At 36.0% G+C, this 72089-nt stretch overlaps 2 protein-coding genes across 4 annotated transcripts; one reads left to right on the forward strand and one right to left on the reverse strand.

The window, feature by feature from the left end:
- Nucleotides 1-2412: 2412 nt before the first annotated feature.
- Nucleotides 2413-4027, reverse strand: LOC122050621. The gene is made up of 3 exons (XM_042611513.1): nucleotides 3688-4027; nucleotides 3311-3444; nucleotides 2413-2805 (listed from the first exon to the last, which is right to left on the reverse strand). The coding sequence occupies exons 1-3, from the start codon at nucleotides 4025-4027 to the stop codon at nucleotides 2413-2415; spliced, it is 867 nt and encodes a 288-aa protein (XP_042467447.1).
- A 2360-nt stretch (nucleotides 4028-6387) lies between these two features.
- LOC122052375 (ATP-dependent DNA helicase At3g02060, chloroplastic-like) lies at nucleotides 6388-53619 on the forward strand. 3 transcript variants are annotated; one of them, XM_042613864.1, is made up of 15 exons: nucleotides 6388-7048; nucleotides 7589-7814; nucleotides 9378-9623; nucleotides 10550-10684; nucleotides 23518-23642; nucleotides 24645-24784; nucleotides 30255-30325; nucleotides 33892-34053; nucleotides 47939-48025; nucleotides 48254-48427; nucleotides 48582-48626; nucleotides 48719-48889; nucleotides 48971-49156; nucleotides 52863-53194; nucleotides 53305-53619. In XM_042613864.1, the coding sequence occupies exons 1-14, from the start codon at nucleotides 6453-6455 to the stop codon at nucleotides 52962-52964; spliced, it is 2466 nt and encodes an 821-aa protein (XP_042469798.1). In that variant the 5' UTR covers nucleotides 6388-6452; the 3' UTR covers nucleotides 52965-53194; nucleotides 53305-53619. The 3 variants fall into 3 exon arrangements, with proteins under 3 accessions (XP_042469798.1, XP_042469799.1, XP_042469800.1); XM_042613866.1 differs by having other exon boundaries at nucleotides 6893-7019; XM_042613865.1 differs by lacking the exon at nucleotides 33892-34053.
- Nucleotides 53620-72089: the final 18470 nt, after the last annotated feature.

The raw sequence follows: 72089 nt of genomic DNA on the forward strand, positions 1-72089 counted from the left end.
TGGGCAATGATCTAGGCATAGGCCTTAGACTAGTAACATTGGAAGTTGTAAACTGAGTAAATTCTTATATCCTTCTTGTATGTGTATCTATTTATTTATGCTAATATGTGTGTTTCATTGCTAAGTAATTAGTAAGAGGAAAAATATTATTAAATTTGCAGGTGCAATATTCACCCTCCCCCTCCTCCTCTAGCAATCCTAAGTGATAATTGCGCTCACACTTTCTTCTTTTCTTTCTTTCTCCTACAACTTTGGTAAACAATATTAATATACTTGATTTTTTTAGTTTAAAATTTTTACCTTATCTTTCTCCTTATTTGTATGTGGACACTTATTCGTATAGTGTTCATTTTTGTTACATCTAAAACAAATGATGTGATCTTTTGTTTTTGTTTAGATCAAAAAATTTGAGGAGGTGATTTCCAAAGTCTCTATCTTCATTAACATTGATCCATCTTCATTTCTTGATGAAATTGATAATTCACTACTAAAAACTCAGGATGAAGATAATCTCATATCTTTATCTTTTGTCATTGTCTCAATGATCAAGCATCAAGATCATTTCACTTTATTATGTGAAATTTGTTATGCTACAATTTATGTAGGATAATCACAAAGGCTAGAAGAAGCGGGTGGATAGACTCATTCACAATTTGTTAATTTCTACAAAAGTTAGTACATTGTGGAAAGATGGTTACAACAAACTCAAAAGGGCAAAAGTCAAAAGAGAATTATTTTTTTATTGGATCATCAAAGGAGCACCCTACTTTGACTTTTTATCAAAAGAGAGCTCGCCCTCTATAAAATGACACAAATACCCTCTAATACACTGCATGCTTCTGACATACACACTCCCGCCTATATTCCTGCCTAAATTAGATCACGTTGAAGTAACTACAGTTTCGTAGTTGCTACACAGTTGTAGCAACTATGATTTCATAACTACTATATAGTTGTAGCAGCTATGATTTTATAACTGCTATATAGTTGTAACAGCTATGATTTTGTAATAGTTGCATCTGAGTTGTCACATAGTTATAACAATTACAGCTTTGTAGCTATTATAACGTATATGTTGGTTAAACTTTGAGAGGTCATAATTTTTTATTCGGATTAAACCATTAGACATATGATATATCAAATCAAAGATCTCTTAATGAACTTCAATTTGATATATTGTGGGTCCTATAGTTCAACCTATTTAACATGGTTCAACCTATTTAACATGTAGATTGTACAGAGCAGTAACAAATAGGAATTAATTACCTCCAACATACCTACAAACTTGCTGAATTTACAGAGCAGTATATTTTTTTTTTCAAATAGATGAAATAACATAAAACTAATTGTAAATTAGTCTCATAGTCAAAGATCAAACCATGAACTTAATGTACATTCAATTAAGTATCAAATACAATCCTCTAACTAAAAGGAATTCGACGTTCTTTTAAATTTTCAAAGTCTTCAATGATATCTTCTATGCTCATATTTCTAGCAATTTCTCTCTCAATATATACCATTAATGCATCCGAGAGAAAAGTATCCTCCATTTTGCTTCGAAGCCTTGTTTTCACAATATTCATCGCAGAAAATAATCGTTCTGTAGTAGCAGTGGAAACCGGAAGAGTAAGAACAAGTATGATCACTCTAAAAATGGAGTTGTATGTAACAGATTTGTTAGTCTTCACCAACCATTGACATAATTCTGAAATGGTTGAAAGATTTTTATAGTCGGGTCCTTTGACTACATTATGCTCGTAATGCTTCAATTGCATCTCTAATTGTTCTTTTTCATCTCTTGTAAAATCTTGGACATAAAACGTTTCAACTAATTTACAAATATCCTTAATTTTGAAAGACCCCATGGTATTTTGAGGATTTAAGGCATTACTAAGAATGAGCAATTCCATAGCATCATCACTAAAGCACCCATTAATTTCTTACAATTGTGAATCTATAGAAGCATAAAAGAGGTCTACCTGATAATGATGTTCAATGGTGAAATTGTCTTGACGAACGCGGGCTCATCCTCGTCTATCAATATACAAAGCATTGAAATCAGGAATATCAATATTTCAAAGTTCACAAAAAGATTTCACTTTTGCAAGCAAATCATTTCGTTTGCTATCCCGCATATGTTGAAGTAAATTCTTAGTAGATAATACCAGCTCCATTGCATTTATAATATCCTGAGACTTACTTTGTAAATCCTAACAAAGAATATCTGTGGATCCCCATAATCTCATTCATAAGATGCAAGATGAATACAAAATCAAAAGAAATCATTTCATCATAAACATATGTTGCATCTGCTCGTTGAGAAGGAAGCCCATCATCCATAACCTTGGGCAATACCGTACACGATGCACTAAACATCTTAATTAAGCCTTTCAATGATCTCAAATGAGAACTCTAGCGTGTATCAGCAGCTCGTTGTAAAGTATCTATTTGATTAAGTCCACGCCCTGTCTCGAGTTCATTTATTGCAATCAAATGTGCAATGTCATCCGCATGAGCATTCTTCAATTCATCATTACGCTTACATGAAGAACCAACAATATTAACTATAAAAGTTAATCTATCAAAAAATTGATGAATAGGTGTCACATTTTTTGATGCTGCAACTAAAGCCAATTGTAACCGATGAGCAAAGCAACGAACATAATAAGCACCTCTACAATCTTTTATAATCAAAGCTTGCAATCCATTAAACTCATCCCTCATATTACTAGCACCATCATAACCTTGACCTCTAATATTTTGAACATCCAAATTATAGTGAGCCAAAGTAGAATATATGACATTCTTTAAAGTCAAAGCCGTAGTATCAGATATATGAACAAGCCCAAAAAAACGTTCTTGAAGGAATCCATTAGTATCAACAAATCTCAATACTATAGACATTTACTCTCTTTTTGATTCATCTCAAGATTTATCGACAATTATGCAATACTTGGCAACTCCAATTTCTTCATGAATTACATTTTTCACTCTCATGGAAATCACATGAAATATTTGTTTCTGAATATCGTAACTTATATACTTGGCATTTTTTTGGAGCTTTCGCAATTGCTTTTGAAAGTTCGTCATTGTACATAGTTAGCACATCCAAAAATTCAAGAAAATTGCCACGATTAGATGAACTAGATTTCTCATCATGGCCCCTAAACGGAATTCCTTGAAGTGCAAGCAACAATACCATATGTATATGAGCTTTTAACCAAAGACGATTAGCTACGACTTGTTCATCATTAAAATTGTCGAATCTCCTTGATATATGTTGTGGTTGGTTCATCAAATCCTCACATACCTTTTCAGCATTACGATGGGGTGAAGATACATTATCTTTCCCTATATGGCCTAGGAAAGCACAAGCTTTTCCATTTCGAACTTTCTTCCAATTATCAAATCCATCAACAGTAAATGCAGTTTGATTTGAGCATCCTGATGGCTTGTTGAAGATAAAACATGAAAAACAATATGCCTTATCTTTAGCTGGTGAATACTCCAACCAAGGAAATTGTTCATACCAAGCAGACTGAAATCTTCTAGGGTGCTTAATATTTTTATTTAATGGATATTCTCGAAGAATAGGTTGATATGCCTTCAGATTCAAATAAGCTCGACGAATCTCGTCTCGTTGGTTAGGATGACATTCCTAAATTTGTTGACGCAATCCTGGATCACGCTCTAAAGAATGGAGATCAACCTCTTCTATTTCTGTATGTTTGAATCTTTTAGGGGGGATTTCAGATGGAAGATCATTGTTATTTGATCTTGTTGATGGGGTTATAGGAGTAGCTGGATCATGTTCATTTGCTCTCTTTCTTTCAAATGGAAGATCATTGTTATTTGATCTTGTTGATGGGGTTATAGGAGTAGCTGGATCATGTTCATTTGCTCTCTTTCTTTCATATGGAAGATCATTGTTATTTGATCTTATTAATGGGGTTATAGGAGTAGCTGGATCATGTTCATTTGCTCTCTTTCTTTGAAAAAACTTATCAATCGTAACAGATTTTCCCATTTGAAGTATATGAAGCCTTTGACAATGAAAACTCATGTTATTTCAAATAAGTGAATAATAATTAATAACAACACTATTAAATAAAACATTAAGTTAGTGAATAATAACAAATCATCAAAAAAAACATCATGTTTTTTATCATTTCATCAAATATTAAATCAACAATTCTAATTTCAACTATTTAGCCATTTAGGTAGTTTAATTTCTAAAATCACAAGATTTGATTAAAATGTCTAAAATTAATCATTTTAGTGGGAGAAAGCTAGGGGTGTAATCGAGCTGAGCCGAGCCGAACTCTTGAATGTTTGAGCTTGGCTCGTTTATAATCGAGCCGAGCTCGAGCTTTATTTAACGAATATATTCATGACTCACGAGCTTATTCGAGCTTTTATCGAGCCTAAACGAGCTTAATAAGTATAAATTATAAATTTAAATATTTATTAAAAAATTAAATTATATATTTAGAGAAAATTATAATATTCTTATTAAAATTTATAATTTTATTATAATAAATAAATTTAATATATTTGTCTATATTTTTCATAAGTATAGTGTAAAATCTATAAATTTAATATTAAAAATATTATTTTTTTAAATTTAAAAGTTGATTCATGAGCTTAACGAACGTGTTCACGAGCTAACGAGCTGAGTATTGCGAAGCTTGAGCTTGGTTTGTTTACCTTAACGAGCCTCATTAAACGAGCTTAAACGAGCTTTTATCGAATCGAGCTTCGAATAGCTCACAAGCGGCTTGACTCATTTACACCCCTAGAGAAAGTCAAACAAAATCAAATAATGCAGCAAAAAAGAGAAAAGCAAATAAAATAAGGAATCTAATAAAATTGTGAAGTTTAGATAATTTTGTTTTTAAGAAAGAACTGCAAGGATGAATCTATAGGTTGCTTCAATCATAGCCATGGCCCATGGCAGGTAAATAGTAGGACAAGGGGACCATGTGATGTAATATTATTATATTAAGATTTTTTTCTCACAAAATTTATGGAATCTTGGTCTTTGAACTTTGGGTATTTATCTCCCCCATCCCTTGTGTGTATGTTCTTCTTGCCTTGAAGGTTTGCCTCATTCATAAATAAAGGTATGAATTTGTGCTAACAGCTAACCTTCATAGTGTGATAGAAAACTAGAAATGAACATCAGAACATGGAAACATCAAAAAAATATTTTTTTTTCTTTCTCCCTTCTCAGTTTTAAGAGTTTCAAAACCCTAAGAACTAGATAGCAAGGAGTAGAAGGAAATTGTACCTTTCTCTCAAATAGGGCTTGAGAATGTTCTCGGACCTCCACCGCTCCACGCCTAACATCCGACGATCATTGGTTCAACAACACCGGAGAGAGGAGCCGCTGCAACGACGCCGCCGCCTCTTGCAAAGTTCGGAACTCGTAGATGTTTTTCCACCAAAATGTTTAATTAATATTTACTAATAATATTATTACTCATAATTAATATTATAGCTAATATTAATAAACTTTACACATGGACTGGGGGGCCATGGCCCCCCCGGGTCCAGGTGTAAATCCACCACTATTTATGGAATGATCATATTATTTCTTCATTGCTCTCTAAGTGGTTAGTCCATAAAAAACATTCATATTGCTTATTTAACAAAAAATTGATGAATCATGTAATATTAAATTTGGATGAATGATTTGATCCATGAAAGTTTTTCATTGGCCGCTAAAATAAATCAAGAAGCGCTTGTGATTGACAGTCGAGGAGTCTAGTATCCCATAGTTATATTCTATTTGGAAAAAAAAATTCTACAAATGTACTATAACTGAGAGTTAAGTTACAGGTATCTAAATGATAACTTGACGTCCTTCCGATGTACCATAGTTCCGGAGGCTCCAATACTACTTATTAAGATCTTTTGTTAGAGTTAGAGAAGGGATGAATAATAATCATTCTTTTGTTAGTCACTTAGCAAAGTTAAATACAATTGATTAGTATAATAAAAATAACATAATCAAATATACCAATTCTAACCCACCATGTAATATAATTTAATATTCTCATTTCGTGATTTTTTTTATGAGTCAAGAGACCTTTAACTTTCTACTTTCTTGACTTTCGTAAAATATCTCTTTGTTTTTTTCTAACAGATGAAAGAATTAAAGTTGGTAGAGGATTAATGGTTAAGATTGCACAAGAGAAACCTTTTATATCCTTTTAATGTGTATAATAACTTTACTAGTCCGTTGTTCTACGTATTAATCAATCGATTTCTAATCAATTCGATTGATAGCCCATTAAAATTACGAGTGTCCAAAAAATCCGGAACTTCTCGCCCATGCTTGATAAATATCCGCCACGAGATGATCCTCATTCTATCCACCCACCCCCACCATTTACAACGTCATTTAACCCTTCCTCTCTCCTCTCTCCTCTCTCCTCATCCGTTGCCTCATGGCGGCAGCGAGGGCCTCTCTGCTGCCCGCCTCCACGCCCAAGCCGGCCTTCCTACGCTTCCCTTCTCTTTCCGGAATTCGACGGCTCCCTCTCTCCATTCGTTCAATACGAACAGCACCGCGTTTTCTGATCATCTCCTCCAGATACACCACGTTCTACACTGAGGGCTCCGTCGCTCCCCGGATAGAGCGGCCGGAGACTGAGCCCGATGACATTACTGCTCTCAATCAGCGGATAAGAAGGGAGCACAAGCACAGGGAAGGCCCCAAGAACGGTAGCACGATGGACTCCTTCGAGGTGGACAAGTACATTAGAGTGGTGAAGGAGCAGCAACAAAGGGGGCTGCAGAAGCTTAAAGGGGATAAACTTAGCAATGCAGGCGGGTTCGGGTACCAGGTGGATCCCTACACGCTTAACCCTGGTGATTATGTGGTGCACAAGAAAGTTGGGATCGGGAAGTTTGTGGCCATCAAGTTTGACGCCCCAAAGGACTCGTCCTCAGGACCCATTGAGTATGTATTCATCGAATATGCTGATGGGATGGCCAAACTTCCTGTTAAGCAGGCAAGCCGATTGCTGTACCGCTATAATCTGTGAGAGTTCTTCATCTGCCCTTATCTGCAAAACGCCTCTAGCCTAATTCATTTGTCTTTTACTTGTTTTTAGTAAGACAGTTTCTACTTGTTATAATATGGAGTACATTTTTCCCCCCTAAACTGGTTTTTGCATATTTAATTAGTTCTCATGATGGAAGTTTTCCGATAAGAAATATCTGCTGGCTTCTAACCGCCATTTTTTTCTAGGAAATAATTTTATCTATATAGCAGAAAGTGCTCTCAACATATGGTATTTTCTGTATTGAGTACATGATAAGTTGTTAGTTTAATACTTTTAATATATATCGAACTCAGCGGTTATAAATTATAGCTTTCAATCCTAGTCTTACCTGCCGTGTGTTCCTTCATTAAATAACATTTCTGATGTCACTGGATCTAGTTCTACTTGATTTGTCATGTTGAAAGATATAATTGCTCTGTGGCTTGGTCAGTTGTGAACAATACCTTAATACAAACTGATTATATTGTGCTGTAATTTTTGTGTTAACCAGGTATTCAGTTTACCTTTTTTTGCAGGCCAAATGAAACAAGAAAACCAAGGGCATTGAGCAAGCTTAGTGACCCTACAACATGGCAGAGGAGAAGGACAAAAGGGAAGATTGCGGTTCAGAAAATGGTGGTTGACTTGATGGAATTATACCTTCACAGGTTGAAACAGAAAAGGCTATCATATCCTAAGAGTCCATCAGCGGGCAACTTCGCAGCTCAATTTCCTTATGAGCCTACCCCTGACCAAAAACAGGCTCGTCTCTTCACTAGGCTTATTGAACTCATTTCAGATGTTTTTTTTTTAATTCCATTTTTTTCCTATTTATCCAGAGTTTGTGTTATATTACTGTGTAGCACATTAGCTGCCATCAACATGTAAAATTTTGACAACAGTGCCAACTATATGCGTACAAGATTATCAATAGAGAATATCATGTCCAGGAGATATTTAGAATTTGCCTCTAAGCGAGTAATATAGTAACAAATGGGTAATTAGTCAACATTTTTTTTTATCACATGTGAACAATGTCATAATATAAATCTACAAATTGAAGATGACACAGAAAGCATATGGTTAGAATAACTAATTCAAAAAACAATGATGAGCACATAGCTATGTGGTGGCATTCTAGTGTTTTGTGGTAGCAATGTTTAATACTGGCTACTTGCAAGTGGAAACCATGCTAAGACGATTGCCTGCTCTGACATGTTGATTTCTGTTTATGAAGCAGCTAGAATACACAAATAGTTGGTAATAAAACAACAATTGACTTGGATCACTTGAATTACTCTTGAAACTGGGAACATTCTCTGGTTTGTAGATCCCGTTTCATCCATGATTCAAGGCACGAAAAACAAACACTTGATTCGTGTTTTGGTTTGAGAATTTGCTGATCTACTAGGAGATCTTTGACTGTAAATGCTGCCTCTTTGTTATTTTTTGATCAGGTTATACTTATTTTTTTTTGGTAAAATCATATTTTGGTACATATTAAAAAGTGTTTAGTTATTAAAAATATATACCTATTAGATTAATAATAAATAAAAAATCATAGTAATATCAATTTAACAAATATATTATAAAAGAGATAATTTTTATTATAAAGCATATAAATAACAAATTATCAATATATTCTTGATCCCAAATGACCTCCCTTGTTGAGGGGAGAGATGATTTGGTGTTTGGTCTACTTAGTAGTGGATCATGAGCCTCAACAAGGTTGAACAACAATCTTGCTGCGAATCTCGAACTTTGCTGAGGCTGAGTGATTTAAGATGGAATTATGATGACTTACTTCCCTTAAGTGTGATGGAAGTTTCTAAATTGTCCAATATATCTGAAATCAACCTAACTTGACTAAATATCAACTGTTCTCATCTTTTTATTTTCGCTCTGTTTTTTTTTTTTATCAAATTCAATTAATTTCTTATCTTCTAGTGAAATATAACTCACTTGAAGGTATTTCTTCAAATTCTCAGTTAAATTTTTCTGTTAGTCTTTGTGAAATGACCAATTTGCTTGGAAAGATTATATTGTCCTTTGTCAATTCTAATCCAACTCTGGGATCTAAGTCATTAGCAGTTGATGTTGCCAACCAAGCTTCTGCATTCTTCAATCTTCATTTAACTGTATTCTTAATGTGGAAGAGTGGATATTATTTCACTTATTTGTTGTATACTTTTAACAATAAAATTGATAAATAACTTTCGGTTACTAGGAATCTGGTATGTTTTTCCAATATGTTGTGTGGTTAATGCTGCATGAGCATACCTATTTGTCTGGCTTGGTAACTGTGTATTTGATTTTGCTTGACAGGCATTTATTGATGTTGAAAGAGATTTGACAGAAAGAGGAACACCTATGGACAGGTTGATCTGTGGAGATGTTGGCTTTGGCAAAACTGAAGTAGCAATGCGTGCTATCTTCTGTGTTGTTTCTGCTGGAAAACAAGCTATGGTTCTCACACCAACAATTGTTCTGGCCAAACAACATTTTGTTGTTATATCTCAGAGATTTTCTCAGTATCCTCATATAAAGATTGGCCTTTTAAGCAGATTCCAGGTTTACATGGTTTAAAAGGATATAATGTTTTCTGCTTCAAGCTTACACTTGTATAGATCTTTGTTTCGTACTAAATTGTCTTTTGGTCTCATTTTCTGTGCTTGTTTGAAGATTACATAAAAGTTGTTTGTTTGGACAAGATGATACTGTCCTTAAGATATGAGATCATAGCATTGTGAATTCTTTGCATTTAAAGTGACTTGGAATTTTTTCTGTTGTTTTGTCTACCATTATACTGATGGTACTGAAGTTGTTTTCTTTAATTCGTATGGTTTCTATCTATTCACTATTGTTCATAACTTCATTGTAGTTTGTTTTTTCTTTGGCAATTGATTTTCTCCATGAGAGGGTCATTTTGATGGTTCTATATTTTTCTAACGTTATTTTCTTGAGGCCACAACATATTTGGCTCCAGTAGGGGATCAGTCTGAGACTAAACATCTCTTCCTCCTCATTAAGTTGTGATTGTTCTAACTATTTTTGAGTTCACTACATCAATCTCATTTCTCCAAATATTAAAATTTAGGTGATTCAGTATGTTGGTGGCTGTTTGGCTGATATAAAATTCCACAAGTAAATAAAAATCCTTCATAAAATAAAAGACCCTTGTGTCACATCCAGATGAATGGTAAATTGAAGAGAAACCCATTCATCTACAGGATGCTATTAACTTTTTTCATCACTCAATTGCCGCCTTTAACCGTTGATGGTCCTTTACATGGGGAGTGCCATTGGTACGCTAGAAAATGTTGATTATCAAAATGCTTTCACGCGTTCTCTTATTTTTTGAAGGAAACATCAGTTTTGATGGTGTAAATTGTAATATTTTGAGGTTCCTAGTCTCAAATGCATGCTTTTGGCATTAGACATTTGCCTGCTTGATTGACCCTTGTTTCACTATTACTAAATTTCAGTAAATTATGCAGACCAAGTCAGAAAAGGAAGAGTACCTGTCATTGATCAAAAGTGGACATCTGGACATCATTGTTGGAACCCATGCACTTCTTGGGAACCGGGTGGCCTACAACAACCTGGGCTTGCTCGTCGTTGATGAAGAACAAGTGAAGTTCCTATTTCTACATTTCAATATTTTTATTCTGATGTGGTCTCTTAGTATGTTTCTCTTGCAATGGAACATGGATTAATGGCAAAAGAAATTTGGGTAGCAGGACAAGAATTTTCTAGTTGCTTTAGGTCTTCCAATACCACTTTGACTTTGCATCTTTGCCCAGAAACTATGATATTTGTACTAATTTGACAGAAGTATTCTACTTAAGTAATGTGCAATATGATATGCTAATGTGAGTGTCAAATGTGTAGACACAATGCATGGTAAATCTTGTTCCACTCAACCAAGATGCTTTATAGAATATGCTTAATTCTTGTATGGAAAGGCATTTGCCAGCCAAAACACCATGTAAGTAGACACAATTAGAAAAGTAACAAGATATTTATATTGGTCCAACCACCTAATCATTATGTATTCACTTCCTAAGCTCCTTGCTAGAGAGTGCTTTTCCAATGATGCAACAAAAATAGAGTTTGTTTAAAAAAATAAATTGATCCAATAAAATAACATTTTAAATAAATAGATTTGGAAGGGAACCATATAGGGGCTTGCATATGCATAAAATCATTTGAATGATTTTAATTGAATTGACTTAAAACCATTAGTCACTCTAATTGGTAGCTTGCAATTTGTAACTATTAGCTTAAACACTTGCTTATAAGTATTAACTTAAATACTTGTTTGTAAGTGATAAACACAAGATAATATTTATTGTATGTTACTTATGTATAAAGTCTATTCTAAATTATTGATCAATATTAATTGGTATATTTCGTGAATATTGCATTGTATGATTGACATGCATTTTTTATTTTACAAAAGTTGGAATTATACATGTTGATTTATGTAATTTATTTTGTGTTTATAACACTTATGCAAATCAATCTATTGTTAATGTTCATTTGAAGTTGTTTGGATATTTGGTTTGTTAGTCTGTTGATTTTCATTTTTAGCTTCTCTTCTAAATTTGAGTTTGTTTTGATAATTTTGTATAAAGTATTTGAGAGATACACCAATTTTAGCAGAAAATTTATGCTTAGTTATGAAAACTATAAAATACATGATGCATTTCATGAAAAAGAGTAAGTTATAGGAAATTATGTTCTTGTACTCATGTGCTCTGAACACTTTTGCCAAATATCCTTTAAAGCTTTGTGTTTGCTCCATAGGTCCCTTTATTACGTTGAAAATCAAGTGATTCTAATGTTTATTTTCTTGACTTATTATCTGAATTAAATATTAGCTTAATTTTCAGTTAATTTGCTACTTTATCCTGGAATATTTGAGCTTTCATCTATCTATTGATTATATTACAACTCACACTCCTTTGATTTGATGTTCACACTGTATTTTTTTGTAATGTGTTTCATTTTTTATCTTAAATCTCTTTTACTAGATTCCATTTTTATTTTTGTATTTATTTTATTTATTTTTAACAATTGCGGAGTTTAGTTGTTGTTGGTAGTGGTGGTGGACAAGATTATATGGGTGTAGATGTTGGATCGAGTCGCACGTGAGAGGAGGGTAAATCACGTGTTTTAAAAAATTTATTCTTTTCGTTTTGAGATCAAAGTACGTAGCGGAAAAACACGGAAAAAAATAAGTAAGAAGATAGAGACAGACACAGTCGATTTTACTTGGTTCGGAGCCTTCGGCGACTCCTACTCCAAGACCCAGTTCCTGTGAACTTATCGATGGGTAATCCACTAAAATACCTCTCCCGGAACCATCGGAAGAGGGAATCAAGTACAAAAAAATCGGAGCAAGTGCAACACACTACACTTGTCCTTTTACAATAATTAAGTATAGAATTTAAAGTTACCAACCACTTTCTTTTCGAAGTTGGTCGGCTTGAGCTTGGTGTTTGGACGACTTCTCAGTGGTAGACGGGCGTAGCAGTATCATAGCAGAGTCAGAGCAGGAAGCCAGAGCAGTTGGGACCTGACGCGTAGAAACTTGTATGTGTTATATGTTGAAGCTTGGTTGAGATGCTCTTATAAAGGCTGTGGAAGGCGCCTTCCATAGGGTTGAAGGCGCCTCCAACGTGTAAAACTTGATCCCGAAAAGAGTTGATCCTTATCGCCGAAGAGGTCAGAATTTTATGCGCCTTCCATGCACCTAAGGCGCCTTCCATGAACAGTGCCAAGGTGCCTTCCAATGCTTGAAGGCTCCTTGGATACTGTTCACTCGAGGTTTTTTATTCTTCTTGCCATGCAAAACGTGTTAGTCCAATAAACAAAATAATGACCTGCAAGACAAGTGTTAGCACGATAATCATGAGTAATAATAATTAGCTCCTGTCCTCTCTAGACCAAGAATTAGTCAAGGTCTCAGTTTAGGGATCTAAAATAGACCTAAACTGGACCGACGCCTATTGTCCCTCAACCGGGACGCGTCTTCATTGAGTCACTCTCCTCTAGTGACTTACCTTTACTTACCAACTTGTAGTCGGTTAACAGCCTCTTGACACACCAGGTTTTCATGCTTGGTCGTCAGGTCCCGCAGACCCAACCGGATTTCCTTCTAGATATCAGGTCGGCCCTTTGACCTATCTGGGCTTCGCACCAACTATCGGATCCCGCGAACCTAGCTGGATTTCAGTCTGGTGTTAAGTCTTCCAGACCCGTCAACTCTTGTACACTTGGTTAAACAATTAGATCATAACAACACCTAACTTAACTCACTTGTCGTTCATCAAAACCTGAGTTAGACCGTTAGTGCAAACTGCATCAACAATCTCCTCCTTTTTGATGCAATGACAACCTGGGTTAAAATTAGGAAAAAAAATATGCAAAATATAAAAAATGATTTTAAGAGAAATCTAAAATAAGAGAGTTAGTTTTATTCTCTTGATCATTTTTGAGGGTTATGTTCTTCTGATTTTCTTTGATTTTTTAACTTAAACGCTAACCCTCCTCCTTTGATATTTATAAAAAAAATACGCAGAGAAAAAAAATGTAGTAAGTCTTGCAAAATATGGAAAGTAATAAGACTTTGGCAAAAATAAGTACAAGATTCTCATGTTTATTAGAAAATTTCACTTAACTTTCAGATTAAAAAAAATTTCACTTAGTTTGAAAGACGTCTAACAAAGTTTATAACAGTTTTTGAAAGTTAACTTTTGCAAAGTAACTGATAAGGCTTAAAGTTTAAGTAGCTTCCATGATATTTTTAAAATAATTGTTCAGATTTTAAAAGTGATTTGATTTTTCAAAACTATCACAATTTTAAAGTTTTCAAGGCAAATAATTTTCCACAAAAACGCTTTTCCAATACTTTTAAAATAACCTTTAAACATAAATTTTAAGCACAAATTCTGAACTATGAAATAATTGCAAAATATTTTTGAAACAAGAAATTTTAACTTAGAAACATTTTCAAAATAATTTTAAATAAGAATTTGTAAATTAGAAATATTTTCAAAAAGCTTTAAATAAGAATATCCTAAGTTATTTTGGGGAAAAAAATTTTAAGTAAAAATTTTCAAAATTTTTTCAAAATAGGCCTAGGAAATTTTTAAGAATTCGAAAGACTTCTGCAAAAGATCCTTTAACTAAAAAAATATCTTCAAAATCCTTTCGAAAGAATTCAAAATGATTTTAAGTTATTTTGAGTAAAAGAAATCAAAACAAAACACAATTTTCGTTTTTAATAGTGAAGGTTAAAATTTTTTTTTTTTGAAAGTGTCATCCCTTGAACTTGATATTATTTAAGGAAAATAGTCATCTAGAAATTGTCCTTAGATGTCTAACCGATAGTTACTAACCGACTATCAGAAGATAGCAGTATTCATTTGGTTAGTCAAGTCATTTGGTTTAGAAGATAGCAAATCCAATTAGTATTTAACTAAGATGGATTACTTAAGTTGATTACTGTAATTTGGAATTTCTCGCCCAGACTTGTGATAATACGCTGATATAAGTATCTTAAGTCCATGCAATTTGCCTATGCATCTCACGCCGTTCTAGGTTTTTTTGAATACACAATCAACGGAGACCTAGAGTGTGTGAGATGCTCAAGTCTTAGATTTATAAGATCACGCTTTCTATGGATTTGCTCTAGACTAAGGCTAAAGTCAATTTTAAAAGTCTAAGGAAATGGGAATTTTTAGAAAATACAAGTAAAGAATTTTCCCTAGAATTTACAGACCATTTAATTTTTTTTAAAAGTAGTAGTCCTAGTCTATGAAACACATTCCTAGATTAATCAAGTGACAGTGGCTAAAAGTAGTAAGCCCGAAGAATCAAGTGCATCCACATAATCCAAATATGTACTGTATAATCAGATAAGAAAACAAAGACCTGCCATCATCAACTGGAGGAGGTGGGGGTTGCTCAGGCACTCGCATAGCCCGAAGAATCTGTTAAAAGCTAGTGGTCACCTCCTCCCGGAGAGGAGAATCCGGTGGTTATCTCTCTCCGGATGGTGTTGAATTCGTCCGAGACTGACTACCGGAGTTGTGCGGAAGACTCCTCGAGTCGAGCTAGTCGTCGGTCCTCAATGGATAGTGAGGTCGAGGGCTAGGTCGAGGGCTGGGTCGGAGTAAGAGGTTGTCCAAAGAACTCCTCGGTCGTGAATGTCGGCAACTCCTCTCCCTCGGCCAGAATGATAGGTGGGAAATCATCCTCGGCCTCGTTTGGAGCATCTGGTTGCGGTCCCACTCTCCAAGCTAGTCCCCCCTAGTAGTAATGTCTATATACACTAATGCAAGCTGACGCTGACCAATCTCGTCATACGCGCTAAGGGGAGTGGATGTACTTGTGTCATATCTACCCCTGGTCGAGAATATGTATGTCAGAATGTGACAATAGGGCATATGAACCTGACGCCTAGTGACGAGACTGGATGCATGAATGCCATTATGGAATATGTGTAATGCAATGTCAATATCAGGGCACAGGCAAAGTGCATATAGGAAGAAGGAATGGGAGGGTCGCATCATCGCAAGATGTGATCGGTAAAATGCATGTGGTCAGAACTCGATACAGGACATAGTCCTGTATCCTAAGGGAGAGTGACCTAAAGTCAGTCCTAGTCTCTCCAAAAAAAAAAATACACGTAGATAGTACCCATTATAATATGAGAGTAGGATTCGCCAAATGGCAAATCCCTATCAGGGTAACATAGAAATGGACAGGTAGATCTCCTAAGTCTTAAACTATCATACAATGGAGTGGGGGAGAAGCTAAAGTCCTTCCCACCAACTCTAGTGGAGTAAGTCAAATCGTTAATCTTAACTAGGTTGTTGTAGAATTGTGCACACAGGTCTAGGTTTACTGAATGACTATAGTAAACTAGCCTATCTAACTGGTAATAGTCAATAACTTCGAGATGCGCACAATATCTAGTGAAAAAAAATCTACTCAAAAATCTAGATTTAAGTGGAATGTATGTATGCTGTAGAAAGTCTAGCCTAAGCCACTCAGTAGGAAATCTAGCATTAGTGGATGAGGTACTGCTAGGACTAGGGTTAACATGTCGTCGTTTCCTAAAATAATTTATGCATGCAAAATATTTATATAACAACACATAGAAAGCAAAAAATTAACTATATAGTTAAGTTAGGGTGTACCGAGGCATTGTTGAGATTAGGAATGAGAAAGATGAAGAAGTGGGTGGAGATCGGCTGTGGGAAGGCGCCTTGCCGTTGCCAAATTCGCGAACAGAGCAACGCTCTGTTTGCTGGAAAAAATAGGATTGAAGGCGCCTTTAGCCTAATGGAAGACACATTCCATGCGCTATAGAGGGCGCCTTCCATGCGTTATGGAGGGTGCCTTCAACCAACGGAAGACGCCTTCAATCGGTTAGGGTGGGATTTTTTTCTCGCTTGCCCGAGGGAGCCTCTGATTGCGTCGGAGGTGCCTTCGGTGGCAAATTTTTTAAAAAAATTTAATTTAAGTTTTATTTTGATTTAATTTTGAATTATTTTATTTCAATTTAATTTAATTTAATTTAATTTAATTTGTGTTTTATTTTGATTTAATTTTTAATTTGAGTTTTATTTTGATTTAATTTTTAATTTGAAATTTAATTTGATTTAATTTATTTTAATTTGATTTATTTTGATTTAATTTATTTTAGTTTGATTTAATTTGATCTTTAGTTATCTCACTCGATCTATATTTTCAATCGGGGAATCTTATGATTTTATGAGATGAGTTAGATTGAAATTCAGGGTTTGGTTTAACTTTGCATTAGATTCAAGTTTAGCTTTGGGTTCGTTCTTTGGATAAACTTCTAAGCTGTGGTGAGCCACTTGGACATCATTAAAGTAACCACGCTTTCGAAAATTTTCAAATAGTTCTATCTATTGAACTTAATACAAAACTCTGGTCTAACCAGTTAGGATTAGTAAGGGGGTAGCTTCAGTTAGTTCCACTAAGTCAAAATGCATTAGGTCGAAGTCATATCTTCCTAGACATGCACAGACAGAGTTTCCTTGACCTACTATCATCCAAAATTTCACTGGTACCATTTATCAAGTTAAATTTTTGTCTCTTTAGACTAGTCCTAATTATCCACCTGGGTAAGTTATTGATTTTGGAAGTTCCAACTAATTTGGAGCCTCCCCCTAAATTAATGGACTTGGGTTTTAGGTTTTGAGTTTGTGTCGATTTACTTTATAGTTATAATAGACTTGGTTATAGTTTGAGTTTAGATTAATTTTGTTTTTATTTAATTTAGGCTTAGTTATTGCTTTGGTTGACTTTCCTGAATTTAGCTTAGAGGGTTTACTTTTTGAAATTAAGGTTGATTAATTGGTTTTAGATAATGTATTTTATTTTTAAGTACGTACTATTGATTGATTCCTACTTGCATGGTTAGACACGCTTTCGGAACTCAGGCTTTAGTTTGATTTTTATGTTGATTGACTGAAGATATAAAGGTTTTGTTAGTTGAGCTGGACTTGTATCCGAGTCCGGACTTATTGTACACAGCTCTTTGTGATCCAAGTATTATATCAAGATACTTAGATCTAGTTGTAAATTTTTCTAGCAGTTGTTTTAATTCAAGTACTTCGCTTTTTAATCTGGAATTGCCCTTCTCTATGTAGCATGAATACGGGTACGGGTATTGTATCAGACATGACACGGATATGGCGATATGAAATTTTTTGAAAATATAAGACACGATACGGCGATTATTAATATATATATATATATATATATATATAATTAAAAATCCTAGAATAGAAAACCATATTAGATCAATCAAAATATCCATTACAAACAAAAAGTAAACATAACAAAATGTAAAACACCAAATCCATCTTAAATAAGTAAAAAAAATCAAACATCCATATCTGTCTCATCACCAACACCACCTTCGTCAGTAAATAAGACTGACTCCAACTTAGGTTCATCAAGAGACAAATTGGCAATTTCAAGGATAGCAGCACCCTCCATGTCCATGGAATCAAATCCATCTGCTCCAACATCCCACATCTTACTTTCTCCTTCATTATAATGTGGACTCCTTCTAGATAAAAGACGAAGATTATAGTGAACATATACCAAATCTTCCGCTCTTTGTGGTGTTATCTTGTTCCTCTTCAATGAGTGTATGAAACTGTAGGTGCTCCAATTTCTCTCACGACAAGAAGAAAAAGATGGTTGTCCAAGTAGCTTTAAAGCTAAACTTTGAAGAGTTGGTGCAGAAGCACCATGGATAACCCACCACTTAGTTGGAGACATCAAACTTCGATCACGCATTGCATCATTATCAGAAAAATCATCAATGACAGCTGAAAAAGAGGCAAACTCCTCATTGACACTTCTTCGTTCGGATGAATTGGAGTAATATCTTTCAATGCACTTTTTCCTTTCTCTTGAAACTTCGATGTCCCTATGAGGAGGAAGACGATTGGGAGATTCTTGGGTCACTCATGGCTATAATACCTATATAAAAAGATTGATAGTTTATTAGTTTAAGATCATTCGTAAACTAATATTTCTAATTTGCTAAAACTTAGAAAGTAAAATTTTTTAGAGCTTTACCTTGGATTCAAAGAATGCGCCAAACAATGTAGAGGTGTATTGCTTTTATTACATCGCTCCACCAGAATATTATGAACAACCTCATAAAACTTTGAATCTTCACTATGAGCCCCCTTTGAGATAGCAACTCTCATTTTCTCTATCATTTCATCCCACCACTCATAGACTAAATGAAGACAAGGTTGATCAATGTCTGCTTTCCTTAGCATCTCATAAATCGGACTTGTGAAAGCAAGTATATAATCAATCTTTTCCCAAAATTGATCATCCAATATCTTGTACTTCACTACTCTGGCCTTCACTACATCCTCCTCCTTGTACACATCCCATCTTTCACTAATCCCCATGTTTTCAAGACATTTCTTGATTTGTCTGGACCTTTTAAGCATAATGATTGTGGAAGCAAATTGAGTATCCGCAAGTGATAGTATCTTCAAGTTTGAGTTTTCGTTTAACATCGATAATCTCATATTGTGATTCAGGATAAAATTCTTGATCATTGAAGCATCATTTGCTACTTCTGCTATCCACTTGCACTCATCAAAGGCTTCTTTGTTTTGTAGAGAGTCAGTCGGTGCACAAATATTCTTCAAAGCAAGATTCAATGTGTGCACAACACAAGGAATCCAAAATATGTGTGGATACTTTGCTTCAACGAGTAACCCAGTTTTGTAAATAGGAGCATTATCGGTGACCACTTGGACAACATTCTGATGCCCCACTTCATTTATAGCATTAATGAGCAACTTAGAGATGAAAATTTTATTCTTGTACTCGCCTTCACAATATATCGCCTTCAAAAATATAGGACCACTTTCACACACGGCTATGATATTAATTAGCGGTCTTCTTTGTACATCCAACCACCCATCATTACAAATACTAACCCCCTTTTGTTTCCAAGCAATTTTTGTGACTCCAACAGCTTTTCAATTAAGTTTTTTCTTTTTGAAGAAGTGAAGTTCTCAATAAATTGTATCCAGGTGGAAGATAACCTGGAATCGTTCGTTGAGTAGCCAAACTGAAAGGACAAACATAATGAGGATTCCTAGCAATATTGAAAGATAATCCTCCGGTGTAAAAGAGCCTCGCAATTTTAGAGTGGAGCTCATCTCTAGTATTCAAGTTAAAAGCTTTTTCAAGAGAGCCAAGTTGTCCTTTCCTCTTCTTTGTTACAGTTAGATCATCATTTTGCATAGGACCACTAAATGATAATTTTGAAGCCATGTTTGATGATGCAGATGACGAAGGAAATGAAACTTCTTTCGGTTTAGAATTCTTCTTTCTCAATTCTGCATCATTCACAAGTTGTTGCATACACTTCATTTGATCCATTGTAACAGCCGTACAACCAGCAATTCCAGCCTCTTTTTGTTTTAACAGGTGTGCTTTCACCCTCGAATATGATCCTTTGCACACTTTAGTACATATATTGTATGACCAAGTGACATTTCCTCCTCCAACTGCCTTTTCCACCTTGGTTATAAATTTCCACAAAGAAGAATAATCATCAATATCCTCTTGTCCACTCGTATTTTGAAAACTTTTCATGGCAAATAAGCTGAAAATAATATAAACATATTGATCAATAGACTTTCCAACATTCTACTTACTACTGTACAATATTTTTCTTTTGGCGTAACAAATTTAAAAAGTGTTGTTCTATTGATCATTGCATTGTCTGCACATTGCACAGGAAGCTCGAACCAAAATGTGCAATGTTATAACTGCTATGAGAAAGGTCTCATGGATGCGCAGTTCTTTTTTTTCAGAAGAAAGAAAAGCGAAAAAGCAAAAACAAATTCAGAACAGTGATTTTAGAAGAAAAAACAGAAAGGCAAACTTGCCAAAAACTAGAAGGCGACGGTGAGCAGAGGCGAGCACGACGAGCAGAGGCGAGCAGAATAGTGGCGAGGCGAGCAGAACAACAGGCGAGGCAAGCAGGCGAGGCGAGCAGAGCAACGACGAGAGCAGAGCAGTGGCGAGGTTTATAGCAGCGAGCAGTGGCGAGGTTTGCAGCGGCGAGAGCATGGAGGAAATAATCGGGAGCAACAAAAGATCGAAGACAGGAATTTAGGGTTTTGTTATGCCAAATTCATTTTAATTTATTTATTAATCAATCCTTAGAAATTTATTATTTTTCAATATAAGCCTTATAACTTTTAATTTTTTACATTTGAGCCCAAACATATCCAGAAACGTGTCACATCCGTGTCTTAGCCATATCCTAATCGTATCCGACGGGTCAAACTTTAAAAAAGTCAATGGCACGGATTTTTCCGTATCCGACACGCATATTTGGTGTCGTGTCCGTGTCGTGCCCGTGCCCGACATTTGGAAAAAAAACTACAAGTGTCCGTGCTATACAGGTCCTCCTCAAGTTTTGCGACTTGAGTTGGGATTTCAGCTAGAATCTGTTGAATTTATTTTTAGTTGTTCATTGGGGTTTTTATTTTCTTTGCTTTGTTCGTTTATTTGATCTTCAGATATAGTTAATTTCCTATGTAAACATGTAATTATTTTAAAAAACTTTTTGCTTAAAATAAATTATATCTCATCGGAACCTTCGGAAACGAGTGTGGACTCGTGGCATGATTCTGGTTTGGACCCGTCTTCCGATTCACTTTCCAATTCTGATCCGTATGTCATCAGCGCGAGATAGTTGGTGTGCTTTGATTTGTTCCTCTGACTGAGGACGATTCATCCTAAGTTGCCTTAAGGGCTTTCTTCTTCTTGAGATTTGGGTAGTTGTTCTTGTAATGCCCCTCTTTTTTGCATCCAAAGCGCGTGATGTTTGTCTTCTTGTTGTTGGAATTGGAAGTGGATTTGATCTTCTGCAGGTTCTTTTTGGTGAAATTCTTCATCTTTCTTACCAGGTTCACTAGGTATTCTTCATCATCAGAGTCTGGGTCAGACTCATTTTCAGGCTCTGGTTTAGATCTGGATTTTTCTTTTGATGTTCCTACAACAAGAGCAATACCTTTCTCGAATTTGGCGTTAATCTGTTCGTGTAGCTTTAATTCACAAAAGAGTTCATCTAATTTTAATTTGGATAGATTCCTTGAGATTTTGTAGGCATCCACGATGGATGCCCACAATGCATTTCGAGGGAATACATTTAGAGCATAATTTGTCAGATCTTGGTTCTCCATACTGATTGTGATAAAGCCCGTTGAGGATGTCTTTTATCCTTGCATACAACTAACTGCGGATTCTCAGGAGTAAATGTCTATTTTCAAGCATAACTTTTGGATTTCCAACATATCAGGAAATGTGAATAAAATTAATATTTGATATCACCTCTGGTTTAATTCCTTTTTGGTTCACGTCTCAAGATTGCTGATTGAGGCATGCAATTTTTTATATGTTGTAAAAATACGCTTTTACAATTACTTTTTTATAAATGCATGTTTATTTTATGACTAAGTTTTAGGCCATGCTAAGCAATATAAAGGGATATGGATCCATCCGAATGGCTTGGAAATGATCCAGCCATCTGAAAATCTCTGATATCTTCCTCTTCAACGTAGCAACACCTTCAAGTTGCAGCGACAAAACCACCGAGCTATTGCAAGAAAACTAAATTGGCAACCCTAATGAAAAAAATTGGGCTTTGGTGAGGGTGCCTATGGACCTCACCCGTCTTCTCTGTTGGTGCCTAAAGGCAACACCTTGTACCAACATACATACACATTTGACACTGGAACTATCTAAATCCTGGTACAGCGAGGGACTTTGAACCTTGTTTTAAGCTTTCTATTGCCAACAGGCAAACCATTTAATTTATGATCTAACAACCAAAATATTAACTAATCAAATATTTTAATGCATTTTGATTGAAAGGTCTTTTTTGTCCTTGATAGGTCGCATTAAGATGGAAGGGGAGCCTTGGCGCAACGGTAAAGTTGTTGCCATGTGACCAAAAGGTTACGGGTTCGAATCCTGGAAATAACCTCTTGCAAAAGGCAAGGTAAGGCTGCGTATAATGGATCCTTCCCCGGGACCCCGCATAGCGAGAGCTTCGTGCACTGGTTGCCTTTTTTTATAGGTCGCATTAAGATGCCGACCTCACCTAGTGGGATAAGACTTGGTTGTTGTTGTATAGGTCGAGGTAAGATGCATCAGCAATTATGTGATCCAAGAACCAGTTATTAACTATTGTATGCTTTATATGAATGTTCATTTTGAGTATGTTTGTTGACAAAAGTAGATGACTAAACGTAAGACTAGGAGAACACTCAACGTAGACGTTATAACTTTGTAATCATAAGAATAAAAATTTGAGACACCAAAGTTCTGAAGCCTTATACTGGTTTTTGTCTTGTTGCGTTGGATGTTTAGTCACCATTGGAGTCACTAGGTCAATATCACTAGTCATCCAAAGTGCAACTACACCTCTACTTGTAATGGCATTTCCATATTTTTCTTTACTTGGAATCCATTTGTTTATTTCATCTTGGGTTTGCTAAATTTCTTGTTAAGGTATTTCCTAATTGATAACACTAATCAATAAGACATACTTGACCATTGAATTGTTTTCGTACAAACTTGTTCTAATTGTTCAAGTTGGTGAATGTCCAGAGTGACACATTTGGTTGTTCTCTTACACATTTTTCATAATAAACACTTGGTTTTTGTGTGTGTTTGCTTTCTTTTTCATACCTAATTATTCTATGTTTCACTAGGTTCTGTACTTTATTGTTTCAATCAAACAAGCAATTTTGTCGAACAATCCAATTATGAATGCACGTCTTCTTTTTCTCTACCTTTACTTTTTCTCTACCATTGACTCATTAACTTGGACCTGTTTTATTGTCTAATTTCTCAGAGATTTGGCGTCAAACAGAAGGAGAAGATAGCATCATTCAAGACTGCTGTCGATGTTCTCACACTTTCTGCAACACCTATTCCACGCACTCTTTACTTGGCATTAACTGGATTCCGTGATGCTAGGTAACTGGATTCCGTGATGCTAGGTAGTAGATATTGCAAATAGTGAAGTATGTGTATGCTTACTTTAAGAAAAATCGGGCATCCAGCTGTATCTTGAAAACCTTTGTATAGATTTAGACTAACTAACCCAATTTTGTTGCAATAATTAGTTAAGGATGAGATCAGATTCCACCTCTCTTCATGTGGACATGCCATCACTGTAAAGAATTGCATGTTTCTCTTTGGGATTTCCTCCTATTGTTGGAAATCTTAACATAATGAGATCAAATATTAAAATTCAACAATAAAACCATGTGCTGAGGAATAGTTATCAGCTAAAATAAACATTAAGAAACATGCATGCGCTGATAAATATAAATATACCAGATTTTATAGATTTGGTATCGATATAGCTGAAGGCAAATTGTATAGTAAGAGACTTTACAATGTTTTAACAATATCTTTAGCATTGGCCTATTATTACTAGATATTGAAATTATATCTGAATTTAATAGCTATATTTTTGCGTTGAGGTAGTAACTTGGTTTCATTCTTGCATTATCATGGCTGCCTAGTCTCAACCTTGATATACTTCCAAATTTTGGTCGAGACAACTGAATTCTGAAATATTTAATAACATTTAGTGTTATTCATAACCTCAGCATTGTCAAAAGTAGTGTGGGCCAGGAAAAGCCTAAATTAGCGATCAATTTTGTAGAATTAATTTGTTAAGTATATCCATTTTACCCTTTCTGCAGTCTTTTGTCTAACAGCTAGTACCATCAGTCATAGAATCATGGTTAATAAAGTTTGTGATTCATCATTTATGACATAGTGAACTTTTTAGCAATTATGAATTTATTGTTGAGATTGTCCAAGTATCATTTTTCACTGTGATTATGTCAGACACTTCTATTATTATATTTTAATAGAAGGTAGTAAAAAGGGTTTTGCGGAGTATCAGAAGGATAGAGAATTTTCAACCTTTTTCTTGGTTTCTAAGCTGACTAACTTGTATTGCAGTTTAATTTCCACACCGCCTCCTGAAAGAGTTCGTATAAAGACTCAACTATCATCTTTTAGTAAAGAAAAGATTTTATCAGCCATAAAGTTTGAGTTAGATCGGGGTGGTCAAGTTTTCTATGTTCTTCCACGAATCAAAGGTTGCCTCTTTACTTCTATTTATTTGTTGCTGTTACCTTATTCCTAGGAACCTTGAGCAACATCACAAGCACGAGTCTCATACCATAGCAACAGTCTTGTGATGAGAGAACACAGAGTAAGAATAATTCTAGAATGAATTAGTTTAACAGTGACATGAAGCCCTCTTTTATTTGCTTGCACAATAATCCAAATTTCATCAACACTCATGCAATATGTATTGAGATTAATTAAAATAAAAATGAGCAATTCCAAACCCTCAAAATTGATTTTTTTTTATTTGCATTTGTTATGTGAGATGTAATTTGAATAATATGATAAATTCTAGTGAATAGTTAAAGATGGATGAACATGAGATTTTTGTGAATAAACTTATTGATATCCTAGATATACTACAAGAATGAGAAATTGGTATAGATATCATTAATAGAATTATATTTTAACTTGCGTGCTGCAAAGGTTGTTAAAATTATAATATTTTTATTCTTGTGAAATTAAAAAAAAAACTAACTTTTCAATTTAATTTGTCAATTTTTTGAAAGGTATTTGAGATCAATTAGAAAATTAATGACATACTTGTTAGTTTATTGATAAAATTTATTTAAAAAATATTTACTATGAGCAAAACCTTACAAGTAAATGATTGCGATCCTGGTAAGGTCGAAGAAACACAAATTACAAATTTATAAACTCAAATAAAAAATTATTTGGGATTTGACAAATGAACTGAAAAAATTCAAAGTAAAACTATGTTTGTCTAGGATGGGAAATTGTAATTGTCAAATAATAACAAAATAGTGGTGTTACTTTGGAATTTGTATACTATTTGTCTGACCATCTTTATTCTTCTTCCTAAAGTTGCTGTTAAAGTTTTCCTTTTTGCTTTCATAAGTTTAAGGATTTGTGGTGTTTGCATTCTTAGAGTTAAAGTTCCTTGATTTGAGAAGATTAAATTTCAATACAATTCATAATTTTGTTTCTTAGTAGATTACACTTAATGCATTTCATTTTGGCATTTTGAATTATTTTTCAAAAATTTATATAACTTACAATCGAGTGTCTCTCTAATTTCTAAACAAACTCCAAAAGTTGAAGTCGTTTTCTAGTTGGATATCACTAGGATGGTTTCTTGCTTAGAATGGAAAGAAAGAACTTAGGATGAGTTAAAGGTCGTAGCTAGATGGTGAAGGCATCATTATGATGGTTGCTTGTACATATGTTTTCTATGCTTTAATTAGGGCTGTAAGGAAGCGAAACTGAGCCAAGGTTTGGGGTATTCAAGCTTATTTGATAAGGTAACCGAGTTGAGCCAAGCCGAGCCTAAAATAAACCAAGTCATTGAAATGATTATTAAAGCTTGGTTTGGTTTATTTTTTATGAGCTTGAGCTTGGTTTAGGCTTTGCTTGAGTTTGGTTCAGGCTTGTCTTGAGTTTGGTTTGTTTAGATGTTATCAAGCTCTCAATTCAAACTTGTTTGATTGTTTGAAACTTTTATTTGTTTGATTGATTATTGAACTTGACAATTCAAACATGTTTGTTTATTTAAAAAGTTTCTTTATTTATTTAGCATGTTGATAAGAGTTTTATTAATGAACATGGTTCGTGAACATTGTTCGTGACATTAACGAGCTGAACACATATGTGTTCAAACTTGTTTATTTAATGGATCTTGTGTGTATTGAGCAAACATAAACAAGCACTTACCAAGCCGAACACCAAGCTTGTTCATGAACGTTCAATTCTATTTATAACCCTATCTTCAATTATCAAAATGCATTTCCACTTTTTTTTATATCTAAAATAAAGCTAAGTATGGATGCGTCAAAGTTCTCCTAGATACATGACCAATTGATCAATGCATAATCCGAGTTTATTTTTCAAAAAAATATTTAATCAATTGAAGTAGCACCTTGAGGCCATTAGGTTGAATACATCTATAACAAGAAGCTGAGATTCTACAGTATGTAAGGTGTAAAGACCTACTTGTAATATTCCTTATTCACAGAGTTATCATGGAATAATTGCCTTCAAATCTTCCTAAAAGACTAAGACAGTATTTATAAAGGCTTGTATATAATTATATAAAATTTTCCCATTAGTTGAAGTACATTTAGATTGAGATGGTATGGACATGCTTGAAAATGATCAATATTCTATAGTGTATTGGCTAAATTGATCAGCGTGGCAGGTGTAGGAGATAAAGAAAATATCTTCCTAGGTTGAGGATTTCATTTTTTGGCCTGAACGATATGATGGTGTCAAAGCCATTGTTATGTTCGATGTGCTAGCATGTGGTGTCCGAGGCATTGAGGATGAAGGAATTGGGGAGAAGGAAGAGAAGTGAAAGGAGATCATAAGGTGGAAAAGGGGAGAAGAGAAAGAAATTATATATTTAAAAGAAAATTCCTTATTGTGCCTTACCTCATTGCACAAGTCCCACCTTAGAAGTCTTGTCAAGCCTCGTGCTTGTAGAAACTTTGCCCTCACAGACGCTTATATCATTAAAGCCTTGCTCTTGTTATCACTTGTGGAAGCTCTATCATGTTACTCTTGGAAGCCTGACCCTTGGTCACTTGCATTGTCTTTGTGGGTTGCTAGCAAAAACATTATTATGAAATCTTGACCCTCTATTTGTATTAAGGTTCTCAAACTTTGTGTGCCACTCAGTGGGGCTACTTTTTGTGCCGCTTAGTGGGGCAAATAATATGTTTTGTCATTTACTAGCATAATTGATTGACACGAAAGAAATATAATTTAAATTAAAAATTAAAATTAAAGATTATAAAACATTTTAATTATAAAAATTGATACAATCGAATTAATCATAAAATAAACAAATATGTGCTAATAATTTAATTAATTATAATTAAACAATTAATTATAACTAACAATTAATTAAAGATTACTTAAGTAAAATTAATTATGTTACTATTAATATTCAATTAAATAAATATCAAAATCATATCGAAAACCGGTACCGAAAACATATCGATATGGTCAAAGACCAAAACCCAAGGTTTTAAATCTTGTATACAATATGTTTTAACTAGTTTGAATTAGGGTTGAGAACCAAATTGTAAATAGAATAAAACTCAATTGAAAGTGGTAAATATAAAAGAACAATAATTGTAATATATATCAATGCAGTGGAGACTACCTAAGTAAATAACTCTAATAATTTTCGCACTTCAATAATTATGAGATATGACTTGTCTTAAAAACATGGCTAGCAATGGATAATGTGATTTTTTTACCCAAGGAAGGATAATATTGATACTAATTAACTTTGTATCATTAGCTTAAACATTATGAACTCTGAAGCTTTTTGCTGGCTTTCACTTTGCAACCAAACTTTTCTTTGACACCTTGTGAGTGTATGGGATTTTAGATATTCAGAAGTGTTGCATGATTGAGAAAGATGGGAAGGATGTACTAGAGGGGATAGAGTTAAATTTTGCTTGTTTTCAACCAAAATCCATTTGATTATTTGTTTTATGTATCATTGCTTCATTACCACTAGATGAATGTTAGACATGGTTTTATGACATCGACGATAAGAAGGCTAGTATCATGCTATTAAGATGGCAACTTCTTGATAATATTGATACAAGTGATCTTTGTATGAAATTGAACCTTATTTGCTCACAATAGTCTCAGTCTTAATGGGTTAGACTAATCTTAATTTAATATAATCAATTTAATCCAATTTCATTTGGAGCTACAACTAAACTGAAATGTCTTAAAATGGTTAGATTGGGTGTTTAAAACAAATTGTGGAATGAAATGTTGGTCCGTGCCGTTCGGCACGGATGATTTTTACCTTTTCGCTGGGCTAGCAAAATCGGCACTGGAGGCGTCCTTGTCTCCCGACGCATTGTAGGCTGCGCTGGAGGGACGCCTCCGGCGGCGCCGAAAGCGTCGGGAGCGTCCCGCGACGCCTTTAAAGCTGATGGTGTCGCGAGACGCCTTCGGCGCCTCCAGAAGCGTCCGACGCCTCCGGATGCGTTCGACGAAGCTTCCGATTCCTCTGGACACGTCCCCTCGCGATCCGTCGTAAGGCCACGACATTTTTTTTCTTATAAATTAAATTTTCTATTTAATTAATTTAAACAATTCCTAAGATACGTGTGATATTTCGAACATGCTTTTATAATTCCTAATTAAATTATGCTAATAAAATATATAAAAAATATATTTTAAATTAAAATAAATTTAATAAATTTTATTAATTAATATTCTAAAAATTTATTTTTAAATGTTTTAAATTTCGTTTAAAAATTTTAAAAAATATAATAATTCTATTTATATTCTAATAATTTTTTATTATTTTGTATTATTTTAAATTTCATTTAAAAAATTCTTTAAAAATTCTAAAAAAATTTAAAAAATTCTAAATTATTTTTAGAAAATTCTAATAAATTAGATTTATATTCTGATAATTTTTTATTTTTTTTACTTGATAGTTTTTTTACTATTTAAATATATATTATTTAATTAATAATTAATTAAATGAATAAATAGTTAATTTATATAATTGTTATATATCTTTGTATTAATTTATATACTTATTATTATCGATAGATCAATTTTAATTCGAGTTATTGATAGATCAATTTTGTTTAAAGAAAACTATATTTAATTAGAAAACTATATTTAATTATTTTTTCTAACAATATTAAATTGTTCGATAATTGAGAACTTATACAAAATCAATATACAACTTATTTTTATATACACCATAAACATATTTATCTTATAATTCCTATATATAAATAAAAATATATCGAGACCGTATCGGCACGGCATGATATGATACCGAAAATATATCGTTTCGGTCTGAAACCGAAACTCCGGCACGGGTTAAAATTTTAAACCTTGAAACAAACTACGCAATTGAGATGTGTCTTAGTGAATCAAATATAAGTTGACAATGACTCCTCATGAGCAGCTAATAATCTCAGAATCTTGACATGATGGTGAAACCTGTGTGCCTCAACCAATGATCTTATTGGTCCACATGCCTCAGTTGATGCACTCACGAGAGCGTACAAATTCTAGAAAATAGAAATTCTATCATGCTTGAATAAATAACACAATAGGATGGTTTACCAGAGATTGTAGAAGTAATAACAAAAGTATTTAAGATAAAACTTTAGATTATGAATCAATTTATTTTTCTGGTGGGGTTTTAAAAGTTTTCATTTATAATATTTATTTTGGTTGTTTTTACATCAGGCACCAAAATACATGTGTCAGGTGCTGTTAATTAAAAGAAAACTTACCTCTGCCAATCCACATGTTGGGATTGGTCTGATTATCTGCAATTTGTTTGCCTACTTATGAAGGGGAGTGCTAAAATATTGAAAAGATATATTGGGTCCTTTTTCTGTAGCTTATCATTGACAATGAAGCATGTGTTAGTTTTTGCCCATGGAAAATTGATATTGATGTGCTGAGAATTTGTGATAACAGGGTTAGAAGAAGTAAGAGATTTTCTTGAAGATTCGTTTCCCTGTGCTACAATTGCAATTGCTCATGGGAAGGTTAGTTGGCTTATTTATTGACAAAGATTTGTAATAGAAGTCTGCTTCTCTTTTACTAGCATTCCAGGAAACTCGATATGACTTTTTTTTGGGATAGCATAGTAACTTCCAATACTTTTAAGTTTTTGTTTTTATTCTTCATCCTTTTTAAGGATAAGTTTACCTATTTCTATAGTTTTTGAAGCTTTTCTTAGTGCAATGGTTTTTTGTTAGAAATAGGAGGACTGGATTCCATGCAAAGATGACAAACATCTTCAAGGGAAGAAGAGAACACCTAGTTTCTTAGAATAGATGATAAAAGAAGAAGAGTCAATACTACGGAAAAAATTTTGGTATTCAACTTGCTCGAGGAAAATCATTGATAGATAGAACATTATATGTGCATACGACAAACTAGACATGCCTACCAGTTGGGTTCGAACCGGACCCAGAACCATAACCAGGTCAACAAGTCCTGGTTCGACGGGCTAAAATCGTAACCAACCCGTTTTTAGAGTTCTGGTCTGAAATCATCCATGAACCGACAATTCATTGATGATTCAAATCAACAGACAGTTCATGGTGTATTCTTTAAAAAACTATTAGGTGATTTTTCTAAAGGGTCTATTTTTTTTAATGAAGAGATGGCCTCTCGTTCAATGATTCATAACATTTTAATAGTCTTAATGGTGTGATTCAATATAAACCAAGCCATTTGCCTTGTTTTTTCCAATGTAGGATTATTCCACCTATCTATTGGAGCCAATTTTTCAACCTATTTGTCTGGAATTTTTCAATATCAAGGCTCTTTCACTTTTAACTCATTTAATTTGTCGATTCCATTTAAATATCTTAGTAGGTCATTCATTGGTCTTATTTTATTTTATTTTTTATCCATCCAACATCTAACTTAGTTTATAGAGGCCACCTGACTAGTATAATATGTTCAACAATAATTTGCCAAAGGATATAATTTGTTCAACTATAAAATTATATATATGGTGAAGACCATCACCGAACATATAAAATTAATCAAAAGCTATAACTTGTGTGATATATATGCCTCACCACATTAAAATATAACGATGTTACTGTTAGATTAAAAAAATCATTAGTAGCAAGTGCAACACTAATTGGTCTATAATACATTATTATAATAAGAGTGAAGATAAGGGGAGGGTGTGACGACATAGAGGATAAAAACTAAATATTAGAGAAAGCCTAGGAAGAGAGATAGAAATGTTTTACTTGAGTGGATAAATGGAGAGAAAAAATAAAGAATGAATTCTTTCGTCTCTCCCTTTATAGGGGAAAAACACATAAATAAACTTAAAAAATATAAACTCCCGAATGTTGACAAAGCAACTTTGTGAAGAATGAATCGAGGCTTTCCTTAAAACTAATTTACCTTATTCAATAATATTTATAATATTTTAATGGTGAAGAATGAACCGAGACTTTCCTTAAAATAATTTTATCTTATTCAATAATATTTATAATATTTTAATGGTGTGATTCAATATAAATCAATCTAATGGCCTTCAATTTTTTATTTAATGTGTTATTGTTTCACCTCTACATTGGAATCAATTTTCCATTCATAAACCAATCCATATGTCCATTGAAGTTAATATTTAAAATATAATATAATATAAATAATAACAATGAACCACCGAACCAACGGATTGTAATGGGTGGTTCTGAATCATTAATCATAACCGACTTTGAAGGTGTTAAGGGTCGAGATTTTTTGAATTGTCGAACCGGTGGTTTCATTCTGAACTGTAGCTGGGTTGTGGCCAACATCTTGGTTTATGTCCTTTTAACTTGGTCTAGGATTTACTTCATTTGGTCCATTCTAATAATGTTAAACTTATTCTAAAATAAACCTTTTATAATTCTTTAGTCTATAGTAAATCTACTCTATATTAAAACTAAATAATTCAGATTTTATTGTACAATCAAAATACCATCAAGACTAAATATAATTATTTATTATGTGGATTCCCAATTGGTTGTTGAAGCGATAGAAAAACACACGGAGTCACTTCTTTATTGAAAAGTGTGCTTGCAATTGTGCATGAATTCAGGAAAGTTTCTAGGGACTCTTAGAGATGTTGTGGGCCACGATCATATCAATTATTTCAACAATGACAGGCTCAAGGAAGATGAAAGACACGAGGTTAGATTCATGTTAATGGGGGTTACACTGGGAGGTTGAAGTTTCAATTTTGCTAGTTTGCGAACTGTATTGGACGATGATGTTGGTAGCTTGTTGAAAAAGGGTCGTTGTCTAACTAAACAGGGACGGCATCTGGTCCTATAGCTTTGTCCAGGAAAAGTGCATACAGATCATGGAGGAGAGGGGATCTATCTATTAGAAAATACTAATAAACCTGATAAAAGCTAATATAGTAAACAAACAAGGGCATTATTTTTTTTCTCATCCATATTTTATTTCATCAAACTTACCATGTTTAGATGTAATGTATAATGCAATCAGTTGAGTTGTTATAGAAGTATGAAAACAAAGGTGTCAAATATAGGGACTAAATTTAAAATTTGAGAAGAATAAAGGCTGTAAGATATATTATTCTAGTGACATGTGATGATTGTGAGATAAGTTGACAGAAATTTGAAATTAAAAAAATAGAGGATCTTTATGCCTTTTTAATGAAAATGAAACTTTTTAGTGATGACTAAAAAAATTATGAAAATGTAAGGACTAAAATATAATATCGTATGTTTGTGTAAAATGCTAGGAAGATAATTGTAAATTTTAAAAATTAGATATAATTCTTCATGCGGTAATGAAATCAAATTTTACAAATGAATATGAGCATTATAAAAATGTAAGGAAAAACAGAGCAACTTTGAAAAATAGATATAATTCTATAAATTTCATAATAATTACTACTTTGTCATTAATATTTTATTTGAAAAACATTTAAAAATTGTTGTGACGAACAGTTTCTAAAAGGTAAAGAATTTTTATAAGTTCAGAAAAATTAAAATTTATTTTGGCGATTGCAGTCATGCCAAACAACAACAACAACAACCAATCCTTATCCCACTAGTGGGGTTGGCTAAACAATTTTTTTCTATACTTCAAATCTTTTTCTTTGTCATATTGATGGTGGGTGTTATGGCCAATGGCATTCCTGAATAGGGAAGCCAATCCTTAATCAATTCATGATTTCATTAATTCCCTCATGCTCCATAAGAAATTGAGTGTTATAAGGGCATTGAATCTTTCTCCAAGTCATTTTGAGGGAGGGGAGTTATGGCCTGAAACCCCTTCTGAATTGGGACAGAGATATCCCTGCAAGTGCCATCAGTGATTGAGGGGTATAAGTGTCCCAAAGGGACTTTCATTAAGCAGGTCCATTCCCCGCAGATGTCAATCTCAAGCCCCATGGATCCTCATAACCAATCTACATCGTATTATGAGCAATTTATTTTACAAGAAAAAACAATCTTGGTAACTTCGCGTAAGCTATTAGCTTCTTAAACATTAACTGTCATAATATTCTGTTTGTTTTTTATTGCCTTCTATTCTGAAGAACACTTTTATCATTTCTTTTCAGCAAAACTCAAAGCATCTTGAATATACAATGGAGAAGTTTTGCCTAGGAGAAATCCAGATTCTTATTTGCACCAATATAGTAGAAAGTGGGCTCGATATTCAGAATGCTAACACCATAATAGTTCAGGATGTTCACAAATTTGGTTTGGCACAAATATATCAGGTTCTTATCTTTCTTTCTCTGGTTCCAGTGGTGGGATAAGTCAATGTAGCTAAGCTCTTATAATTGGTGTTCATGGGTTGTAGTTGTTGATGTTTCTAATACATAATCATGCTATACATTAAATAGTTTAAGGTTGGGTTTAGAAGTGCTTTGCCAAATCGTTCTTAAGGTCAAAACATTTTGGAAGTTAATTAAGGTGTTTTGTAATTTCATGTTCAAATTGCTTTTACTAGAAACACCGTAGCTCCTAAGCTACTTTTCTTATGTGGCTGCCAAAGTTCTTCCGCAAGTTGCTTTTAGAATGCAGTTTTTAGATATCAAACAGTTACTTTAAAAACTGAATAATTAGTAAAATATCAATGCCAAATATTGTAAAAATTTAAATTGAATATTAAAATATTATAAATATAATTTTACTATATAATTACAAAATAATATTTAACATTTAAAATGAATGCTCAAATATCATTTTATTTACACAAAATAAAACAATATTAAGTTATTTATATGTTAATAATAGGATTAATGATATTAGAAAAATAGAAAATTGTTTTAAAATATTATTTCATATTTAATAGTATAATAATTAATCATCGAAATAATATTTTAAATAATTAAATGATATGATTATGATTAATTTAATATTAACAATAAAACAATAGAAATATATTACAATCATTATTATATTAAATGAACATGACTGTTTCTATATTAAGAAAAACATAAACTAATGTACTAATCGTTGAAGGTATTAAATTAATTAGGTGTATTGGTTTTACACCCCCTATTGGTTATTTATGTGATATAATATAATACTTTTTCCTTAAATTCTAACTAAATTAGAGCTCATTAGAGCATCCACAATGGGGCTCCCATTGTTGATGTGGGTAAATGAGGGAGCTCCCTTATTTTTGGGAAGAAGTGGTTCCTAGTTTCGGGAGCCGCTTCTTCCTTCTTTCTTAAAAATAAAAATAAAAATAAAAATAATAAATAATAATTTTTTTTATTTAGGTCTTTTATTTGATGTAATGTAATTTTTTTTTTAATAATTAATATTATTTAGTGGTAATTTATGAATTTAAATTTTATTTATATATAAGATAAATATATATTCCCCGGGACCCCGCATGGCGGGAGCTTCGTGCACCGGGCTGCCCTTTTTATATATAAGGTAAAATATATTGAAAAAGTGTGAGATCCATAAAGGAGTTGTTTAGATTGTTTAGATGGTTTTTTTTTTATAGTGGAGAGATGTTGGGATCTTTACTTTTGACGTGACGTTGATGTGATATTGAGGGAGCTCTTGGAGAGCTCCCATGACTATGGATGCCCTTAGTATCTAGGGTTTTTAAAGAGACGTTCCCCTAAGGAAGAGGCTATGCGCCATCCTCCCCTCATCTACCTCTTCTCTTCTTGCTGTAAGTTCCACGGACTATTCTAACACCAATTGTTCTCTAAATTGTTCTACTACTTATTTGGTTCATATTAGATCCAACATGGAGCAAACTCTTGGCAGCAGTAGCCTTCCCACATTCACCTCTTCTCTTCTTGCCATAAGCTCCACCTACTTTGTTGCCACCAATTGATCTCCAAATTGTTCTACTGATTATTTGGTCCATATGAAATCTAGTAAGGATCAAAATGTTGCAAGTCATCATTGTCCATCTGTAGCTTCTTCCTCCATGAGCACAAGTCATGCAAATTTCTCATGATTCCTTTCTATAGCTGGACCTATGACTCCATGTATGCATCTGATCACATGCCAATCTCTTGTTGCTCTATGCCTTCTTGTGCCTCTCTACATCTTAAGATAAGGCGGAGGGTCATTAAAATTTCACTCGTCACCTATGCCATGTGAGTTATTATTGCGCTTCCAATGATGCGTCAGTCTGACCTGCCCCCACCATGGGCCGCCTCGCCTAGCCATGGGCCACCTCGCCTGACCACGGGTTGTCACGCCACGGATTGCCGTGCCACAGGTCACCCACCACGGGCCGCCCTGCATGAGCCGACCCGTTTGATAGCTCTACATGAGGGTTATGGGTTTGGAATAAGAAATGAAGAAGGAAAAACTATATTGGATTTTGTGATAGTATATAATCTTATACTAGCAAATATGTTTTTAAAAAAAAGAGAACACTTGTTCACATTCAAAAGTGAGAATAATAAGTCATAAATTGACTATCTCATGGTTAAAAAGAAGTATACAAAGATTTGTAAAAATTGTAAGGTTATCCCTGGATAAAACTACTCAACATAGGTTAGTAGTTTTGGATTTGCGCCTCAAATATAGTATTAAAGGAAAATGTGTATGACTCCTAAAATTAAATGATGGAAGTTAAAGGATGAGAAACAAACCATATTTAAGGAGAAGGTAGGAAACAAGTATTATGAAAAATACATGGCGACATGGGATAAAATGACATTAAAGTTGAAAATAATAGCCAAGAGTGTACTCGGTGAGTCAACTAGTCGTGCACCATCACTTAAGTAAAACATTTTGGTTGTGGAATAAGAAAGTAAAGGAGAAAGTAAAATAAAAACGAACAACCTATAAGGTATTATACACTTGTAAGAACGAGAAAAGTTTAAAAAGTACACAGTAGCCGAGAAAGAGGCTAAGAAAGTAGTGAATGAAGAAAAAATGTTACCTATGAATGCTTATATTGAAAATTGGATACAAAAGAAGGGGAAAAGAATATTTACATAATAGCTAAAGTGATAGAGAGGAAGACGATACCTTATCCAAATAAGATATATTAAAGATGAATGTAATAGGGTACTATTGAATGATAAGGAAATAAAAACGCGATAGAAGAGGTATTTCATCAACTTTTTAATGAAAGTTTAGGCGAATAACTTAATTTAGGTCATTTAAGTAAGTCGAATGAGTGAAGGGGAGCCTTGGCGCAACGGTAAAGTTGTTGCCATGTGACCAAAAGGTCACGGGTTTGAATCCTAGAAACAGCTTCTTGCAAAAAGCAGGGTAAGGCTGCGTACAATGGATCCTTTCCCGGGACCCCGCATGACGGGAGCTTCGTGCACCGAGCTGTCTTTTTTTTTAAGTTGAATGAGTATAGAAATTTAAATTTTTATTGTATAATTTCAGTGTTCTAAATTGCGCCCTAGGCGGCCGCCTAGGCGCCGCGTAGGCGCTGTGCGGCAACAGGCCGCGCCGGAAACCAGTCAGGCGGAAGACCTAGGCGGCCCTCGGCGGGCTTCCGCGGCCAACGCGGGCTTCGGCGGCTTATGTATTTTAGGTATGTTTTTTTATCGCGATTCGCTAAATCAGATTTGCTGGCGCTTCGTCTTCTCTCATCGCGCTTCGTCTTCGTGCTTCACCGACTTGCGTCTTCGCCCTGCAGCAGCTTCCGGTGAGTTTTTATGGTTTTCTTGTTCTGTTCTTTTTTTTTTTTTGTTTCTTCATCGTCGCGACAACTCTCCGGTAACACCGGACGCGTCGCAGGGCATCAGGCGCCGCCGGAAGGGTCGCCGGACGCGTCCGGCGCGTCCGGCGAAGTCCGGCTTTCCTTCGAGCAACGCCGGTAGCATCGCGATGCGCCAGACGCTTTCCGCGACACTTCCGGCGCCGCCGGTGGAGTCCGGTGGCGGCTGGCGGCGTCGCAACTTCGCGTGACGCCTGCTGCCGCGACGGCGTTTTTTTTTTCACGAATTTATTTTATTTAATAATTAATAAATTAAAACAATTCCTAACGGGATAATTTTAATAATAGGGTAGGGTTCGGTTCATAAAACCTAATAAGGATTCAAATCATTCAATAATAATAGATTTAATTTTTTTAATAAATATTATTAAATATTAATTTATATAACAGATTTAAAAAAAATAAAAATTATTATAAATATTTTCAATTATCATTTCATTTATCAGATTTAAAAATTTAAAAATAAATAAAATTTAAAAAATCATAATACATATTATTAATTTTAATAATTTATATAAATCGTATTTATAAATTTTATATATTATTAATTTATATTAATCAGATTTATAAATATTAAAATTATATTAAAATTTTAAAAAATCTAATAAATATTATTAATTTATATAAATCAGTTATAATTTATAAAAATATGAAAATTATATTAAATTTTTAAAAATTCCAATAAATATTATTAATTTATATATAATTTTATAAAAGTAAAAAACAGATTTAAAAATATAAAAAAAAAATTAAAAAAATCATAATACATATTATTAATGTATATAAATTGTATTTATAAATTTTATATATTATTAATTTATATTAATCAGATTTATAAATAATTAAATATTAAAATTATATTAAAATTTTAAAAATTCTAATTAATATTATTAATTTATATAAATCAGTTTTAAAAATATGAAAATTAAATTAATTTTTTAAAAATTCTATTCATCTTGAATTTCAAACAAGCCACTGATAATAGTTGGATCATCCAAGCCTTGCCTTTCTACAGATCGGAAATTGAAGATGAATAAGATTATTTCAAACAACCAGAAAAGCTACACATTACAGATTTAAAAAATATAAAAAATATATTTTAAATTTAATTTTTTTAAACAAATATCTATTATGATTATCTAATAAATTTTATTAGTTAGATTAAGATATATTGATATATAAAAAATATTCTCAGACTTGTTAATGTTATATTTCATTATTTTGTATCGTTTGGTATAGTTAAAATGTATAATTAAATTTTATTATCATGCTATGCTATGTTGTTACTTGTTAACTTGTTAAGTTATACTGTTATATATAATTTTTTCAGGTTATATGTTATCATAATGGCAAGCAATCCATCTTCGACAGCATCTGTCACTCAACCCGAAACCGGAATGCTTAGAAGAAAGTCAAACGACATCGGATGGGAGTTTGGGATATTGATTGATCCTAAAAACCTCGACAAAATTAAATGCAAACTATGTGGAAAAACAATGTCAGGAGGAGTGTATAGGATAAAGGAGCACATTGGAAATATACCTGGAAATGTATCTGGTTGTCGAAAAGCATCTCAAGAAGACAAAAATAAGTGCAAACATGCTATTTTAGAAGGGAGGAACAGAAAGAAGAACAAAATAATGGAAGAACAAAGTTGTAGAGCAGAGGTGGCTATTTCTCTAGATGAAGAAGAAGGCCTTGAAATTGAAGGGATGGATGGAATTAAGAAACCTCTTCCACTTGGCCCCATGGATAGATATGCATCGGCAATTGCTCCAGAAAATGCAGGCTCCAGTGGAAGTAAAGTGCTTCGCCAACAAAATATAAATGAGGCACTTTTCAAAGAGAGAACTCAACAAGTTCAACAATATGTTGGGAGATGGGTTTATGAAAATGGAATCTCATTCAATGCTGTTGATAATGATAGCTTCAAGCAACTAATGGAGGCAGTGGGTCAATTTGGACCAGGATTCAAGCCTCCAACTCAATATCAACTTAGGGAGCCACTATTGAAAGTCAAGTTGAAAGAACAAAACAACATGAAGAAGAATGGGCAAAGAATGGATGCTCGATCATGACAGATGCATGGAGTGATAGAAAAAGAAGAAGCATCTTAAATTTGTGTGTTAATTGCAAGGAGGGTACTACATTTTTAGAGTCTAAGGAGTTTTCAGAGGAGGCGCATACAGCTGAATTTATTTTTGAGTATGTTGACAAGTGTGTTGAACAAGTAGGAGCTCAGAATATTGTTCAGATTGTTACAGACAATACCACCAACAATATGGCTGCAGCTAAATTGATGAGAGAAAAACGACCTGGGATCTTTTGGAGTTCATGTGCAACTCACACTATTAATCTCATGCTTGAAAGTATTGGCAAACTTCCACGATATAAAAAGGTGATTGAGCAATCCAAGGCTTTTACCATTTTCATCTATGCTCACCATAAGACTTTATCATTGATGAGAAGTTTCACGAAGAAGAGAGACATAGTTCGACCAGGAGTTACCAGGTTTGCATCAAATTTCCTCACATTGCAAAGTTTGATTGAAAAAAAAGCTAGTTTAAGGGCAATGTTTACAAGTGATATGTGGGAGAAATGTAAATGGTCAAAAACAAAGGAAAATTGGCTTACTCTACAGTGATGAGCATGAGTTTTTGGAATGGTGTGACACTGTGTTTAAAAATATTTACTCCTTTGGTAAGAGTTCTTCGATTGGTAGATGGAGATAGAAAGTCATCGATGGGGTTTCTATATGGGGAGCTTCTTCAAGCTAAAGAAGATATCAAGGTGGCTCTGAATAACGTGGAATCAAATTATCAGCCTATCATAGTCATTATTGAGTCAAAAATGAAGGATAGACTTGATACATCATTGCATACCACTGCATTTTTGTTGAATCCTTATTTTTACTACAAAGATAGTTCTATTGCTCTTTATGAGGAGGTCGCGATGGGGATTTTTGAATGCATGGAAACTTTGCATGCCAATGAGTTAGATCTACAAGATACAATTATTAACAAGGAATTTCCAAAATATAGAAATAAGACTGGGTTATTTGGAAAAACATTGGCAGCAAAAGCATGTGAAAAAAATGATGATACATTTGATCCATGTGCATGGTGGAGTACATACGGTGCTCACACACCTAACTTGCTAAGGGTGGCATTGAGAATACTTTCATTAACTACAAGTTCATCTGGGTGTGAAAGAAATTGGAGTACATTTGAAGGAGTAAGTTTTAAACTTTCAGTCTACTTTTTAATTAAATTAGTTATAATTTTTAACGTCTATACTTTATATTCAGGTACTGACTATAGTATTTACTTTCTCTGTTTTTTTTAGATTCACACAAAGAAAAGAAATAGGTTGGATGCCAACAGGTTGAACAATCTAGTATTTGTCCAATTTAATGCTAGATTGTTGAACAAACAAAAACGAGAAAAAGAAAGAAATGTTGATGTCCTTCTTGCAAAAGATGCTTCAAATGCACAAGGTTGGATTGTGGATGGTGGGGAAGATGATGAAGTTGAACTAGGTTCCGGGCTCACTTGGCAAATGGTTGATGAAGCAAGTGGAGCAGATGAAAATCTACAACCCCGAAGAAGCTCTAGAGTGAGAGAACTTCATGAAGATGATTTTGAATCCGAAGAAGAAGACGAGGATCACAATAATGATATTGAGTTTGTGTCCGATGAAGAACAAGTTATTGAAAATTATGGAGAAGAAGAAGCAGAATAAATATGAGTCTATTAGTTGTGTAATTTTGAACTCATTTTGTTAAGACATGATTTATGTTATTTAACAATTATATTTTGCTTAGTGTTACTAGTTCACAATGCATTGTAATCTTGAATTGAACTATTGCTACTGTTTTCCAATGTTCTACTGTTTACTATATGATTATGATAACTTACTGCATGTTCTACTATTTAACTTACTGCATGTTCTATTGTTTAACTATTTCAGTATTTCTTTTATAGTTTTTCATTTTTTGGTATTGGAAAGTATGTATTTATTTTAGCATACATAGTTAGATCTTCATTGCTATGAAATTGTTTAAGAAAACATTTAGATTTGCATATGACATTGTCCACAGTCCACATGAAACAAGGGATACCGAGGAATCCGCCTAGCGGCGCCTAGTCCCCGCCTAGGCGGCCTAGGCGCTAGGCGCTGGTCTGCCGCCCGACTAGCGCCTAGCGAATTTTAGAACCTTGTATAATTTAAAATTTTATTTTATAATTCAAACTTCAGAGGTAGAATAAGTTTTAAATGAGATGCAAAATAAAAAAAATAATTGGACCTGATAGAGGTATGGAAGTGCTTAGGAAAATAAGGTATTGAATGACTTATAAAGTTATCAACTTGATATTGAAAGTGAAAAAAAATCATGATAAAAGGGTAAACACTTTAGTTCCCTTTTATAAAAACAAAAGAGAAGTACAAAATTGTGCGAACTATAAGAGTATTAAATTAATGAGTCATACTATGAAACTTTAGGAAAGAGTGATAGAAAAAACACTAAAGCAGGAGACTACGATGATCAAAAATCAATTTGAATAATATGCTTGGAAGGTCGATAATAGAAGTTGTATATCTTCTGAGGCAACTAATTGAAAAATATCGAGAACAAAAAGCAAGACTTACACATGATATTCGTCAACCTAGAAAAAACTTATATGAACTTATGATAGAGTCTCAAGGAAAAATATATGAAGAATTCTAGAAAAAAAAGGTGTTAGCATAGCATATATTGAACTAATTAAGGATATGTATGAGGATGTAATGACAAGAGTAAAAATTTTGGCCGCATTAATCGAAGCATTTCCCATAAGAATAGGATTACGTCAAGGATCAACTTTAAGTCTCTATCTTTTTACACTAATTATAAACGAACTTATTGGACATATCTAAGATATGGTACTGTTGTGCTGCTTGTTTGCATATGATATTGTTTTGGTAGATGAGACACTTGAAGAAGTAAATGCAAAATTTGAATCATAGCAGAAACGTTAGAAGTGAAAAGTTTTAGGCTTAGTAGAGTAAAGACATAATATATAAAATTTAAGTTTAGTGATATTAGATGCAATTAGATAATTGTTAAGATAAGAGATGACGAGTTGTCTATAGAGCTTTAAGTATTTAGGATCATTTTTTAAAAAGGATGGAGGAATGTCTTACATAAAATACAAATAGGATAATTGAAATGGAGGAGAGAGTAAGATGTTATTTGTGATGGTAAAGTACCTTTACGACTAAAAGGAAAGTTTTATAAAAAGGCAATTAAACCTGTTATGTTATATGGAGTTGAATGTTGAACTATGACTCGAGCACATGCAAAAGATGAAAGTTGCAGAGATGAGGATGTTAAGGTGGATGTGCGGATATACAAGAATGGACAGGATAATAAATGAAAATATTAGAGAGAAAGTTGGGGTTGCACTTATTGAGGGAAAACTCTAGAAGATACATTTAAGATGGTATGAACATACACATAGAGGTGATGTAAAACTATGACAAATGTGCACATCAAATGAGGAAAAGGAAGACCAAAGAAGATTTGGTTAGAACAATAAAATAAGATATAATTTATTTAAATATAAATATTGATATAGTAGGGTGATCCGGCGGTTAGAACACGGGACCTCATAGCGAGGGGTCAACGCCACGTGGAAGTCAAAGGGCCAGGTGGTCCATCGGAGAAGGGTGAGCCGACCGGACTCATGAGAAAAGGGCAGACCGACCGGCCGACCGGAGAAGGATGAGTCGGCCTCCCGACCGGCCGATCGATGAACATCCGATAATAAAAAGGCGCCTTGACAGGGATCGGGGTTCCGACGCTCGATTGAACAGTAACGAAGGGCCGAGCGGACGTCATGATCGTCCGAAGGCAATGTAACATACTGCTAGTAGTCCCTATATAACATCTTACCGAAGATCTCCCCAGCAGGCCGATGAAGAGGAATGCTGGCCGGACGGACGCCTCGTCCCGCCGGCCAGACGGACGCCCCGGCCTGTGGTCGGTAAAGAAGGACAAGAACATCTTATGACAGCTGTCAAGTCCTATGGCTAGGCCATACTCCAAGTCTGACAACGAGGTGTTTTGTTGTCCCATCGAAGACGTGCTTGGACTGTATCTGACAGACACATACCGAGGTATGGGCTGCGGACACGTATGCGCCTCGGTGGACGTGCAGGAGCTCTTTCACCGCTCTATATAAAGAGCCTTATACTTCGCCGGAGGTACGCGTTGGACACCTTTGGAGCCACTTTTTTCATTACTTGCTTGCCTGACTTGAGCGTCGGAGGGTCGTCGTCGGGAACCCCTTCCCGGCCCGACTTCTGTGCAGGTTCGCCGGAGGTTCGTGCAACCAGTCGAAGATCCACGTCAGCAGCTGGGGAGCGCCACGTGCCCAGCGTCCGTTGATTCAGCATTCGGACATGATCATAGGGGATAGAGCTCAATGACATAGAAGGATCCATATAGCCGACTCCACCTAGTGGGGTAAGACTTGATTGTTGTTGTATAGGGAAACTATTATTACCTAAGAAAAAGATCTTACCTTAAGAGGGAAACAAATTTACATTCTCTGATTAGTTGCTTATTTTATTATACATTTTTTGTTAAACTTGCATGTATAATTTTTTTAACTATATTTTAATTGTTATTTTTTATTTGGTTAAATGTGGAGAAAATGTGACATTTAAGTTAGTGCATCAGAAAATGGTTAAGGGGGATTTTTTTTTTCTTCCACATTACCCTAAATAATTGGAAATTGTGAAATAAACATTAAGGATCATTTCTTTTATATATTACTCAAATTTAAATGGTTTGTCAAACATAAAAAGAGGAGAGGAGATTGTTGGTACAATAATACCCCGGATGGTAGATTCCGACTAGCTTATTTTAAAATAGTTGGTAAAGGGTTTGAGTTAGGTATAGGTTGTTTTTTTGGATATATTTGCCACATATGTAAATGCATAGGTCTGATAGGTATAGGTGCATTTATGACTACAAAAGTTGAGCTTGGAGAAGTTCAAGTTGGTCGAGGTATCAGATACTTAAGAGATGGAGAAGACCAATAGGTGCTGGATACTTGAAAGATTAAGATTGGCTAGGACCATGACATGCACTGTTGAGGAAAACTTGGAGGTAAGACTTCTAAGCAGTTTAGAAAGATCCAAAGGCCAGGTCTCTTGATAGAGAAAGACTCAAATGCGAGGCCTCTTTGCAGATGAGGATGACCCAAAAGCAAGCCCAGTTGGCAAATGAAGACAAATGAGTCTTAAGAGGATTACAAGTGACTATAATCTTGCATTTTGGATAAATGTTTACCCATGCATTCACTTGACCAAAGAACATGTATTTTGGTTCATAGTTGGCAAATAAGCTCGATCTTGAGTCAAGTTGAGATCCTCGAGAAGATTTAGTAAACTTAAGGTTTGTTTCAGTCAATTGAACAATCAAGTTGACTTGATAATCAACTATTGATGTTTTTCTCAAGGATCAAAGGGTTTTCTTTCAACTTAAGTTTCAGTCAATTAAAGTGGTTTAAGTTGATTGGACAATCGACAACCTGAAATAGGTTGCTCTTTATTTAAGTTTACTAACAGGATGATGTTGTAGCAATAATCTACTGAAAGAGCTTGAGTCGTCTGACTTGGATTTATGTTGACTAAACTTGCTTTTATTCAACTGAATCTGGTTTTAGTTGACTAGAATACTATTTGCTGGCAAATGAGCTTGCAATCTTATACAATTGGGTCAATTGACAGGAGTTGAACTGACTGCAATGTATTTGAGTCGATTGAACAGATGTTGAGTCAAGTGAAGAGTAATAGTCAATAGATAAGGCTTTCCGGATTGATGTTTTAGTCAAATGGAGAAGATTTGAGTCCATGGAAATTAAATAGAGCAGCTGTGTGAAATTTATCAAGTTTGGTTTGAATAAATAGAGAGGTAGGGGAGCTTGACCACAACAAGAATTCTATTGCTCAGCTCAAATTCCACTCTCTTATTTGTTTTATATAATCTTTTTCTCTGGTTGAAACTCAAAGAGCTTAAGATTTCCATCTTTAAGCTCTTGCAAGATAAGTTGCTTTTATTTTTATCATAGTAAAAGAAAAGCATTTTATTTTTATGAAACTTCTTCGTCTCTTGTAGGACAACATTTTATGGGATTTTTTGAACACTGACCCACCTAACAAGTCAATAGGCCGTGGAATAGAACTCGAGGTCCGAACCATGTTAAAGAATTTGTTGGCCTTGCTTTTGTTCTTATTTGTGTTTCCATTGCTTAACTATAACTTTATTTGAGCCTTGTAATTTGTATAAAAGTAGTTGAGTGTTTTGATTTTCGGATTTTTGGCTATTCATACCTCTCTAGCCACCTCACGGATCCTAGAGATGTAAGTGGTGCTTTCTGCTTCTGCCACACTGCTTTTGCTGGCCAACTCACGAAAGGTGTTGGCATCATCAATGATGGGCCGCAGCAAAAGCCACTTGCCTGTGTAGTCTTTGTCTCTTGGTTTGTATCTCAGACACCATCTAATGTTTGTTCCCTACAAGGATGACATTGGCTCATCATTTACAGCACTTGCTAGTCTGTTCCCTTTTTTTTTCTTTCTCATTTGTGTCTAAAATGTCGCATGAGATTCCATCATCACCTCTCTCTCTCTCTCTCTCTCTCTCTCTTTCATTTTGCTATTTCCCTCTGAATTCTATTTCCCTTGCTCATCTTCCATATTTGGGATTCCCAAATATGTAGTGACTGCTCTATCCTATTTCTTCTTCCTCTTGATGTGGTGTAGTTATTCATCTCCTGCTCATATTCTCCTAAATTTGTTTTTCTTCTCTTTCATCCACTCTCAACATGTGTGTCTTGCTTTGCTTCCCAGATCTCTTTCATTTGGTGCCAGTCACCGAGCTTGCTATCTATTTCCTACAGTAAGAAACCATGTTTTCTTCCTCTACATTAATTGTGTAGCTCTGCTCTCTATGCTTCTTTCCATCATTTTGTTTTCTACCTTCTCTGCACATTTCCTTCTCTTTCTCCCCAATAGATCAAACAGTTCAGCCTCCTCCACACCTTGTCTTCTCAGTAGGTTCGTGTTGTGAAGGGAAGTCCTTGAGCATTCATCTTCCATCTGTCTTTTTCCTCGTGTTTCTTGTTCTTGGTAATTATCTCTAGTGAAAACCTATGTCTGATTCTCAGTCTATGGCCCATAAAGGGCCAAGATGTGTTCTCTATCTCCAATAAAGTGTTTAGTAAAGAAAATGCACTGTTATCGTTTTGCTATATCCAGCAAAAGACTATGTTATGCCTTCTTTCCTCCAGAACCTTGCTAGTGCTTTCCTTTTCCAATTAGTTTCAGCTGGTGGCATTTGGTAGTATAAGCTGCTTTAGAGAGAACTCACTAAAGAGATTAGTTTCTTAAATCTCTTTGTTGTTAGTTTCATTTTATCTTTTTCTTCATTTTTTCTATCTTATCCATGTGTCAGCTAGTCTAAGGTCGTTGACCACATTGCCGGTGTGCTCGCATAACTATTTTTAGAGCTTTGCTGATCTAAAGTTGAAGGGATTCTTGGCTTCATACTTCATTAACTTTTAAGTAAGCTACACATATGAGTAGTATATTTCTCATTTTATTATTGTTGTGTCTAATTTATATTCTCATGAGAAATTTTATATGACAACTTGGACATGAATAGCATATATTTTCAGCTTGTAGAGTGTTGAGTCTCATGTTGGTTCTTCTATATTTAGGGTTTTATATGTCCGTGTATGGGTTATTTTGTATAGTTTCCCTAAATTCTATATGAACACTGGTACCACAAATTATGACATAAACCCCAATACTAAGTTGATCAACAAACCAGTGTTTTAACATATTATAATCAATTAATCACAGGAATTAAATATATCGTATCATGTTTTCATTTTAACAAAAACACTGAAAATGAGATATAAATTTGTAATTTATTTTAAATTTTGGTTAACAATATTGATTCTAATTATTTATTATACCATCATGCTTTACCTAATTGTGAAAATTGCTTTGCAAAACAATTTTTAAATTTGTGTTACCCAACACTAAAGTACTTTCACACAGTGCACTATAGCACAAAGTACATTCTCTAAATGCACTTTGACATCAGTGCTCTATTTCCATTAGTATGAGATCTGCTATTATCATCCTCTTGAGAAAAAACTTTGCTGTAAGCATATTACATTTATTTTAGTCAATGGCGATGTGCTACTGGACTGTTTATTTATGATGACAGTTCCAACAATGTCTGAATTCATCTTGTACATTTAGAAGATTTTGTTGGATGTCCATGCTAGAATTCTTTGAATTATTATGATTTGTTTCATTTTATCTTTCAATCTCTTGTTTAATGTACTAAATATGCCATTATAATATCTCTTAATTAGCTTCGAGGAAGGGTCGGGAGATCAGATAAAGAAGCTTATGCATATTTGTTCTTTCCTGACAAGTCATTGCTCTCTGATCAAGCTGCAGTGAGTGCTCTACTACAATGTCATGATTTCTTTCCCTGAAATTTTAGATCTCAGTTAGCTTGAAACTTTAGTCTGATTCTATGTTATAATTGGTTCAGTAGTGTAACTCCCTATAACTTCAAGCTTTATTGAACTTTTATTTTTGTAAGTTTGCTTCTGTTTCTTAAAGAATGTAATTTAAGGTCTCTATTTCACTTACCATTATGGCTGGTGGTTGTTTCATCACAGGAAAGACTTGCTGCAATCGAGGATTTCGGAGACCTAGGCAAAGGATTTTATCTCGCAGAGAGAGACATGGGAATAAGGGGGTTTGGTAATATATTCGGCGAACAACAGACAGGTGATATTGGGAATGTTGGGATTGATCTGTTCTTTGAGATGCTTTTTGAAAGCTTATCTGAGGTATTTCCTTGTGCTGTAGGATCTTTCAAGTTTTTAGTTGGTATGCAAGACACTTTCTTTTATCATGCCATTGAATTGTACCAATTGAAATCAAAATTCAATACAATATTAGTACAATTCAAGAAAACACTGAAATTGCTAAGTTTTCTTTTAGGTCGACAAAAATAGACTTCTCCCAGTACCTTATAGCAGCGTGCAGGTGCTAACATTTTCCCCCAAAGAAAATATTTTTGTTAATCTTTTGAGATCATATCTTAATGTATGACTTTTTTCCCCTCCTTGTTTGTCCAGCTTGATATAAATTTAACACCACACCTCTCCTCTGATTACATAAATTATCTTGATAACCCTGTTGAACTTATCAAGGAAGCAGAGAGAGCTGCAGCAAATGATATATGGAGATTAATGCAATTCACTGAACAGTTACGTCGACAATATGGAAAAGAACCTCATTCGATGGAGGTGTTAATCATTATTGAACCTGAATGCTAAAGATCTACCTGGTCAAGTCTAACACTTGTCGCTTTACTTTGTTGTATTCAGATATTGCTAAAAAAACTCTATGTGAGGCGAATGGCAGCAGACCTTGGTATCAAAAGGATATATACAAGTGGAAAGACAGTCGTTATGATCACAAACATGAGTAAGAAGGTTTTCAGGCTTATGACAGAGTCAATGACATCTGATGTATATCGGAATTCTCTTTCGTTCACTCATAATGAAATAAAGGTGCATTTTCATATCATTTTTGTAAGTTGTTGCAGTGTTTAAAATATTGGCCTGAGGTGGATCTTGATTGCTAGGATTGGCATGTTATCTGTACCATGCCCACCCTTGTTAGGCCTTGGATAGTGTAATGGACAAGATCACTTGCCACCTCCGTTGATTTCATTCCAAACATCATTTAGATCATATAAGTGCTAGAAAATAATGTCATCGTATCTAACTTGGCATTTAAATTAAACATATGATCTTAAGATATGAATTAGTTGAGAAAGTTCTAAAGAATTTTGATGGCATCTAAATACTAGCACAATACATATTAAGAACCGACCATGATTTCAAGTATCAATTGGTATTGGCTAATGGAGTTGTAACATATAGTTTTGATTGTTGATCGATATCGACATTGTGTAGGCATGAGTAAATGTCATTGTGTCCTCAATTGTAACACAGTTTCAATCGTATTGATAGAGATAAGAAGAATCTCTTCTTATGACTCATCATTTGATTCCATCACTACCAGAGCATTAATTGTAACAAAGAGGATGAGTGATATTAGAGTCCCCTATCGTGTCTCTACCGTGTGTATTTCAATTCCAATTATGTTAGCAGAAGTTCAATTCTACTATCCATGGACGTATGCGAAAATAATTTCAATGCGAAATTATGGTTGAGGAAGTTATATGGATCAATGCTATTATCTAATGTATGGAACTCATTTTGGTATTAGCAAGGTATAATTATTAGTTGAGATGCATGATATATTTTATCTCTTTACTCTAATTCAATTAACTTTCTAATGGTTATAGGCATATATTTAGAGGGAAACAAGGCAAGGTGGAAGACTATTATAGAAGTAAAACTCATCTGAGTCAAACTCGTATGCTCTAAAATGTGTCGAATCATGTCAAGATTTAATAGAAATGTTACACTGCAACACAAGATAGATTTGTTTGCATTACTCAGATTTATAGCAATTGGATGAAGATATCTTTGATAGACTTTCACAATAATCCCGTCTCATAAAATGTATGACAAAATATACTAAGTGTATTGAATAGTTGGGACATGACCTGATGCCAGTGTACAAAAAGTTAACATTAAAAAAAAAATAACATTGTGTTTCACACCCAAAATTTTTTTTTAGACAACTAGATTTGTTTGCCACATTCTCCAGCACAAAAAGGAACTTGATTCCTATAGATTTAAATGTGAATGTCTTTAAGTGGAGCAAGTGTTTGCCTCATCGTCATCTTCATAGTTGATCATGTTCTTAATAACAACGCCTAATTAAGTCATTTAAACCTAAAATGTAAAGTAATTTAGACCCAATTATAATTGTTAATTCATTAAATATATCATTTGGGTTAATTGAATAATAGATATTACAATAACTATATTGTATAAAGTATACTGCATAATATATGTTACTGCATATATCAGATCAGAGATAAGTTAATAAACCCATGAAAGCTCATTTAAATACATATTGAAGTTTATTGTAGTCAACCTTCCTGCTACTATGAATCCAACACATCTTATAATGATCTATAGCTCTAAGGCCTACTTGCATATCTATAATTGTGCCTTGTAATTGATACATCTCTGATGCAAGTTCAATTTCCATGAGTTAACCAAGATAGATTAATATAAATGTGAATCAACCAAATATCTAGGAAAATTAATCAAGCTAGATGCTCACCTTGGACTCCCTCAAAGTTCGCCCACCCACTTCTATAGGGAATAAAATGCTCAAATTTTCAACAAATATACATCCATTCTTTATTCGAGTCTAGTTTCCTGGAAGAAGGAAGTATGGAAGGAATGGTGCTTGGGTAAAAGATTACCCATACATCCTTTGTTAGTGTAGATGTTTCCTTTATGATCTAGGTTGATTATGGTTTTGATGTTTGGACAAATATGTATATGAAGTCATGCAGAGATTTGTTGAAGTGCACATGGAGACTTGACATGGTTAAGGTTGATGATGACTTGATGGCTTAAGATTCGAGAAACCAAAGAAGAATGTAATGGGACATCCGAGGGATCACAAGATGAGGAGCATCAGAGTGTAGTTGAGCTAGAGGAGGCAAACTATGTAGGTGAAGCATAAATGATGTCATGTGAAGCGAGGTGAGGGCTAGGTGCATTTGAGGGATAAGAAACCTGACAGGAGATTGATCACATGGCGAAAACTTTAAGTGAGTTGAGACACTTGTACCTAGGAGAGAGTATCTTTAACTTAGGCAAAGACTTGACCATTGAGATGGTCGTAGTTGATGATCTAGTTGACAAACAGTCTTCAATTGATTGGTGGTTGAGTCGACTAAGTGTTTGACTCAAGTTGATCAACCAACAAATTGCAAGATAACTTTTAAGTAAGACTTGTACCTGGAAGAGGGTAATTTCAATTTAGGGAAAGACTTGACCATTAAGATTGTCGAATTGATTGAAAGTGGTCTTCAATCGATTGATGGTTGAGTTGACCAAGTCATCAACTCAAGCTGATCAGCCGATGAATAAAATATTTCTGTTCGTGACTAAGTCGATTGGACTGTCAGCTGATCTAGAGTCAATCAATTGATGGTAAATTCCAATCAACTAATGACAGTGGAAAAGATGATCTAATAAAGCTGAACAACGATGTTTAGATAACTTAAGGGCTACAAGGAAAACAATCAACTGATGGTACAAGCAGGTCGACTGAGGTAGCCATTGTTAGACTGGAAGTTATTACAATCAGGAAAACCATCTTACTGATAGTGGTGGATCCAATCAACTGATATGTGATAGAACAACAGAACAATAAGTGAAGCTAAGTGAAATTGAAGAAAAGGAGGACCAAGTGGAGCAATTGAAAACTAACAGCTTACACTGATCTCCTGAGCTCTTTTTTGCACTCATTATTTTAACTCTTTAGCTTCCATTGGCACCTAAGCTACCGGTGCCATCAATTTTTGAAACAATTAATTTTATAAATCTAAACTTTCTTCTTTCATTCTTTCTTTCTTTCAAAGGGATTACGAACTGGAGAAATCTTTGTCTATCTCTTAAACTCATTAGAGTTGATTTCTTTCAAGCTGAGGGATGATGCAAGAAGATTTGGAAAATATTATAAGAGAAAAAGGAAATACCCAATTGTGAAAGCTACAACAATATTTTGGTTATACATGTGTGTTCAGGACAAAATCCTTGTGTTGGAGTCATGCTTATAACACTCTTTAGTTAGTAGTATTTTGGTCATGCTTATAATTTCTTGGTTATTGAGTTTGCTTAGCTCTTAAAGATCTTTGCTTATAAGTGTTTTCCTCCTTTTCCTCATATCTTCCATTCTTATAACCGGATCCTAAGTCTAGGACCAATCTATCATTGGTCCTAAGTTAAATAGTTAATGTTGCTGTTTTAAAAGATCCTGCATCAAATTGACTCAATTGAACCCAAGTACAGTGCCACACCAGTCCATTGGGTTCCAATTTATTTTGTATGTCCTATGTAGACTGTAGACTTGAACTCATCTCTTTTTCATTGCACTGATCAGAATTATTGGATTGTTGTTTTTTCTGCACATGCTATTAGCAAATTTAAGGTCAGATGCCTGTACTGTTTGAGAATTGATTGCATTGTAAGCATATTTACTTTTTTGGCATTTTTGTTGGTTGCTTGTTCAAGTTTTCTTTGCCTTAGCATTTTTGGTTCTGTCACTGGCATGCAGGCGGAACTACTTTTGGATCTACCTAAAGAACAACTCCTAAACTGGATTTTCCAATGCTTGGCAGAGCTTTATGCCGTCTTGCCTGCTTTCGTGAAATACTAGAATCTATATGACAAAGAAAATGACTCTTTTATTCCACGAGGATGCAGTGTGGCAATAGTCAAATATGCACCTAGGCTGACCTGATTTTATCGAAGTACCTTTCAAGGAAGCCTTTTGCTTGTTGCTATTGTCAAATTGGTGACCATTCGGACCATTTTTTATCTGAAGTTTTGGTGCCAGTATCATATGAACCATGAAAATTCTCAAAGACTCAAGTGTTAGAGATCCTGGTATGAGTTCTCTTTAGCAGAATCTTTTTCAGCTGCCCATATACTAGGGCATGCTTTGTTGTACTGAATTTGTAACAAGTTTACTAAGGATTTTGATCTTTATTTTGCAGGATTTTCATTTTTGACTGTGATTTAACGTCGACTCCTGATCCCAACCAAGAAGTGACCGCTCAAAAATGAAATCAGGTGTTAATTAATTAGAGAGAACAACCTTATAGATCTACAGGACGAAAACAGTTTTGCAATGTGTTTTACCTGTAAATTATCCAATTCATCTGTTCCATGTCGTTAGCAATATCATATACATATTATATTGAGTTAGGCTATGATTGATCATTCTAGCCAGAACTTGTAAGTTTATCAGATATGATCTGATCGCTATAGAACATTTTGGAATTCATTAGCATATCTTTTGTTTTGGTTAAGCTTAGTATTTGAAATTAATGTTTACTATATAAAATCCTATTTAATTAACACATTTTCTTAAATATGTATTCAAATGGTAATGTGTTTAATTAATATAATATAATATAATATAATATATATATTGTTTGATATATTGCTGTGTGGCTGCTTGCACGTTTTTGGGTCAAAAAGAGCGGTAGGGTATGCATTTTTAGTCTGCTACTGCTTGTAATTTGAAAATGGAGCATGACCTACAAAATTGGAAGACCAAATTTAATCCACTGGCTCATGTAAGTGCCAAAAGCAATTTTAATTTTAATTTATGGTTATAATTAAATGGATAAATTTATCAAGGCTTATTAATTGGAGCATTTAAATTAAAGCTTTTGCTTGGATAACAAGAGCCGTGGGAGATAATTGATAGCGGCTAGTGGAGCATTTAAATGGAATCTTTGTGATGACGATCTATGGGAGATATTGACAGATCTGACTTTGGGTTGGGTCCGAATTACTAACGGGGTAAATGGGCAATTATTCGTTGATTCATTTAAATGGTTTGGAATTGTAATCAACTCCAAATTAATCGTGAATATGAATTGTTGGTTCACGTTTTCTTTTCTTTTTTTTTTTTTTTTTTTTCTTTTTAATTTTATTTAGCTATTGGAACCTTTAGTTTTAACAATATGAAGTTTTTATTTATTTATTTTTGAATGATGGAGATTATTCGATTATTTTTTAATCAATGATCATGATTTATTAACAAATATTCTACAAACTATTCATTTTATCATTTTCACACCTTCATCTAGGTAACAGAAGGGTAAAGCAATAGTTATTCTAAATATGAATCTGGACGATATTCAATTTATTGATGATGAATTAAGGTAATTTTAGACACGGAACAAAGGAAGTATCGAAACTTTTAAAACTTTTAAAGTTCGGGATATTCCATCTTTAATATCAACTATTTTTATTGAATATTTTGAGAAAATCATTTCTTTCGTCCGAATAAATACATATGAAATGTATGTATTACAAAGCCTTTCTACAAATTCCAATCAGATAGCGGGCCATTAAAGTGACTTTTATAATTGGTAAGACAGGAAAAAAATTATTTAAAGAATTTAATCAAATAAATAATAAAATATCTTTATGTTATGATATTTGGAATGATTATGGGTAAACACATTCATAGATATATATATAAGTGTAACTTGTAATTAGATTGATAATTCCTTAGCAATTCAAAAATATTTATTGATGATTAATTAAAGCAACTTTCCACACAGGACAAAGGAAGTATCAAAATTTTTAAAGTTCAGAACACTGCATCTTTAAATCGTCTATTTTTACTAAACTATTTGAGAAAATCAATTTTTTGTTGGGAGAAATACATGTGAATTGTAAGTATTACAAAGTCTGATACAAATTACAATTAGATTATGACTATGAGTCATCGAAATGACACATCAAAACAAAACGTTCGGTGGAATTTGGAGTCGAATATTCCCAAACACAAATGTTCATATTTTCATCTACTAATGAACGTACCAATTCAAATTTATTTAAATATGCTAATATTAATTTAAGAGAATTATTAGCTACGTTTAGCTATATAGAATACTTTTTCTTTTAATTTTGGATTTAAATATACTTTTGAAGATTTTATCATGAATCACTAAACTCATTTGTTAAACATATTCCTCGAACTATATTTAATCATACAATTTAAAAATAAATAAGATAGGGAAAAAATAATTAAAGAATTTAATAAAATAAATAATAAAGTATCTTTACGTTATAATAGTTGGAGTGATTATTGGTAAACATATTCTTATATAAGTGTGATCTGTAATTAGATTTATAATTCCTGAACAATTTTAAAAAAATTATTAGTATATATAATTTTTGGTGAAACACTACTGTTTACAATATCTCTCAATTATTATATTAAATTTTGAAAGAATGATCAACTTCTAAAAATATATTCAATATCATTTGATAATGCTTCAAATATATAAGTATTGATAAACTAAAATTTATATGTCAACCTACTATTGATGATTTATTTTTTTATATTAGTTATGTATATCATGTTTAAATTTATAGATTAAGATGGATTAAAAATTAAAAGAAACAAATTAAACCAATTAAAATTGTTATTTCTTGTTTATAGTCACATTTTAATATAATGAAACAATGAGGTAATTTTATAAAATTAATATAATGAGACTTAAAAAATTTGCACATTAAAATTCAATGTCAATTATTATAAGGTTTTTTCCATATAGGGAATTATTGTGTTTATTTTTTTTACCAATTACTAATAATGCTAATATATATTAATTTTCATACAAATAAAATGTATGTAGTAATATTTGTGAAATTTTAAAAGTATTTAGTAATACAATTGAATAATTTTTTAATGTTTATTATCCTACTCTTCATTTAGTTATTATGAATTTTTGTAATATAACTTTAATTTTATATGAATATGCTACTAATGAAAAATATCTTTATTGTATTCTTGATATTTATTTAGTTACATGTGTTTTAGATCCTATATTTAAATTAGATGTTTTACATGAAATATTAGTTATGTATTATGATGTTTTAATTTAGTTATAGATTATTCTTCTTTTGATCCTCTTAATACTGTACAAAATATTAAAAATAATTTATATGATAATTATAAATATTATAATTTAAAATATGTATTTTAGAAACTAATATAGTTGAAACACAAATTTTTTACTATAATAGTAATTTAAAAGTTACGAAAATATAATTTTTACCAAGAGAACGAGTAAAATGGCCACTAGGTTTCTCAATTTTAAATAGAAATTTAAGAATTATTTTACGACTTCTCTTAATTTAGTTAAATAAATAATGAGGTAGATTTTGATATTCTATGATGGTGGTAATAGAAAATTTAAAGTTTTTCCATCTTTTCCCTCGTACAAAAAAAAATCTAGCTTGTCTAGTATCAATCATTGTGGTAGAATAAAAATTTAGTTCCACGGATAATATATTGGATGAAAGATAATTTACTTTATTTCTTACTCTTTAAAAACACAAGTATTACTTGATGATTAGATAAGAGCTACACAACGAATATAAGAAATGTAATTTTCAAATGGCGTGGTAGAATATTTTAATATTGAAGGAACTAATACTACCATAATGAGAAATAGAATTTAGTAATAATATTATTTTCTATGCTAAAGGTAAAAAGGTAAGCTAACTATATAAGTTTTGATTTTTCTATACTTTAAGAGGATATCAACAATTTTGAACGGTAAATCATAACTATTTTAGAAGGTTAATGTTAAGTATCAATATTTTTAGAAATATTGAATCGATGATTCTGGACAATCAATTCAGATCTAAACCTTATTAGGATAAATTTAATAAAAGCAGATGAAATAAATTCTCAGGTAGTTGAAGTTTCCATAAGAAATATGTTCAAATAAATTCACAAGTAAAAAAAAGAAAAGAAAAATAGAATGAGAAATTATTTGGTTAACCAGGAGACTGTTAATTTTTAAAAATGAGATTCTATATTTTAGAATTTTATTTGGCAAATAGGAAACAGATAATTTTTTAATGATATCTTGATCAACTTTATTAAAAATGTTCAAATAAGATATTTTTTTTATAAAAGTCAAACTCTTCTTGTCTGGTCTGTATATGCTTACACATGTCCTCCATGCATGAGGGGTCCTTCCTTATTTTACACGATAATGTTAACGTGATTTATATGTGAATTTTAATATTTTTTTAATGGAAAAAGAAAAAAGAAAAAAATACGGTGTAAAAATGGCAGCAATATTTATTATAAGTGATATTAATCTGTAATATATTTAGTATTAATGTATATTGCAACTACTATTGAACCGTACTGTCGGTGATATTAACGTGTGTGGTTGGCAGGCTACAGGATTCAAAATTATCGATCGATATGATAAATTAATTAATTTAAAAATAAAAATATGTGAAGCTAGGCAGTATGAAAAGTCCTGGTGAGTGAAGGCAGGCAGATGAGAAATCCTAGTGAGTGAAGCTAGGTGAAAGTCCCGGTGAGTGAAGCCGGGCAGCTGAAAAATCCTGGTGAGTGAAGCCAGGTGAAAGTCTTGGTGAGTGAAGCTAGGCAAATGAGAAGTCCTTGTGAGTGAAGCTAGGCAGAAGGAAAATTCTAGTGAGTGAAGCTAGGTGAAAGTCCTGGTGAGTGAAGCCAAGCACAGGAAATCCAGATGGATCAAGTTTGATCAGACATCTGGTGTTGGGAAGCCCAAGTAGGTCAAAGGGATTGACCGGATACTTGGCACGAGAAGATAAGCCCAAGTAGGTCAAAGGGATTGACCGGATACGTGGCACGAGGAGATAAGTCCAAGTGGGTCAAGGATGACCAGACACTTGGCACGAGGAGAAAAGTCCAAGTGGGTCAAAGGAATTGACCGGACACTTGGTGAGAGAGTTATAGCAGGTCAAAGGTGACCAGATGCTAGGCATGATGTACCAACAGGACATCGTTGTCACGCCCCGGAGGAGTCCCTGTCCGAAGAAATTTCGGCAGTATCTCCCCTGTACAGCGGACAATCTGAAACTTTCTACAAACACTATATACCTCAGCCACATGCGACTGGAATAATAACAATAATAAAACCATCACCACGCAGTTAATATCAATTTCAGCCTTTGGCTGACACAACCACGCTGTTTATATGACAAATAAACGGAAGAATAATACTCTGATTCGAAATCAACCCTACTCCACTACACTCGTAAAGCTTAAATCCGATTTACTCACCTCTTCTGCCGTCCAGGCAGGCATGTAGTAAAACATATCGAAATAAAATCCATCGACACATAAAATTCATACCAGATCCATAGTATCAAAAATCCATAGTATCAAAAACAGAATAAGTCTGAACATAGACTAATAAAGAAGAAAACCAAAAGATTACTAAGCCCTCGTGGTCAGCAGGGAACTAGCAATTGGAACTCTCTCCTGACAGCATCAACCTGAAAAATAACAACAATGGAGGCGGGGTGAGTCCAACACTCAGCAGGTACAACTGATATACAAAGTAAGGAAATAACCCCTAGCACTAATCATGCGTACAGTCTCCTGATGTAATAAAGGTAAATGCAAACTGAAGTAAACAGGAGAATACTGTACTAACCAGAACCTGGGTATAAGGACAAACAGTCCGAGTGGTACAGAAATCCTGTATGCATATCAAACATAGGTATCCAAACAATATGCAGCATATAAATGCAGTAAACACAAACAGAAGCAATAAATGCATCATGCATATGATGCCAATGATGCGTCCTGGTCACCCCTGACGCCAGTCGATCATCTCACACAATAGTGAGGCCGAGTAGGTAGGGCTGTGACAACCGTGCACTCTGTCGTCACTGCTCATGATGAGTGACCGAGTGGACGGGATGCTGCCGGAGTACACCTATCCTCCTACCCCAAATCATAAATGGGGGAGCGCAATGCTCTCAACTCCCGGTACACGATAACGGGGAGGAATCCCTGTCGGCTAACACGTTGCATCACGCTACCCATGAGCGGACCAACGGATCCAAACAAAGTCCCTGCTGCAACACACACTGCCTGAATCGACCACTAACCCATGAGTGGTGGTGTGTGCAGATCCATGTAACTGGCGATGTGCTCAACAATAATGGAGCGGACTATCGCACAGCATGCAATCATGCAAATGGTGCATGACACTAACCACAAAATATCCTGAGCTAAACCATGTATATATATAGAAAGTGCACCATAAGTCAATGAATCAAAACAACGGTACACATATCAGATAAGGTATACAATCTAGGTCCTGAACATGGTGAAGCATGGTATATCACTACCCCTACAAGCATGTATAAACAGGTAAAGTATACATGAGATGCAAACCAAGCAATCAATCAAGCATGTAACAAGTTTTGGGTAGTGATTAACCGAAACAGAATGAGGAACATAATTAATGCAATTTGTTAAATTCACTACTATGCATATCAAACGACATAAAGTCAAAAGTACCCGCCTCCAATAGGAATGTCCAAATCCGACATAAGATACTCGTCTCGCGTCAAAGTCCTGTATCCAATAGATATATGATTATTTAGCTAAATTCATATAAATAGCTAAATAAATTCTTTAACCCTAAATTAGGACAAAAACCTAATTCATTATCATCATACACATAACCAAATACACATGCACCATATTCATTTCACTACTGTGATTTACCACCAAGATTCATTACCCTAGATTCCACTAAAACAACAACCAAAATCAACACTAAAACTTACCCCAAGCTATTCTTACCCACTGATAGAGGAGGTTGCTGCCGGATCCAGGGATTGTAGTAAGGTGGGGTCACAAATCTCCACCCGAGTACCCCTAAACTAAATCGGCAGGTTGCTCTCGGATGAAGAGTGTCGCTGTGGTGGTGTGCCATGCAAAGAAGATCAACAACGACACCAGGGTATCAACTCAAAGAAAAATCAGGAGAATAGAAAGATCAGTGTAGCACCTGTTTGGGATCTGTGGTCTGCTCCGGTGAGTGGAGAAATCGGCTGGATGCTAGGGCACAGCCGAAACTAGGTAATTCGTGTGCTTGGCTTCTAGCGAGTGATCATAGCCGAGAACGAATGGACAACGGCCGAATCAGACCTGGGCAGTCGGCGCCGCTGAGATGGGTGTCGCGGCTGAGGCTAGGGCACCGGCGATGACTCGAGTGCCGGCGAGGAGAAGAGTTGGTCGGCTCTGTGAGTTGCGGCCGGCGGTGGATCTAGGGCACAGGGCGATTGGGGCGGCAGAGCAGAGGAGAAAAGAAGGGAACAAACCCTAGATCGCGGCTTTAATCGCGAGGAAACTGCTCGGCGCCGGTTAGGGCAAGGGGGAGAGGGCGTCGAGCGTGCGGGGGACTCGGGCGCGAGGTTTTGACGAGGAAAAGAAGAAATAAAATAAAGAAAAGGAAATAGAAAAAGAATTAAGAATATAAGTATTTCCTCGCTTAAATGAGTAGCCTAAACAGGCTTTCCCGGAACCCCGTTTTATCCCCGTAAACTCGTCCATACGAGCTCTGAAAAATTTCCAAAAATTTCAGAAAATTTCCTTATTAATATTCGCCTATTTTCGGTATTTTACATTCTCCCCCACTAATTAAAATTTGGTCCCCAAATTTCGTTATCTTCCATCAGCAAGTACTAATAACAGACAGAAAGTATAAATGCTGAACGGTAAACTGAATCACATACCTCACGTAAAAAGATGGGGATATCGAACTCGGATAGTATCCTCGAGCTCCCATGTAGCCTCCTCGTCCGAATGATGCTGCCATCCGACTTTAACCAGCCGGATAGTCTTGTTCCGCAACTAACGCTCTTTCCGGTCGAGAATCCGTACCGGAACCTCCTCATAAGTAATGTCAGGCTGAACTGGAACTGGGATATCTGCCAGCACATGTGTCGGGTCATGTACGTATCTCCTAAGCATCGATACGTGGAATACATCGTGAACGACTGACAGGGACGGTGGTAGTGTCAGCCGGTAAGCTACCGCTCCGATCCTCTCCAAGATCTCGAAAGGGCCAATGTACCGCGGAGCTAGCTTACCTCTGAGGCCAAATCTCTTCACCCCTTTCGTGGGTGAAACTCGCAGAAAGACATGGTCGCCAACAAAGGACTCTAGTGGTCTGCGTCTCCGATCAGCATAACTCTTCTGGCGGTCCTGCGCCTCTGACATCCTCCGTCTGATAGTACAGACCAACTCTGCATCCTGCTGAGCTCTATGAGTTCCCAACATCTGGGCCTCTCCAACCTCATCCTAGAGGACGGGTGTCCGACAAGGTCTACCATACAACGCCTCAAACAGTGCCATCTGGATAGCCGAATGAAAGCTGTTGTTGTAGGAAAACTCTACCAACGGCAGATGGTCCTCCCAACTGCCTCCGAAATCCATAACACATGACCTCAACAGATCCTCTAAAGTCTGAATGGTCCACTCTGACTGTCCATCTGTCTGTGGATGGAAAGCTGTACTAAAACGGAGCTGTGTGCCCAAGGCCTGCTACAGACTCTGCCAGAAACGAGACGTGAACCGTGGATCTCTATCCGAAATGATACTCAACGGAACACCATGTAGTCTGATGATCTCCCGACAATACAGATCTGCCAATCGATCCAGGGGATCAGTCCTCCGAATCGCTAAAAAGTACACAGATTTGGTTAATCGATCAACGATTACCCAAATCGCGTCATGACCTCGTCGTGTTCTCGGCAAACCCACCACAAAGTCCATGGTAATGTGATCCCACTTCCACTCAGGAATAGGAATCCGCTGAAGTAATCCTGCAGGTCTCTGGTGCTCAGCCTTCACCTGCTGACAAACAAGACATCTAGCTACGAAATCCGTGATGTCTTTCTTCATGCCGTTCCACCAGTAGGAACGCCTCAAGTCTCGATACATACGGGTCCCGCCTGGATGGATCGCAAATCGAGAGCGGTGTGCCTTCTGGAGTAGCTCCTGTAAGACCGGATGAGACTGAGGTACGCATAATCTGCCTCGGAAGTACATAATACCCTCCTCGTCTCGTGTAAACTCGGTCTGCTGCCCGGAAGCTATCTGACTACTAATGAATTGTAAATGCTGATCACCAGTCTGTGCCTCTCGGATCCTCATCCTGATCGACGACTGAGCAACCATGGTAACCAGAATACCCTGCTCTGTCGATCCCTGCTCCTCAAGATCAAACTCGGAGAAGCCCTGAACCAAGTCTGTGACTGAAATTCGGTGGCAAGCCAAAGTCCCTCTGGACTTCCTGTTGAGTGCATCTGCAACCACATTAGCTTTCCCCGGGTGGTAGCTAATGGTACAATCGTAGTCCTTCAGGAACTCCATCCATTTCCTCTGTCGGAGATTAAGCTCCTTCTGAGTGAAAATATATTTGAGACTCTTATGATCAGTGAGAATCTCAAATGTAATACCGTATAAATGATGTCGCCAAAGCTTCAGAGCAAAGATGATGGCAGCTAACTCCAAGTCATGAACTGGGTAGTTCTTCTCATGCTCCTTCAGCTGACGAGAAGCATAAGAGACTACTCTGTCGTGCTGCACTAGAACAGCACCCAAACCCTGTAGAGAAGCGTCGGTGTAGAGTACAAATTCGTCCTCTCCAGAAGGTAAAACCAAAACTAGAGCCGACACTAATCTCCGCTTCAGCTCCTGAAAGCTGGTCTCGCAATCCTTGGACCATGTGAACTTTACGCCTTTCCTGGTAAGGCGTGTCAATGGCATAGCAATACGCGAGAAACCCTCGACAAAACGTCGGTAATATCCGGCCAATCCCAGAAAACTGCGGATCTCCTGAACTGACTTCGGCTGCTCCCAACTGGTGACAGCCTCGATCTTCTGAGGATCAACTGAAATACCTCTGCTAGAAACCACGTGTCCCAGAAAACCGACTGAAGATAGCCAGAATGCACACTTGCTGAACTTCGCGTACAGCTGATGCCGTCTAAGAGTCTCCAAGATTATACGAAGATGATGTGCATGCTCCTCCTCGGAATGCGAGTAGACCAATATGTCATCAATGAAAACTATAACAAACTGGTCCAGATACTCCAGAAAAATGCGGTTCATCAAGTCCATAAACACCGCTGGAGCATTGGTAAGCCCAAATGGCATTACCAAAAACTCATAATGACCGTATCTAGTACGGAAAGCTGTCTTCTGAATATCCGAGTCTCTGACTCTCAGCTGATGATATCCGGATCGCAGATCAATCTTAGAATACACTGATGTACCTCTGAGCTGATCAAACAAATCCTCGATCCGAGGTAAAGGATATTTATTTCTGACGGTAACTGCATTCAGCTGTCTATAGTCAATATATAGCCTCATAGTGCCGTCCTTTTTCTTGACAAATAATATCGGTGAACCCCATGGAGAAACACTAGGGCGAATGAATCCCCTGTCTAAAAGCTCCTGGAGTTGAACCTTCAGCTCGTTCAACTCTTTTGGTGCCATACGATACGGAGCTTTCGATGCCGGTGCGGTCCCCGGAATCAGCTCAATAGCGAACTCCACTTGCCTTCTGGGATGAAAACCTGGCAGCTCCTCTGGAAATACATCTGGGTACTCCCGGACTACAGGAACGTCGGAGAGCTGCGAACTACTGCTGTCCTCAGTACTAATCAGACATAATAGAAAACCGTGACAGCCGTGAGACAGCAGCTTCTGCGTCTGAATCGCCGAGATAATCGAGATGTCGTCGTCTCTGACGCCAGTGAAACTCCACGAGGGTTGGTTCGGAGGCCGGAAGGTGACCACTCTCGTCTGGCAATCAATGGTAGCATGATATACTGACAGCCAATCTTTGCCAAGAATGATATCAAACTCGACCATCTCCAATACTAGAAGATCTACCGTAAGTATCATGTTGCCAAAGTCTAACGGGCAACCTCTGACCTCCTGGGTGACGTCTAAAGTATCACCGGACGGTAGGGAGACGGTCAATCACTGCAGTCTAAAAGTAGGTAATCTACCAATCTTCCGCATAAAGGTACGGGATATAAAAGATTGTGAGATACCAGTATCAATCAATATATCAGCAGAAAATGCATAAATGGAAATTGTACCGCAGAAAACGGATCCGTCGGCTCGCTGCGCATCCTCTCTGGTAATCGCATGAACACGTCCAGTCTCTGGCGAAGGAGGAGGTGGTAACGCTGCCAACGGCTGCTGCGGCTGGGCAGAAGCCTGCCACTAAGGCAGTGCTGGATAATGTGTCAGAGAAGACTGAGAGGACGGTGACTGATACTGTGCCGATGACTGGGACTGAGTCTGGTACTGGCTTAGAGGCTGAGGCTGCATCTGATACTGTCCCTGCGTCGGATAATAAGGTCCTGGAACAAAACTCTGGGGTGATATGGAAGCACTGGAGTACTCCTGTCCAAGCATGCCAAATGCTGCTGCTGCAGGTGAAGCTGTCCCCTGCTGATGATGTGAAGATTGGGCTTTCTGCCCTCCTCGATATGCCCCCGTCTGACTAGACTATCCCCTCTTACCTGACCCTCCGGAAGCCGTGTGCTGAGCCTTCAGCTAACAATCTCTGCTCTGGTGCCCAGGCAGTTTGCAATAAAAGCAAACTGGCTGTCCCAGAGAGCAAGCTGAGGTGAGGTGATCTCTGGATCCACATCGGAAACAGTGAGTATCGCTGGAAGGTGGTTGCCGGTTCTGCTGAGAAAACCGGGAACGTCCTGAAGAAGACCGCCCTGACTTCTGAGGCCTACGAGATACCCCAGAAGTACCCTGACCTGACCGACTGCGACTACTCTGCTGTTGTCCTGTCGTCGGTGTCTGCTGGATCTGTCCGGATGCCTGACCAGTAAGCTTCCTCTTCCTGTCCGGAAATGCTCTCTGCTGAGCTAACTCTATCATCAAAGCTCGATCCAGTGCATCTGAGTAAGATACGATCCCTAAACCAGCAAGCCTTACTTGCAGATAACCATCTAGTCCCTGTATAAACTGCATCATGCGAGATCTGTCCTCCGCAACTAACTCTGGACAAAACTTAGCCAACCGGTTGAATTCAGTATTGTACTCTGTCATCGTGCGATTGTTCTGCCTCAAACTCATGAAATCCTGCCGGCGAGCCATCTGATATGATAGTGGGAAAAAATGGCTTTCAAAAGCCTCTCTGAACCTGGCCCAAGTAACGTTCCGCTCGCCGATGATGGAACGTTGGGTAATCCACTAGGCGTTAGCCTCATCCCGTAAATGGAAAGCAACCAGCTCTGCTTTCTCCCACTCGGAGCAAGCTATATAGAAGAAGGTCTGCTCCATAGTCTCTATCCATGATAGAGCCATACTCGGGTCAAGGTCTCCTCGAAAGGGAGTGAATCGAGTCTTCATCGACTCAGCCAATGCTGGAATCCTAGCTCGTGCTGCAACAATATCAGTGAGCTGTGTCGGGACGGCTGCAGGAACTGGCGGAACCACTGGAACTGGTGCTACAGGTGGTACCGCGGAATAGGCCGGGGGAGGCATCCCGGGTGCTGCTGCATAGACTGGGACAGATGTCGATGGTGGCACTGTAGAATCAACATAAGTGGCTGCAGCTGAAGGTATGGTAGATGATGGTACCGGATGCGGAGCAACCGGCATCACTGGTGCAGGCGCTGCTGGGTATACAGTAGGTACTGGGGGCACAGGTGTCGCTGGTGTCGGGTATACTGTAGGTACGGGTGGCGGTGGTGCCGGGTACGCCGTAGGCTACGCTGGAGCAGATGTCGGGTACGCCAATGGTACCCCTGATGGTACCGGAACTACAGTACGAATAGGTATACTCGGCATAACCGAGGTAGGTACCTCTATAGGAGTCGTTGGGGTTTGAGAGCCCGACGCGCCCGCAGTATGCTGAGTCTGTCCCTGACTAACAGGCTCATCAACAGTAGGCATCTCTGGCATATCCAGAGATCCCGTGGTCCTCGTACGTGGTCGTCCAGCACCACGTCTCGCCGCAATACGCGTAGATCGCCTCATATCTGTTAAGTTATATTACAGATATTACTACCAATATAACAATCATAAAATAAACATCATACCTATTTGCTGTCTAGAGATGTTCCGTCGCTGTCCAGTCCCCAAATTGACCTCAAAATTTTGAACGAGAAAATCGCCGGAAATCCATATAAAATCCGAAATGAAAATCCGAAACATAACCATAACGGAAATCCGTACAAACCGAAATAGATATCCAAAAATCTAGAACACTAAAAGCAGGTATCATAACCCGCTCTGATACCAATAAATTGATATTAGATAAATCTCGAAAATCCAACACACGAAAATCTAACAAGTATCGCCAACTTGGCGCTCTGATACTAAATAAATTGGTATCAGGTTATCCCAAATATCCAAAATACGAAAACAAAGATCGTAAAACTTAAGCTCTGATACCAAATAAATTGTCACGTCCCAGAGGAGTCCCTGTCCGAAGAAATTTCGACAGCATCTCCCCTGTACAACGGACAATCTGAAACTTTCTACAAACACTATATACCTCAGCCACATGCGGCTGGAATAATAACAATAATAAAACCATCACCACGTAATTAATATCAATTTCAGCCTTTGGCTGACACAACCACGTTGTTTATATGACAAATAAACGGAAGAATAATACTCTGACTCGAAATCAACCCTACTCCACTACACTCGTAAAGCTCAAATCCAATTTACTCACCTCTTCTGCCGTCCAGGCAGGCATGTAGTAAAATATATCGAAATAAAATCCATCGACACATAAAATTCATACCAGATCCACAGTATCAAAAATCCATAGTATCAAAAACAGAATAAGTCTGAATATAGACTAATAAAGAAGAAAACCAAAAGATTACTAAGCCCTCGTGGTCAGCAGGGAACTAGCAACTGGAACTCTCTCCTGACAGCATCAACCTGGAAAAATAACAACAATGGAGGTGGGGTGAGTCCAACACTCAGCAGGTACAACTGATATACAAAGTAAGGAATTATCACCTAGCACTAATCATGCGTACAGTCTCCTGATATAAGAAAGATAAAAATGCATCTGAAATAAACAGGAGAGAAACTGTACTAACCAGAACCTAGGTATAAGGACAAACATTCCGAGTGGTATAGAAATCCTGTATGCATGTCAAATATAGGTATCCAAACAATATACAGCATATAAATGCGGCAAACACAAACACAAGCAATAAATGCATCATGCATATGATGCCAATGATGAGTCCTGGTCACCCCTGATGGCAGTCGATCATCTCACACAATAGTGAGGTCGAGTGGGTAGGGCTGTGACAACCGTGAACTCTGTCGTCACTACTCCTGATGAGTGACCGAGTGGACGGGATGCTGTCGGAGTACACCTATCCTCCTACCCCAAATGATAAATGGGGGAGCTCACGATAACGGGGAGGAATCCCTGCTGGCTAACACGTTGCATCACGCTACCCATGAGTGGACCAACGGATCCAAACAAAGTCCCTGCTGCAACATACACTGCCTGAATCGACCACTAACCCATGAGTGGTGGTGTGTGCAGATCCATGTAACTGGTGATGTGCTCAACAATAATGGAGCGGACTATCGCACAGCATGCAATCATGCAAATGGTGCATGACACTAACCACAAAATATCCTGAGCTAAACCATGTATATATATAGAAAGTGCACCATAAGTCAATGAATCAAAACAACGGTACACATATCAGATAAGGTATACAATCTAGGTCCTGAACATGGTGAAGCATGGTATATCACTACCCCTACAAGCATGTATAAACAGGTAAAGTATACATGAGATGCAAACCAAGCAATCAATCAAGCATGTAACAAGTTTTGGGTAGTGATTAACCGAAATAGAATGAGGAACATAATTAATGCAATTTGTTAAATTCACTACTATGCATATCAAACGACATAAAGTCAAAAGTACCCGCCTCCAATAGGAATGTCCAAATCCGACATAAGATACCCGTCTCGCGTCAAAGTCCTGTATCCAATAGATATATGATTATTTAGCTAAATTCATATAAATAGATAAATAAATTCTTTAACCCTAAATTAGGACAAAAACCTAATTCATTATCGTCATACACATAACCAAATACACATGCACCATATTCATTTCACTACTGTGATTTACCACCAAGATTCATTACCCTAGATTCCACTAAAACAACAACCAAAATCAACACTAAAACTTACCCCAAGCTATTCTTACCCACTGATAGAGGAGGTTGCTGCCGGATCCAGGGACTGTAGTAAGGTGGGGTCACAAATCTCCACCCGAGTACCCCTAAACTAAATTGGCAGGTTGCTCTCGGATGAAGAGTGTCGCTGTGGTGGTGTGCCATGCAAAGAAGATCAACAACGACACCAGGGTATCAACTCAAAGAAAAATCAGGAGAATAGAAAAATCAGTGTAGCACCTGTTTGGGATCTGTGGTCTGCTCCGGTGAGTGGAGAAATCGGCTGGATGCTAGGGCACAGCCGAAACTAGGTAATTCGTGTGCTTGGCTTCTAGCGAGTGATCACAGCCGAGAACGAATGGACAACGGCCGAATCAGACTTGGGCAGTCGGCGCCGCTGAGATGGGTGTCGCGGCTGAGGCTAGGGCACCGGCGATGACTCGAGTGCCGGCGAGGAGAAGAGTTGGTCGGCTCTGTGAGTTGCGGCCGGCGGTGGATCTAGGGCACAGGGCGATTGGGGCGGCAGAGCAGAGGAGAAAAGAAGGGAACAAACCCTCGATCGCGGCTTTAATCGCGAGGAAACTGCTCGGTGCCGGTTAGGGCAAGGGGGAGAGGGCGTCGAGCGCGCGGGGGACTCGGGCACGAGGTTTTGACGAGGAAAAGAAGAAATAAAATAAAGAAAAGGAAATAGAAAAAGAATTAAAAATATAAGCATTTCCTCGCTTGAATGAGTAGCCTAAACAGGCTTTCCCGGAACCCCGTTTTATCCCCGTAAACTCGTCCATACGAACTCCGAAAAATTCTCGAAAAATTTCAAAAAATATTGGAAAATTACCTTATTAATATTCGCCTATTTTCAGTATTTTACAATGGTTGACCGTATGTTGGTCTAGAGAACTTTGGACTTGTTTTTGGGCAAAAACAAGAGCTGGATCGATCAGCCGATCGATTGGCTCATGCCCAATCGATCGGCTGATCGATTGGGTGAGTCCCCACGACAAACCTCCTCCCAATCGATCAGTGGATCGATTGGGGAGAAGTGTCACGAGAACAGAAAGTCTCCCAATCGACCAGTCGATCGATTGAGAGCCTCCAATCGATCATGCGATCGTTGGGAGCTGCGATTTTGCACGATAAGCCCTGGATCGATCAGCCGATCGATCCAGGCGATTCCCGAGAGCACAGAGGCACTCTGGATCAATCGGCCGATCGATCCAAAGCCTCCCCGATCGATTGGGAGCAATCCAATCAATTGGGATTTGACCGTTGGCGCAGGATATAGCTGTTGTCGAGCATTTCCCACCAAAGAGCTTCCATGGCTTCCATCTTCGATTCACTGTGACTTCACAGTGATTTTCTCCATAGCTCTCACGCCAGATCTTGAAGGTTCTTGGAGGCTTGTGCTGGTGCACATCTAAGTCAAGAGGCGAGGAAGAAGCTAGGGTTAGGGTTTCTCATGCATATCTTGTAAGCTTTTGCTTGTATTGTATTTCACTTTCCTTTCTTCTTGTACTGTGAGCTTGTAGGGCTTCTCCACCTTCGGTAGTTACCGTAAAGGAGTGTTTTCATAGTGGAGAGTGCTCTTGGGTGTGGATCCTTGGATTAGTCACCTCATCTTGAGGTGGATACCAAGTAAATCCTTTGTGTTAGCATTGTATGTGTTATTTCTTGTATTTCCGCTGCATATCTTTGAAGAAACAAGCAACAACGAGCACGAGGAGCACGAGGAGCGCGACGAGCTATTCACCCCCCTCTAGCTACATATTTGGTCCCAACAAGTGGTATCAGAGCAAGGTTGCTCTTCACCGAAATCATCGCCGGAAGGGGTAAAAAGATAGAGGGTAAAGAAGTTAGAGCAAAATTCTTCAAGTCAAAGATTTCATCAAGCTCAACTTCAACATGGAATTCCAAGACGAGCTTGGATTCGACACGAGGGTGCCTCCACCATATGTATCATCAAGCTTTGATTCTTGGAAATCAAGAATCAAAAATTTTCTTATGATGGAGATAGAGCAATGGTTTGCTCTAATGGAAGACTTCGAAGCACCAACAAACTCCAAGGGCAAGGTTCTCAAGAAGAATAAATGGAGCCAAGAGCAAATCCAAATATGTGAAGCCAATGACTAAGTGACCAAGATTTTGGTCAATCTATTGCCGAGCAATATCTTGGAGAAAATTAGAGAATTTGAAGACGCCAAAGAGCTATGGAGCAAATTGGAAATAATTCATGAGATCCCCTCTGCTGTACCAATCCAAGAAAAATCTAAAGAGGGCGACTCATTAGAGCAAGATCAAGAGGAGGAAAATTCTGAAGTTGAGAGATGCTCAACTTCCGAAGAAGAAGACCAAGAAGCTTCATCTTCAAAGGAATACAATGAAAAGGGCAAAGAGGGAGCATACTCTTTATTCAATATACAAGATGAAGATGAAGAAACCTCCACCTCTAGGATTGAGGGGGAGCTACTTTTGGTAACATCGGATCAAGAAGAAGGAGAAGCTTCTGATAGATCGTTTGAAGCGATAGAGGGGGGGGGGGTGAATATCGCTCCTTTTAAAAACTATTTCTTTTCTTTTATATCAAAGTCGTGCAGCGGAAATAATAAATGAGACAAGGTTATTTACTTCGTTCGGAGTCTAGCTCGACTCCTACTCGAAGGCTCGCGGTCCTTAACCGCACCGGTGAGCAAGGTACTATAATCCTTCTTTCCGAAATTCTCGGAAAGAAGTGAATCGTACAATGGAGCAAGATAGTAACACACTACTATCTTGCTTTAAAAGAAATTACAATGCAAGCTTTAATTAAAATATATCGACAACGAAATTGTAGATGGAGCTTAGGTTGGCGCTTTAGGATGCAGTAGCTTGCTGAGCTGATGAAGACGAGTTGTTCGCAGAGCAGGAATTTCTGATCAGATCGTTGTTCTTTTAGCTTCTGACTTCGAGCACATTTTATAAGAATCTTGGGCGTTCGGTCGACCGATCCCTCTGTTCAATCGACCGAACCTGCTCCCTTCCATTCTGGCTGAAGTCCGAAGCTGGCTCGATCTTTTGCATTTACTGATCTTTAATGGTTCGGTCGACCGAACCCCTTTTTCGGTCGACTGAACAGTCAATTTCCCTGTTCGTCGAAATCTGCAGAAATCTTTATTAATGGTGCAATTAACTTTGATTGAATCGGTCGACCGATCCCTAAGTTCGGTCGACCGATCAGCCCTTCTTTCCTTTGCTACTGATCGATGCTGATGAACTGGCTAGGCTGAATCATCATGGTTCGGTCGACTGATCTTACGGTTCGATCGACCGATCAAGCTTTGATCTGACTTGGACTCAGTTTGATCTGAACTGATCTCTGGTTTGAGTTAAGCTGGTTCGGTCGACCCATCCTCCTGTTTGGTCGACCGATCAGGCCGAATCTACAAAACAGAGTTTAAACAATATTCCTGCAAAACAAGTGTTAGCACAGTAATATAATGCATGAGTAATATAGACAGTAGAACTGTCTTGATCTCAACTTGGAAACCTTCACGGTTTCTTCGGTTGGATCAACGACCTAAGGTTGTTCCCTTTGGGAACCCGACCTCACTATCGCTCCTTTAGTTTGTTTACCTCAACTCACCTGCCAAACTCTGATCCTCCAGATCTAGTTTGGACTTTTCACTTAGCCTTGATTGACTCCCCAGGACTTTCCTTCGATCTTCGGCCCTTTAGACCTCTCGATCATACCACC

This window comes from Zingiber officinale, chromosome 3A, assembly GCF_018446385.1.
Source record: "Zingiber officinale cultivar Zhangliang chromosome 3A, Zo_v1.1, whole genome shotgun sequence".
NCBI classification, from domain to species: Eukaryota; Viridiplantae; Streptophyta; class Magnoliopsida; order Zingiberales; family Zingiberaceae; genus Zingiber; species Zingiber officinale.

Bases quoted from the DNA above. Each gene is read 5' to 3' on its own strand.
- LOC122050621 (XM_042611513.1), bottom strand. From the start codon at position 4,027: ATGGGAAAATCTGTTACGATTGATAAGTTTTTTCAAAGAAAGAGAGCA. The intron at 3,445-3,687 runs GTGATCCAGGAT...ACAAGCCATCAG, and splicing joins TGATCTCCATTCTTTAGAGC to GATGCTCAAATCAAACTGCA. The intron at 2,806-3,310 runs GTATGTGAGGAT...TTGACTTTAAAG, and splicing joins CCCATCGTAATGCTGAAAAG to AATGTCATATATTCTACTTT.
- LOC122052375 (XM_042613864.1), top strand. From the start codon at position 6,453: ATGGCGGCAGCGAGGGCCTCTCTGCTGCCCGCCTCCACGCCCAAGCCG. The intron at 24,785-30,254 runs GTTGCCTCTTTA...TTGTGATAACAG, and splicing joins TGTTCTTCCACGAATCAAAG to GGTTAGAAGAAGTAAGAGAT. The intron at 48,627-48,718 runs GTGCTAACATTT...TTGTTTGTCCAG, and splicing joins TACCTTATAGCAGCGTGCAG to CTTGATATAAATTTAACACC.